Source organism: Thamnophis sirtalis, unplaced genomic scaffold, assembly GCF_051295495.1.
Source record: "Thamnophis sirtalis isolate CommonGarterSnake01/CBP01778 unplaced genomic scaffold, rThaSir2_p1.2 scaffold_7, whole genome shotgun sequence".
In the NCBI taxonomy this organism is placed as follows: Eukaryota; Metazoa; Chordata; class Lepidosauria; order Squamata; family Natricidae; genus Thamnophis; species Thamnophis sirtalis.
The window spans coordinates 28120539-28192627 of record NW_028261387.1 but is presented as its reverse complement, the minus strand read 5'-3'; the positions used below and the strand labels follow the sequence as shown (position 1 = coordinate 28192627).

The following is a 72089-nucleotide window of genomic DNA, read 5'->3' as shown; positions in this document are numbered from 1 at the left end:
CACTTCAGCTTCGCCATCAGCATCTCCCAACTTAGCTGATAAATGGGCCGCGGAGAGGCCAGGGCTCTGGCAGATGCAAACATAGCTGGACTGCAGCAACTAAGGAAGAAGCTGCATTTCTCCTCCTGGGGTTGGTTATGGTTCTTTGAGGCTATGAGATAGCACTCAAAGCACTCAAGAAAACCTTCCCACGTCTCGCCGGCGGTCCCATAAGGAGTAAACAGTGGTAAGGCGGAAGCCATATCAGCAATTCAGGCGAATCTCTCAGTTCGGCAGAGAGAGAGAGAGATGGAGAACGGAAAAAAAAGTCAGCAGTTTGCCGCACTGGCGGTTGCTTTGTGGCTTGAGTGGCTATGCGGCTGATTTTCCTTTCGTTCTGTCCTAAGCTCTGCTTATTGGAATCGCTGCGATCCCATTCTTGTCGCCAGTTTAGTGGATCGAAGAAAGAGAAGAGACGAGAGCCAGGACTGCAAAGAACTCAGGTTTATTCAATACAACTAATGTACAGCGATTCAAAAGTATCCCCCGCTTGACATCTATTTAAACAGGCTGTCAAAGCAGGGGGACCAATGGGCGCGCTCCGGCGCCTGGTAACTGATGCTGCTGCGCCCTAGCCAATCAGGGTGCAGCCTGGTCTGTTGCTAGCCAGCAGGTCGTAACTCAAAGCCTTTTCGAGTCCTCAACACTCTGTGCTGTTGGGGACAAACTGCTTTGTTCTAGTCAGTTTTCCAGAGGTATTTTGTTCTGGGTTGCAGAACCGGTCAAATGGAGGGAAGGAGATAGAGCAGGACAGAAGGCTCCTTGAGTTTGTGCAGAGGAGCAGAGTTAGAAAGCAAATAAACTCCAAACCTCTTTCTCACAAGCTTAAAGAAGGAAACAAACAAACCATCTTCTTCTGATCTTACTGAGCAGATGTTCCACCTAGTTGCCCTTGTCTAAAATTTAGTAGTATTTTGGGCTTGATGAACAATGATGGGGCTTCTTAAGCCAAATGCTAGAAGAAGGCAAGTCTTTGAACTGAGCTGAAAGGTAGAATAAAATTGACAATAATTTGCCAGATGTATCTTCCAGCTGAAATGACAGCAAGAATGGTGAAAGGATAAAACTGTGGTCCGCTAACAAACCAATGAAATGCTTGCTGTGGACAAGTAAGTCCTACTCTAGGAAGGGCCTATCCAATGTACGATTTTATGACTGCTGGCTATTTTTTGTTAATGCATACAAAAACCACATGTTCTCAAAGGACCATTCAAAAACATTATGATTTGCCTTCCTGGAACAGGCAGGAGGATAAAGTAGAAGAGGAATCCAGTTGAGGGCTATGGCAACCATCATTAAGACAGAACACTTAGCCAGCATCCTTGTGACATTTGAGTATTTTTGTCTTGACCATAGATTGAATGCTAAGTGTAAAGAGGTTAGATCAGTCATTAAGTTAGAGCCAAGGTGGCGCAGTGGTTAAATGCAGCACTGCAGGCTACTGCTAGATCAGCAGGTCAGCGGTTCAAATCTCACCGGCTCAGGGTTGACTCAGCCTTCCATCCTTCCGAGGTGGGTAAAATGAGGACCCAGATTGTTGGGGGCAATATGCTGACTCTCTGTAAACCGCTTAGAGAGGCCTGAAAGGCCTATGAAGCGGTATATAAGTCTACTGCTATTGCTATTGCTATTGCTATAAGTTGTGACAGATCTGAAACGGTATACAGCACTTGGGGTTATAGTCCTTTATTTCACCTAGCCTCCAATTAGTCTGGTTCACTTGTATTGTTCATACTCCTCTATGTCCATGATATGGCTCTTGTTAGTGTTTGCATCTGACTGTTTTATTCGTTTGATCCATTCGTTCACTTTTACATTGAGCAACAAGACTCATCAGATAGCTCATTTGAAAGTGATTAATGTACTCTGTGAATAATAAACCCCCCCTTGTTATTATTATACAGCCGAAGGTGTGCTGGGTTGGCAAATTGCTCACAAATGAAATGCTTAATGCATCCTAATGCTTAATTGCATTTTTCAGTTTTAATTTTGAGGCTAGAGGGTAGCACAGGTAAGACATCCCACCATAGGAAAAGAGTCTGGATAATTTCCCCTCCACACTGACTGATTGATTGACTGATTAGCAAAGGTTTCTTTCTAGAATGTCACTCAAATGTGCTAAGTTGGTCTGGGGCCTGGGGATTGCTATAGAAGATATATGGGACAACGTGGGACCTTTTATTCATGCTTTGGTACAGAATTAGTCACTGAGCCAGTAAGTTGTACTTAGACAAGCAGTCTTGCGAAGCTACAATTCTGAACACATTTCATTCCATAGCATGTGCAAATGGAGCAATATCTGTCAAAGAACTGTTTTATCCTTGTGGAAGAGGAGACCTTTGTGGTTGTCCTTTAGATGCTGAGCATGCTGGTTTACACTGCTTGGGAAAACATTTAAGCTTAGGTGGAAACAAGAAAAGCCATCCTGCATCTTGGTTTCTTTTTTTGGATCGAAAGAAGGAAAATATTCAGTTGGTAGTAAGATGTGGAGTCCTTGGTGTTTTCTGAGCTTGGTGGTTTTCTTGCAGAGGTTTCAATACCAAAGTACATAACATGACCACTGCTTTCTTAGTGTGGTAATAAAATGTCTGCAAGAAAACCACCAAGCTCAGAGAGCACTAAGGACTCCACAATACAACTCTGAGCTACAATTACTCTTTTCTATTTGTAGTAAGATGATGTGCAAGTAAAACTGTACAAAGGTGCAGGAATAAAAGAGACTTACCCATATTTTTCTGACATTCCAGACTATAAGATGCACCTACCTTTTTGGGGGAGGAAAGCAAGAAAAAAAATGCCTTTGCCTCCCAGCATCCATCCATTATTCATCTGGCACATTTGCCGTGGTGCATTTGCCGTGGCCCATTCACTGCAGCCTGTTCGCCACTGTCATGGTCCATTCACTGCCGCCCATTTGCCACCTCCCATTTGCCGTTGCCACAGCTTGTTCAACACAGCCTCTTCGCCGCCACCGCCACCCATTTGCTGTGGCCCATTTGCCTCCACCGAGCCCATTTGCTGTGGCCCATTTGCCGCCACCATAGCCTGTTTGCCACTGCCGTTTGCCGTGGTTTGTTCACCCCCACCACAGCATGTTCAGTGTGGCCCATTCAGCTCAGACTGTTCACTGCCACCACTGCCAGTTTCGCACAGCTCATTTGCCACCACCAATCCCAGCTGCCTGGAACCAGCCCAAAATGCGATGCACAGAGGTCAAAAAGAGGGCTTTTGGAGGCTGAAAATAGCAATAGCAATAGCAGTTAGACTTATATACCGCTTCATAGGGCTTTCAGCCCTCTCTAAGCGGTTTACAGAGTCAGCATATTGCCCCCAACAACAATCCGGGTTCTCATTTTACCCACCTCGGAAGGATGGAAGGCTGAGTCAACCTTGAGCCGGTGAGATTTGAACAGCCGAACTGCAGAACTGCAGTCAGCTGAAGTAGCCTGCAGTGCTGCATTTAACCACTGCGCCACCTCGGCAATGTGCAGAGGCTGAAACAGTTGAAGGGTGGGGGGCAGTGGGTAGGTAGGGCTTCAGCTACATTCAGTGTATAAGACACCCCACAATTCTCACCCACTTTTAGGAGGGGAAGTGCATCTTATATTTTGAAAAGTATGGTATATTGATTGCATCTTAGCCATGTTGGGTTCAGTTGGGACTTAGGCATGATTTTCACCCTGGATTGCAGTAATAAGGCATAATAAAATGAATGGCATGGATATCATTTTCTGAAATGAAAATATTGTTCCCTCCTTATGTCCCGGATTGTACTAACAATCAGGTAGATGTATCAATAGATTTTTTTTAAATATACTTTATTTACTTTGAATCATTCCATTTGTGGTCTTGATACCTCCTTCTATCTGGGGAAAAGTTCTGAACAAATGTAAATTAAAAAGGAAGAAAACTTTTCCTTTTGAAGAATGACATAACAAAGAAATGAATTAAGTTCCTGTAACTATATGACTTTCAGTGTGTTCATTCAGAGTCTAAATACCATAACCATTATAATTTATGTTCTCTTGAATCAAGAGAGATGTTTTTCCCTGCTTTAACACTATTATTGTTAATCTTATCAATCCTAGGCACCCTATGCCTCATTAATGCTCTATAAATATTCATAAGAACAATTTCTGGATCCTTCTTTCTGTTTCCATATCTTTCTTGGGACAGAGATCCTATAATCTATATCTTGTCTGGTAGCTTTCTTCCCATGACTGGTATAATTGAAAAGTCAATAACACACAATTTAGAAGCCCATTTCATTTAATTTACTAGAGTTTCTGTTGGCAGGCTGTGAGTGTTATACTAATAGTAAGAAAAGGGTTTCATGGAATAGAGAAGTTCAAATCAAGCCATGCTTTCAAGTTACTGATCACAAGAGGACAATAGAAGGCAGCCCATTTTTAAACAATTTTTATACTACATTTTTAAACAGTACTGCTTTTCTAAAACAATTGTAAATAGCTTCTGTTGGCACATCCTAGGCAATCGAGTGATCCCTCTTCCATCATGTTATTCACCTTTGTCTGCTCCCAATTAGGCTAATTGAGTTTGGAAGCAAAATTTATCCTGTTGAAAATACAATGGTCCTGACTTTAGCCTCTAGTGACTTACTGATCACAAGAGGACAATAGAAGGCAGCTATAGAAGTTACTGATTTAAATTATGTCTTTTATAGCCCACTCAACTAGAAAGAGTCTGGATAGGGTTGCAGGTGAAATGGTAAACACCATGATAAAAAATAAATCAAAATTATAAAAACAAAACTCAGTATAGATTAATAGTAATAATTCCATCTTCTCCCATACAATAGGATACCAATAGATCATAGCTACAGTTAACATCCAGTGAAAAAAACTTTTAAAAAATATCTAAGAACCAGGAAAGAGCTTTATAGACCTCTGGGCATAAGAAGTTTTGAAATGTGGGGCTCACTGTCACTGTTCAGTTGACGAATCGAGAACAAGAAAATCCTGGGATATTATTTTACCAAGAGTATAAAACTTTACTGAATAAACCACATTGGCACAGAAGAAGCGAAACCAGCTCCGGGTTTCCCATGCAAAAGCAAGCATAGTTAATTCCCTCTTTCCCTATGGGCCACCCACATTCCATTACATCTACCAATCTCTTTTGTTCATTTTGTTATGGGAACCAGCCAGCCACGCTGGGATATCTGCTCAGGGTGTCCTTGAGGTGGAAACAATGTCTCATGAGAATTGATGGGTGCTTGGATGTCATCCCCCGCCCCTCAACCCTTGCATTCCATTCTACACTCTCCCTTTTTTTTTTTGTCAAGCTGACAGCGAAGCAAGAATGTAGGTGAAAGTGTGAGTCAGACTTGACAGTCACTACTAAGAAGGTACCCCCTTCACTTCAGAGAGAGGGGAAACTTTTAACAGGCCTTTTCAAGATGTTCTTATCAGATTCTGGCAAAATGGTGCCTGGTATAACTTGGTGTAAGCATTTGAAAAAGAGTGTAGGATTTAGGGTCTGGGTCCATCCACTTGGTCTGTCACTCTGCCTGTTCATTGTCCAAGAGATGAGTAATGGGTGGTCACATTTTTTTGCTTTTCATCTTAGGCAAAAGTGGGAAATTATAGGCCAGTGATGGTGAACCTATGGAACATGTGCCAGGGATGGCATTTCTGTGGGCACGCATGCCATTGCCAGCTAGTCTTCTGGTTTCCTGCATGTGCATGTACCCGGCCACCTGATCTTCATGCATGCCAGAGCGTTGGAAACCTGAAGACCAGCTAACCAGTGCACATGCACGCACTGGCCCCTGGTGTTCAGGTTTCCAGCACTCCGGCACCTGTGACAACTAGTTGCCTGCTTACGTGCGCACATGCACGAACATATATTCTGGTTTGAGCACTCAGTGCCAAAAAGGTTTGTCATCACTGTTATAGACTTTTCTCAGGTGGTCACAGCCCTCAACTTTTTGGATCCACACCCTACCCCACAGACACCCCTTCATAATGTACAGTAGCTATTTTTGTATGCTGGAGTACCTCTAGGTTAACTTCTACCTGTAGTCCATGTTAGATTGTGGAAAGCCTCTTTGTTTTGTCTCCTGGATACAATAAAATCTTTTCCTACCTTCAGTGGATTGTTTTCGAGTCCTGCCTGTGCATTATTTAATATGTACAGTATTTGACCATAGTATAATTTCTCAGCCACATCTCTGGCCAGTACTAAGAAAAACATTAATGCTTACACAATTGCTGCTTCTTTATTCTCAAAAGCTCCAGGCACTTATATTTTATATTCCAATTAATTATTTTAGTTTAGAGAAACTGCCATATTGTCCACGACATTTGCCCAGAAGAAAAGGACAAATAAAATGCCCAATTATCTGGATGCTGCAGCCTTTTGTCTGTATATCATTATGAAGCTTTTAATACAAATGCTAGATTTTCATTAGCTAAATGCCTCTTTGCCCTTAACGAGTTCTTAAAGAATAAGGGCAACATTCTGTTTCGACTTTCACCAATATTTCTCTCATTATCCAAATGCCTACAGGAGATAAAATGAGGAGATCTGTCCCACCTTTGAAATTAGCACTTGAATAATCAAGTTCTGCACTCTTAAAAAAAATTGTCAGCCTTTTGAGGTGAGCCAAGTGAGGAAACAGACACTGCAAAAATTACTGTAGTGCTACTTTATTGGTGTTGGGTATCATAAAAGATTCCTTGGAAGCCTAACAAAATTTCCCTTTACCTCTTTTTATACCAAAGAAAATCAAGATGGGGTAACCTTGAGTCTCTTGCTCACCCGCCTCTTTTTCGAAGCTGAACAATTTACTTAATTGTTCTTGCACTTCTTCATCAAGGTTATCTGCTCTATAATCACAGGTACCTTCCCAGAACATTGTTCAACCTATTCTATGGTACTCAAGGGAAAGAGTAATGATGCAACATCCAACTATCTGTAAATGCATTTTCGTCAGGTGAAGGAAACCAGCAGCCAAGATGATTCAAATGATTATAAGTTTATTTCATGATAACGCTCTCTACAAAAATCTGATCTACTAAAAGTCAAAGCAAATTGGTGTTGAATAAAAGTAAATGGAATTCAAGGTGGCTGGACTTAGATCATTTGTGGGTATGAAGGGACTTAGGACTAATGTCAACTTGACCCCTCCCTACAGCTCAGCCTGGTCATCTCCAACAATTTTTTATCTTTTCTTAGATTAAATAAAGAACATACCACACATTAGGTTAGGGTTTGGGGCCAGTTAGTCCATATTTCCTTTTCTGACTGGCAGCATAAACTTCCCTGTTCCCTAGAAGAGAACTTGGATTTTTACTGCACCTTGTACGTATTTAGAGATATTGATAATCTAAATTACAGGATTGAGAGAAGAGAGAATGAAGGCAGACAAGTGAGTTTCTCCTAACATTCTTCAGTCCTAGTCAACCCACTAACAATTAATAATGATAATCTAATAAATCCACACTAGGCTTGTCAAACAAGTCTTAGGGGATTTGAGCTATCAGATCTCATTAAAAACCACATTAAACACTTGCCCTTTCTAAGACTGACTTAACAATTAAGGCTACACAATCTGGAACAACTAAGGAAAAAACATCCTCATCTGAATGTCTTCCAGGTGTGTGATGCTATATCTACCATAATTTTCAGTCATTGGAAAACTGACTGAGACCTGCGGGATACATGAAAACATATGTTGCATACATACCCATACCCATATACGCTCTGTGTGTGTGTGTGTGTGTGTGTGTGTGTGTGTGTGTGTGTGTGTTTGTGTATAAAATGAAGAAAAAATATTGAGCTGAGGAAAGCTGGCCTAAGATAATGTTAATAAGGATGATAGTAACAACATGCAAACTAATAGAGAAAAAGAAAGACTTAGAATATTTATCCAACTAGCACTATTAATATAGTTAACTAGAAAAGCCTTCAATCTGAGAAAAGGGTTAAACTTCTTATCAATTCACTCAGGTTCCAAAAAGCATAGAAATAGTTATCCAGAAGTTGTTTTTTTTAAATACACAAAGACATGCAATTGAGTACTATATTTCCTTCACACAGGTATGTTTAAATTATTTTTCATCATTCAAAAAAAGGTAAAAGTGTCTAGCAATAATTAAAAGCAGTTCCATATCTCTTTAAAATTGAAAGTGTGTATTTACTCAGAACTATTGAGCAAATCAATGTGTCTTTCTTCCAAATATAGAACTATGGTACAGACTTTTAAAAATATGAATAAATATTCCTATAAGCTTCAGATTCTGTTGAGATATCTTCCCTATTTTAATTTTTTTAATAACCTCCCAGATGAGACCAGGTTCAGAAAAATGCTCAAAATTGAACTCTTCCATAAAGAATTTGTACACTTGAAGGCATCACTAGGCTAAATATATGTTGAATTGAGATGTGTTTATAATGATTCATTTCATGTTTATTTTTTCTTAAAACATAAACACTTCGTGTAAGTTGTAATAATGTTTACTATGAATGTGTTTACCTTCTCTGGATGTTTTATCTGTTAACCATCAGGAGTTCTATGAGATTAAGTAATATAAAAGAAGAATAAATGACATTTTTCAAACTTAGAAATGTTATCGGATGCATAAAATGTACTCATAGAAACTCATAGAAAAATATATTGCCTTTTTCAAAATAACTTTTTGACATTTTATATATCCCTATTTCTTAAACATAGCTTGAATGAAAATAGCAAGACCCTTTCATTTCACCAGTTGGTGAAATATTTATATCCAAGTGGATTTGGCAAACTTTGGAGAAATATAGGAATGATCTTTTAGGTCAGTGTTTCTCAACCTTGGCAACTTGAAGATGTCCGGACTTCAACTCCCAGAATTCCCCAGCCAGCGAACACTGTTTTAGGTTGTTCTGGGATTATAGTATTGCTCACCACAGAAACTTGTTATTTATTTTGAAGCAGAAGAGTTCCAAAAGCACAGCTTCTAGGTCACCAAAACAACATCCTTATGTTTCTTCTCATACCGTCTTCAAAGGAAGTTTCTGCTTGAGTTTAGATGGCAATGTATCATTAATTTTACTTTCTATGTCTTTCCATCAAAATAAGATTATAACTATTATTAACTATTATACCTATTTGACATTGGAATGTATTAAAAGTTGGGGTCTAATGACGAGGCAGGACTCAGGATAGTGACTACAGCTCTTTATTGCAGGCTTGGTACATTCTGCATTGCTCTATTTCCCCGCTGGTAGTATCAGCCAATTAAATTAAACCTTACAATTCCCGCTTGGAAAGTGGACCTGAGTGAAGCCTACATCCCAGGCTTCACTCCCTATTAACATATCTAACAGAAAGAACTACTCTGGAGTTACTATCCTAGATTATTTACTTTCCACATATTTAGTGATGAGAAGCCTGAGGGATATTAATTAGCGTGAGCAGAATTTTAAGATTTCTTAAGGCTGAACGATATCCTTTATATATAATACAATGGATTTTTCTATGCGTTTTTATGCATCTGGTAACATTTTTAAATTTAAAACAAATTGAAAGTAATAAAACTGTCATCTAGAATTAGACACTTGAGCCAAATCATTTTATATCCATACTAATAAATTCCAATGCTGTGACTCTACTATGTCAATGACAATGACACATTGTCATGGCGGCCTCCCTCAGTAACCAAGAAAGAAACCACTCAACTCCATTTTGCAGAATTAAGAGTACTTTTACTGGTCATGAGTAGATAGCAGCTAGGCAAAGCAAGATCTGAGGTAAAAGCACGCATAATCATAGATATCAATATGTGACCCAACCCCCTCGCCTTGGTAACCCCATCCCATAGTCCAATCCGTGCACCCCACAGGTGTCATGTGGGAGACATCTTCAAAAAGCATCATCAGGCTGGTATGCCGGACAGCTGGCCTGGGCGGCAAATCCTCTATCTGCAACATGCGCAGCAGATGGTGAGAAAACTCCCTTTTTACAGTCACTCCTGCACTGAATACTCCCCCACCCAAATACCATGCCCCCCCCTTCCCCATTTCAATGGCAGCCGAAAGCAAGCAGCAAAACAGAGGCTGACACATATATTGCAAAACTCAGCACTTTAGACCGGGGGTCTCCAAACTTGGCAATTTTAATAGTTATGGACGTCAGTTCCTAGCATTCCCCAACCAGCATTCCCTAATTCCCTCAACCAGTTCTCAGTAGTAAATTGCAAATTTGCTGCATCCTACTCTTAAACATTTTCCAATATGTTTTCTCCATTAAGAACAAAAACCAAAATAAAGTCTTCCCATTACCCAGAATGAGAATAGCCAAAAAAAATGCAGAATTACATTCACCATTATGCGACTCTGTCTGGAGAAGAAGTGATTTTTAGCTATCTGTCACCATTTGGGAGAGATGGTTACATTTATGAAAACTTTATCTTGGTTTCCTCCAAGAAGCCATTAGCTACAAATAGATTTCAGCTGCTACGAGGACCTAATTAAAACAAAACGTTCTGCTGGTGGCCCTTTTGACTGATGCAGCCTCAATGAGATGTCAAAAATGCAATCATGAGTATCCTTAAACTCTTGAAGGACAAGCTCATAAATTGATCCTTACAGCAAACAGAGAAGATTAAAGCATTCAGATAGAAACGTTCATGTACGCACACTCTGACATCTGTTCTCAGGGATTCAGGATTTCACAATCTTAGACGTTGCAAAACACCAGCATTAGGAGATACAAAACTATAAATAAACCAGTTCAGTTTTATATTATAAGGTAGCTCATTGGGGGGGGGGGGATTGAGGTGGAAAAAAGGTGAAGAAAAGTATGATTTATTTGTTAAGGCAGTAAATCTTCACAGCTTGGTGTTAGCAAGTTGACATTTTCTGCCTTGGATGTGTTAACTGTTACGATGGCAGGACTGATGCTATAGGGCACTGAAAGCATTGCTTGCTCATGTATATAAGACAGTAGAAATAATTTTTAATTGAACTCGGAACATTTCTGGGACATAACAAAATAAAAGTCAGGTTTCTCTGCAAATAATGCCTGCAGAACTGATCAGCATGTTTATTATTATTTTTTCATTTCCTCAACCCCCATTTTCACTCAACATCTGTAATCATTACCAAACATAGGCTAGGAGCTATAGAAAATGTAAATCACGTTTGTAACCAGGGTGGATTGATTGCAAACAATTTGATTAGAGCTATAAGAATACCGAGCATTTATAAACACACGGTCTGTTACCGGCATCAGAATAATCTCAACCTGTGATTAACCAATGTACACATCAAAGAAATGTTCCCATTACACTTTTAATCTGTACTGTTCCCACATTCTGGAATTTGGAAGGAGGAGGCCATATTATTTCTTGCTGCTGAAAAAGCAACCAAATGGAAGACGTTAATGGTAAACAATGGATGGCAAGATCAAAGAGCATGAAAAGAGAACCACAGGGAGACATCTGTGCAAGGCAGAGAAAGGGAAAACTTCAGAAGGATTGGTGTGCCTTCTTTTGTCAGAAGTCTGAAATCCATCCCCCTGAAGCCAGACACAAAATAATGGCTTGGGATCAGAGGCATCTTCCTACCGTACCCCAGTGAGATAATTTGTGCATGCATGAATGTAGGATTATTACAACTCAAATATTCTATTTTTAGTTCTGAACCAAAGTGTGTGTTTTTTTTCTATCCAGTTTTTTCCCCACTTCCGCTTTCTTTGTTCAGCAACCTATTTCGGAATTGAAATGAGGTGGCCTTGTGCCATTTCTGCTGTTAAACATGTTTCTTCAAGGCATTTGCCACTAGACTACAATTTAGTTTCTGTTTGCCCCCAAACAGATTATTCCCAGCCCAGTTACAATACGCATGGGATCAGACCTATTGTGTTGTGATTAATAAGGTCTACTTCACACCGACTTATTCAGTTATGTTTATTTGTAGAATTGAAGACATTTCAAGACAGGTAGGGAAAAAAATCAATCAGCCAATGAAACATTAATATGAATCCATAACACAAGGAGGGAGCAGAATACATGAATAGTTCTGCCTTTATTAGAGTGCTAACTGGCCATCGATGATTACCTGATGGGATTGTTCATTTCCACTGGGCCTTAATGCTAATGCTTGCCATACAGAATGCCTGATGCATTTTTTGGTGAGAGCACAATCTGCGGTCTGGCAACTACTACAATATAACCCCCACTTTCCTGCCTCTTCCACCTGCTGGTTGACTTAGGGGTGTGCATAAGTTGAATGGGAAGCATAGTCAATTCCTTGACCTGCTATAGATTTTCAAGAACAGCCCTTCCCCAACTAGATTCCTCCAACTGTTAGACAATGTCCAATATTCTCAACAAAATACATACTGGTTGGGAAATTTTACTATCGTACTTCCAATCATAAGAAGGACTTCACATGAGTGAATACTTCTAGAGAATATTTCAACTTGCCATTATTAAAAACAATAAGAAACAGTCTCCCCATCTTTAATTATATGGTACTTTCTCCATGTACAGCTGTGTGGACATGCTATGAACATGCTATATTGGAAAATAAAATACAGCCTGGAGAGCAGACCACTACAGGTGGCATGACTGCATCACTTCTTTTTCTGATTAAGTATAAGTGTGTGTGCATATATCCGTGTGTACATGTATCATGCAGGTCTATCCAACTAGTTGTTCCAACAAAACAACATTTTCACTTGTGACATTGCTCAGGATCATCACAGGTTGTCTCTGCTATGATGATGTTCCAGCAGCATTTTTAAAAAGACAATTAGACCATTTAAATGAAGATTGTAGAGCAATGACCCCCAAACTTTTGGGCACCAGGGACCGGTTCTGTGGAGAAAGGTTTTTCCGCGGATAAAAGGGTATGGTTTTATATGCTGCCTGCATCCCATGGATGAAGCTTCATTTGTTTGCACAGCCTGGTTGCTGGATGCCGTGGACCAGTGTCAGTACATGGACTGGGGGTTAGGAACCCCTGCTATAGAGACGTAAAACTAAAATATGAAAATGAAACCAAGATAGCATTGCTCCACAGGAAACATGTTTTGACAGTCAAGAAAAATAAAACAGTATCAGTATGAATCATATTGGACTAAAAAGCCCCCCAAAGTTGGTGTTAGCAACCAAATTTGCAGGTGGTATAAAAGATATCCCTCATGTAGAATTAGTGTTTCTGTTAAAGAGTGATTTACTGCAGTGTTTCTCAATCTCAGCAACTTTAAGATGCTGGCTGGGGAATTCTAGGAGTTGAAGTCCACACATATTAAAGTTGCCAAAAAAAACCAAACCACTGGTTTACTGAATTAACAAGCTAAATGAATATTAATGGCCTATTTACAGCTTGAGAAACATTGTCTTCTGAGATTGAATGAGATTTGGGTATTGAGTATGTCTAACTGAGGGGGACAGAAAACTTGTCTGCCTTATCTATGTGTGGCAGATGGTAAATATGGCCTTTGTCTATCCACTGAACAGATACATACACACTCATACACCTTTAAAAAAAAGACAAGGAGATCCAAGTTGCCTTGATAACACTTTCTTAGAATACAGATAATCCTCAATTTACAACCGTTCATTTAGTGACAATGAAGTTACAACAACACTGAAAAAATGACTCATGACTGTTTTTCCACACTTGCGACTGTTGCAGCATCCTGATGGTCACGTGATCAAAATTTGAATGATTGTTAACTGGCATGCATTTATGTCAGTTACAGTGTTCTGGGGTCACCTCCCAGGGTTGGAGCACTTACAACTTCTGGAGGAAAGTTGTTCCACTGATTAATTGTTCTATCAGGAAATTTCTCCTTAATTCTAGGCTGCTTCTCTCCTTGATTAGTTTCTGTCCATGGTTCCACCACAAAAGCGCGTAGGACAAAATCGCGCTCGACAAAAGCGCGCTGTGACGTCATCACAGCGCGACGAAAAAGTTCGAAAAATGTAAAAATAAAGCGAAAACCTTGCCCTAAGCCCCCCAAACCTAACCCTAACCCTAAACCTAAACCTAACTCTTAACCTAACCCTAAACCTAACCCTAAACCTAACCGTTAAAGTAACGAAAAACCTAACGCTAACCCTTAACCTAACCCTAACGCTAACGCTAACGCTCTAAAGCTAACCCTAACCCTTAACCTAACCCTAATCCTAACCCTAAACCTAACCCTTACCTTTATGTGAATCGGCTTGCTTTAATTTAATTTTTATTAATTTTTATTTGAATTTTTCGATCTTTTTCGTCGCGCTGTGATGACGTCAAAGGCGCGATTTTGTCGATCGCGCTTTTGCCGTCCGCGCTTTTGACGGGTCACGTCTGTCCATTGCTTCTTGTCCTGCCCTCAAGTGCTTTGGAGAATAGATTGCCTCTCCCCCCCCCCCACCTTCTTTGTGGTAGCCCCTTAGATACTGGAACACTACTATCATGTCTCTCTCACACACACACACACAGTCCTTCTTTTCATTAAACTAGACATACCCAATTCCTGCAACTGTTCTTCATATGTTTTAGCCTTCAGGGCCCCCTCCTCATCTTTGTTGCTGTTCTCTGCACTCTTTCTAGATTCTCAACATCTTTTTTTATACCATGTGATCAAAACAGGATGTAATATTCCAAGTGTGGTCTTACCAAGGCTTTATAAAGCGGTACTGTGACTTTAACTATGCCAAAGTCAAAACTGAAACATGAGAATGTTGTTCAGTTGAGATAAACAGTTGGGTAAAAATGTATGGCCATATAGTATCACCCTAGACCCTCTACCATCTTTCTGTCTTCATGATATGCTAGATTACAACTCCCAAAATGCTAAACAAAAAAGACATCTGGCTGACATTTCTGGGAGTTATGCTCCAGTACAACTAATATTCTGGATGTTTTGTTGGAAAGATATCTTAATGTATCATTAATGGAAATAAGACTAGTAATTTAATTCTTCAGGACTATATAAATTGTGGTATTCTTTGAGTTGAGATATTTTATCACCAGACTAGATAATACTATCAGTACTCTGTCATAGGGAAAAAAGATGAGTGGTTGGCTGTTTATGTGTCGCAACTTGTTTCCCTGAAAATAAGACAGGGTCTTATTTTATTTTCACACACACACACACCCCCAAAAAAGCAGTTGGCCTTATTTTCGAGGTCTTATTATTTTTGAGGTGCAGGAGGCGGCGAGTGTGGTCACGTCATGGCTGCTGCTGTGTTGCAATATTTTCAGGGAGGGTTTATTTTAGTCCATGCGCTCAAAAGCCCAATAGGGCTTATTACCTGGGGAGGTCTTATTTTCAGGGAAACAGGGTAGCATTGTGTGGATTTGGGTATTATCTGTTGATTGGTCTTATTGTTTCTTCTTTGGCAGGCAAACTTCCCTACCTCTTGTGAAAATTAGATGCTGGTTCCTAATGATATCACTATGAATAATATCCATGATGGTGTCCTTGAGAACTATAGAATTGTGATGCCTAGAATTTCCTTCCAATTGTAGTCCAGTTCTCATGCAGGCAATGAGATGTGTTCTCTGGCTTATGGTTTCATTTTTCCATTACTTGGTGGTGGAATCAGAATATCCTTCTTTCTCAATTCCCATGTAGATGTTTGCAACTGGCATTTGTCTTCAGGCAGAAGTCAAGCAACTTCTCACATGTGACAACTGCATTGAAAGGATGTGACATAGCAAACCTTCCTTTGCTTCCAGAATATGCACTGTGCACTATCACAGAAAGATACTGAGAAGTGGCCTGGGAATTCAGACAAGAGTAAAACTAGAAATATTAATGAACCAAAGGGAAGATGGCAGGCAGTAGGAAAGTGTGTAATAAATCCCTCCCCCCTCCACTTATGTGTCTGAGCAGCATCAGGCGAGGGTTGATTTGTTTAAGAGGAATCTAATTAGGAGCAGAAAGATAGACGTAGAGGAGTATAATTAGCAAATTGAGAACAGCTTTGTATTTTTCAAACTGCGATGTGGTTGCTCACTAATAGCCAGGGATATACTGTTTGTCAAGTCGTTACAAGCAAGACTGCAAAATGCTGTATCGCTATCTTACAGCAATATGGCCTTTGTGGAAGATTGCAATTCAGTGTGAGGAAAGTACGTCCTTTGCTTTAACATCGTTTGTTGGCCATTTGTCAACAACTGACTCAGGGAAGTTCATGTGAAATTCGGAGCTTTTTCAAATGATTGCATGTCAATTGAAAGGGTGAGTTTGACGTGGGGTTGACAAATTAAGGCTCAGTTCCTCAGCCAATAGATAGAGTAGCCTGGCCTTGGAACAACAGTCGTTTCTGAATGAGGTAAGCTGCCCTTCTGAGATGCATAGTTTGCAGAAACCTGCAGGTTCTCCCTTGCTGCTGGAGACCTGGTGACGTCTGTAGCCTCAACGATCTGTGTATTAATTGATCTCCATTTAGATTACCACAATGTGCTTTTTGCATAACTGCTATAGGGTGGTCAAAAACCACAGCTAGTACAAAATAGAGCAGCCAATTTGTTTTCCTTTATGTGTTCTACAGTTCATGAAACACTGATCTTATGCCAATTACCCTGACCTGCTTCCTTTTTTCCAAATGCATTTCCAAGAATTTGTTCCTTCTTATCTATAAATTCCTAAGAAGCCTGTAAACAGAAGCACTAAAAGATTTACCTCTTGCCACATATATAACCATAAGACATGGAAAATTTCAGAAGTTCTCCAAGATTGCGTCAGTCTGTAGGAAGTTAAAACCCATCCCTTTCCTAGAAAAATGAAATATCCTGGGAAATATTGAAAAGGCAGAATATTGTATTTCCCTGGATAAGAAATGGAGAAACATGTTTTTCAGCAGGAAACAGACTCGCTCTTAATAACCCCCACCTTTGTCAATGGGCCATTAAAAGGCCTGAGCCAATCTATTCTACATAACAAAAATCTCCCCCTTCAGTCCAGGGTGATGGGATTAAGGCATGATAATATTAGCCCTTTACCCATCTCACCACAGGGCACTTGGGAAGAAGCAATGCTCAACCAAACCTGGACTCAAAACAAAGCCTACAGAGTTGCCCCTGCATGGCCCCATGGGAGTCTGACAACCAATCAGAATACAAGCTCAAGTTCAAAGTCCAGAGAGGCATAAAACCATGGACTTTCAGCATCTCTCTTTTTCTTCTTCGCCCAACATCTGGAAGCATGTGATCCCCCTTTTCTGTTCAGGAGCTCAAGCCATGTGATCCTGTTCACCATTAAACCATCTTTCCAAGCAGCTTCCCTGAATCTAGTGTCTTTTTCCCACTTGGACCCAGAAGGACATTTCTTCCAACAGGTCTGAACAGAAATGTCCAAAGGGGATGGTCAAAAAGTTAAGATGGCAGTCACAATAATGTGATCCAAGTTTTGCCTGGTTTTTATATGTATTGCAGGTAAGGGCATTAAAAAAATTCTGTTTTAGTACAATGGAGGTCGCATTAGCCACTGTGTTGCCAAGATTTAGAAAACTATTAATGCAGGTTTTATTTTTTTACAGTAGGTTGGCTTTGCGTGCAATTTAACCCATTAACTCAACCCATTGTGCTAATTGGTTTGTTTTACTGTAATTTGTCAACTCACCTAATTATGACCTCTTCAACAACAATGATTAGGCTATCCATGAAATTATACATGACATTATCAGCCAGACTTGTGGTTTACCCTTTCCTAACCTAGTTATGAAATTGCAACTCGCCTTGATGACTTTGGTGGGAAAATGGTGGCTCAAAAATATTTTAATAAAGAAATAAGACAATGGGCTCCATAGATTTATTAAGCACAGTTAACTGATCAGCTTAGAATTCCATAAAACTCTGTGTGTGTGTGTGTGTGTGTGTGTGTGTGTGTGTGTGTGTGTGTCCCATAACTAAAGACTCACTTACTGGCCCACCATAAATGCAGCTATTCCTCAAGCAGCAATAAAAGGCATCATTGTGGTTAGCAGGCACAGGAATTTCAAGAGGGTCTTTTACAGCATTAGCGGTCTCTTAAGACATATTGATGAAAAGCGAACAGCTATCAATATATGCTTAAAGAGATTTTGGCCTGTGATAACCAGCCCCGATTGAAAACACCCAGTAATTTCTGGTTAGATATATAGTGGCTTTTTGCTAAGAGAAAACACTCCAGTTGACCAGATTAATCTCCATTCCATGAGAAAGTCTTGTAGAAAGAGAAAATTAAGTTGGAAAATCAAGTATTTGGCAGCTGTGCAACTGAATGATAGCGTGAAAGGTGGAGAGAGGGAGACAGAGAAAGGGAGGGAGAGAACACACAACCTAGACAAGAGATAATGGTTGCAAGAATGTCAACCATGTGCTTTGTACCTGTGAGGGAAAATAGTAATGTACTACGCACAAGGACATTAGCTGACAACAGAGTTGTCCCTAGGAGGATTAAAAAAAAATCAGGATAATGAGACACATTAAAAAGAGGTGAGGCTTTGATTGCACAGTTGTGGTTGTCATGTTGATGTTTTTACCCCTTCCCCAAGGACAGCCCTGGCTGGCAAAAAAGCATGTGAGGTCAAATATTGCTGCCTTCTATTCTGGCAGTAGTAAGGAGGCAGCCGAGAGTTCCATCCTTATGTACAGGGCGGGGCATAACCTTTTCCTAGGGGGTCACAGCAACACTTGTAATAACAACACAAATAATTCATACACCATTCGAAAGCCCATCAAAAACTGAGTTTATTGACACGATTTAATAGTCAGTATGACCACCATTAGCCCTTCGAACAGCATTCAAACGAGGTGGATAAGAACACAACAAATCTTCAAACAGTTCTGTTCGATTTTTCAGATTTTCCAGGGCGGGGCATAACCTTTTCCTAGGGGGTCACAGCAAGATCGACAGCAGTTTACAACTTCCGCGACACCTCATTTTAAAGCCCATAAAAAACTGAATTGAATGAGCTATTAAATGTTAAATTTGTTTCGGTTGAAACTTTGAGAATGAATTTGGAAACTGTGTTGAAAAATCTGGAAAATCGAACGGAACTGTTTGAAGATTTGTTGTGTTCTTATCCACCTCGTTTGAATGCTGTTCGAAGGGCTAATGGTGGTCATACTGACTATTAAATCGTGTCAATAAACTCAGTTTTTGATGGGCTTTCGAATGGTGTATGAATTATTTGTGTTGTTATTACAAGTGTTGCTGTGACCCCCTAGGAAAAGGTTATGCCCCGCCCTGTACTAACTGCAGGTCATACTAAGGAAAGAGACTGCTGGGTTCTCCCAATTTTTTTTCCTCACCAGCCAATGGGAAATCAACTTACAACCTCTCTCCCAGGGTGGCATTCCTGCCTAGGCAGGGGGTTGGACTAGAAGACCTCCAAGGTTCCTTCCAACTCTGCTATTGTATTGTATAGAATAGTATTGTATTGTGTTGTGTTAACTATAAATGGGTGCTTTAATCACCATTCAGTGACAGATTGAAGGAATAGAAGGGTGGACAGGATGAATTGAGTGAGTTTCTAGATCCGTGTTTCTCAATTATGGCAACGTGAAGATGTGTAGCACACTGGCTGGGGAATTCTGGGAGTTGAAGTTCATAGCTGCTGAGATTGGGAAACACTGTCCTAGATGCTCTTGCTCAGCAGGTCCATTCGTGCCTTTCAGTTGAACTATTTCTCAACACAGGTCTACTGTTCTCCTGATAGAGCATTAAACCCTTATCCAAAAATAGCTCATCTGCTGTTCACGGGCATGGAGGAGAGGCACAGTGGAAAGGGGGAGATGATAACAACGAATGAATGATTAGTGCTGCAATAGAATGGCAGTGCTGGAAACAATTAATTAAACTGCCCAGCTTGTGCAGGTGGTGGTTGTCACCTCTAAACTCTTACATGGCGTAAGGCCAGGCAATTTGAGGGAACTGCCTCTTTCCCAATGAATCTGCTCAACTCACCAGATCTACAGAGAGGGCACGTTCCAGGTCCCCTCTATTAAACAATGTCATTTTGATGGACCCAGGAGTCATGCCTTCTCCGTAGCAGCACTTGCATTGTGGAATAGCCTCCTGCTCAATAGCCCCCAACCTTATTGGTCTTTCAGAAGACCTGGCTGTTTCCCTAGGTATTTGGGGCAAGAGGTTAGGCAACCTCTGTTGATGTGATTTTATGATTGGAATGTATTATTTATCTCAAGAGTCCTGGGCTATTTTTTGTAATAAGTTGCGTTAGTCTGGGTACGCTCTCTGGAATCGCTGGGTATGCTGGATACACTGCCTGGAATCGCCGTTAGGATAATGTGTGACCATATAAAATATTTAAATAACGAAATGGAAATAGCTAGTTGACAGAACATGTGATCAGCCTGCATATAATAACTGATCGCCATGGCTCTCAGGCCTTCCCAAAGCAGAAGGGAAAGGATGTTATCCCTTCCCCCAAATTTAGTAAAAATAGTAGAAATACAGCCATGCAACCTCCTTTTTTGGCTGAAGCATTTCAACTGTGAGCTATCTGGAGACATGTATATGAGATTGGCAGCCTATAAATTGTTATTTATATATACATACATACATGCATAAACCCAGAGATGTTGCTGATGGTAACAGAAGGAGCAATTACATAGCTGGTAAAATCCTGTTCTCTTTCCCAATTTAAATTGACTTTCTGTGCAATGCGAGAACATTACATTGATAAAAGACTGGCAGATGCTTTGGAAAGCGTTGGTCAGCCATTACATGGCAAGGCCTCTGTAGAAGCCAGGTGTTCATCCAAATTGGCCATGCTTGGCTGTTCTCAGTGCCAAGGAGGAGGAAGGTCTGGGCATCTGCAGCAGCCTAAAGTGACCAGTAGGAGTCAGGTCCCAACCCTTAACTGCATCAGTAACAAAGCAGTCAGTTCAACCTGCCAAATTGTATGAGAGCAAGAAGGGTATTAGGATAAAGAGAAAGTTATGAGGGCATGATATAAAAATACATGATTATCAGCACATGTTCTGCAATCATTCTGGAGTTATATGCTGCCAAATTGAAGTAATTAAATAAACCATTTAGGAAGATGTGAGAAAGAGCTGTAGGTTTCCCTTTCATATAACATAAGGCAAAGATTGGTTAAAACAATGGTTTGTTGAGTTAGGCATAATGGCCAAGTTGATATGCAATGCTTAGTTACATTAAGTTAATCAATTCTGTGAACCAAGTACACTCTGTTGGTGGCTTTTTCTGATTTTCAGAGCCTTTTAATTGTGAATAGGGCAGTCCAGTGCAAATGTTCTATTTTTAATGGAGAAACAGAGAACTCCCTCCTTCATGGATGATCTCCTTCCATCAAGTTTTCTTTATCCTAAAAACATTTTGGAGAAATGGCCAATCAAATTAAACCACTGGTTGCACTCTACACTATTTGGAAAATCTGAAGGTTTTCCTGGAGACTTCTTGTTCAATTCATTTCTGGATGGAGGGGTGGGGTGGGGAAGCAAAGATTATCAAGAATATGCTTTGAATTTATTAGTCTAAAACCTGAATGACATAGAAATTAACAAAACCTTAGGAAACGTTATAAGGATGCACAGAATAGCTTAGCATCTGTGAAGCATCCATTCTCAAGATATGGTTCATAGGGGTCAGGGTGGAGAACAGGAGGAAGATTTCACATTCAAAGACTGGTTAGCAAAATTAAACCATCTGTTATGGGTTATGGGTTTCCCGTTTAAAATTGTTCTGAGGTTTCAAAGAATGTGTAGAGTTTATTTCAAAAATGAAAAGCTGAGGGCCTTTCCTCACTTGCCCTTAATCACAATTCATATTGTGCACGCTGGCAATGTCTTTTTACTCCTGGGTCCTTAAGGGCAGTGACCTCATCTCATCCTTAGCCCAGGAATAGCAACTTATATACCGCTTCACAGTGCTTTGCAGCTCTCTCTAAGCAGTTTACAGAGTCAGCCTATTGCCCCCAACAATTGGGGCCCTCATATTACCAACCTTGGTAATATGGATGGATGGAGGGAGGGAGGGAGGGAGGGAGGGGGGGAGGGAGGGAGGGATGGTAATATGGAAGGCTGAGTCAACCTTGAGCTGGACAAGATCAAACTCCTGGGTATGGGCGGATTTAGCCTACAATACTGCATTCTAACCACTGACCCACCATGACTCAGTCAGCTAATGTGACAGCATTAAGTTGTCTTTAGCATCTGACTTGGGGTTTAGTACAGTATTTTCTCCTTCCAGTATATTGATACCATCTAAGGGCCGCCTTCGGGTGTATACTATCTGATATGCTTTGTTACCCATTACCCAGACAAGTGACTGAGATGACTGAAAAAGGAGCAATTGATAGGGATTTGCAGGTGGCCTATTCAACAATTAGCAACATTTCAGTTTAGGAATGGAGAAAGGATTGAGGCCAGAGCACTTTTTGACTCCTAGTTTACATGATTCTAGAAAGACAAAATATTGGGTGAAGTTTCAGTTATTTATGAAAACCAACAAAAGCTCCTTTGATGCAAAATCTTGTTCTGATTTGTAAGAAGTAGCCTTGTTTCTAACAAGGAGCTGAACAGCAAATCAGAAAACTATTAAGAGATTGTTTCTACCTCCCCCTCCCTCCGATTCCTGATCTTCCACAAGAGACATTTTGAAAGGGGCTTTATTGGGGGATATACTTTGGGAACAAAGCAAGGTATCTCCCTCTTGCCAACTTTTGGAAAAAGGCACAGATAAAAGCAGGAAGATACCGAGGCATTCCAAGAAGTTGGCATCAGATTTCCTATATGAAGGCAGCCCTAGAAATAAACAGAATACATTCGTCAGCAACACTTTCAAACAGCAGCCGATGTTGTAAACCAAAATGAATTCAATCCAACTTCACCCAGTGAGTTGTTTCTATGCCCTTCATTTTTTTCCTATGCTCAGGTTTTGTTTTTTTGTTTTGTTTTTATGGCTATTCCATTTCCTAGCCATCAAAGGATAAGAAGCTCAAGGAAGATTCTGATCTTTGAATATCTGACAGTAATAAATGATATGCATTGCTTCCCTGACAGGTTGCTCACTTGGTAACTGATGAGCTGAGGTCCCGGAGAGCAAAACCCATGTATTTAACAAATAGCAAACCAGCTGCAGTGATCGAATCTGTACGGATAAAAAGAAAAGCAAATATAGGCTTTTGCGCTAAACATGTATGATAGATAGATTCATCTTACTGCATACTACTCAGACTCAAACGTATTTATTCAGAATGTGTATGTAGTTTGAGGGGGTTCCCTCAACTTTGGTTCTTACTCAATAATACTTCAAAAGTTCTTTCTTTTAAAGAATGCCAGTCATTTATGAAAAACGTTAGTTCACATTCCAGATGAAGCCTGCAGTACAGAACTTGGTGCTGCCATAAATAAAACTTCTATGCAGCTAAGCCCTGGTGTAAATCAATATATGGAGAATAAGGATTTTCCATTGCTCTGGAGAGGGTTTTGTTCTATTGTTTAAACCAGGGGTGTCAAACTCGATTTCATTGAGGGCTGCATCAGGGTTGTGTTTGACTTCAGGGGGTTGGAGTGGGCGTGGCAAGATGGGGATGGCTAGCTCGACCTCACCATAAGTGTCGGGGGCACTTATGGTGTCCCAAGTGCTCTGCCAAAGAAAATGGGCTCCTGAGGTCTGTTTTTGGCTGCAATGGCCTCCTGCAACCTTCTGGCACTTTGGGGCCAGGCCTTCACTGTTTCCAGGGCAGCCCCTGGAGCAAGATCTAAGCACTGAGCAGGCCGGATCTGGGCCCTGGGCCTTGAGTTTGACACCCCTTTTTTAAACAAAAAGGGGGCACAGTTTAGTAAGCACTGACTTCTTTATTGGTTATTTGTGACCCCAATTTCCATATTTCTATCTGTGTTTGGTGCCCTCTATTTCACATTTGACTCTGGAATTGCCATCGCCTAAAATTTATAGAAGGAGCACTGGAGTAGCTAAAAATAAAATAGTGCCACTTTTTAAAAATCTGTTTTTTTGAATGCCACCTCCTGCTGGCTTTTTCTTTATAGGCTATTCTAAACAAAGTGCGAGCTTCATTTTTAGAGTGAAAGATTTATGGAAGCAATTTAAAACTTACTTTAACATACATAGATACACAGGCAAAGGAGTCTCTAGAATAGCCTTTCCTAATTTCCTTGTTGCCAGCCTCCAGTCTATATGTAGTCTTCAGGTCTTTTCCCATGTAAGATTGAGATTGTCTTTGCAACGTTTTGGTGAGGTCTCACTTGCCATCTTCAGGCTGGTGTTTTCGGCTTAAAGTGTGGTCGGAGCTACCATCTTTCTATAAATCTTGGTCGGTGGGTGTGGAATGCTGGCGTTGTTTCAGTAAGTGGAATGATTGGTTGTGTGGTTGTATCATTATTGGTGGATTAGTGCTGAATGGTGCTGGCTCTGTGTCCGTTGTTGTTTCATGTTGTAACGGCCTGGGTGGTGGGTGGGGCTCATTTGTTGATTAGGGCTGGTTTCCAGATGTCTAGTAGGTGGGAGGTATCATCACGTTTATTCATGTTGTGGGGGTGTTTTTCTATTTCGATAGCTTCCATAATTATTCTCTTGTTGAAGTGTTCAGTTTTGGAGATTAACCTGGTTCTTTCAAAATTAATTTCATGTCCTATAGCTTTAAGGTGCTGGAAAAGGGAGGAAAAAGATAAAGAAAAAAAAAGAAAAAAAGAAAAAAGAAAAAACTTCCTCACTGAAACGTTGCCAAGACAATCTCAATCTTACACGGGAAAAGACCCGAATACAATAAGACCAGCATACCTACAGCCGTGAAAATCAACGAAAACAAATATATATACCCCTGGTATGCCCAAATATGGGAGGGAGCATACTGCTTCCTTTTTTCTGTCTTTCGCCTCACCCTAGGAGCCATCCAGGCAGAAAGCCATTTTTTTTATGTTGCCTTTGTTATTTATCAGCATAAATGCAACATGTGTGTGTGTATTTACACATACATACATACATACATATACATACATACATACATCATATACAACATACACACACACACACACACACACACACATATATATATATTGCAATTGTGCTGATAAATAAATAAAGGGACTAGCATAGATGTATTTCAAGCTATTTAGCTCTCATCAGCGAGCCATATCCTTACTGGGAATCAAACCTTATTTATATATATAAATGTACTGTTTAAAGTCATCTTAGCAGACCTTGGACATTCAAGCAGATTATGGCACACAAGAACATTTTTTAAGAAACCTATATAAAGAGGAGGGGAGAGGAGGGGAGGATTATACTACTACGGTACCAACTACTACTAATTCTTTACTTACTTCGCAGGAGTAATTCTACCCACAGATCTTCCATGGCCATTTTATAACTGATGGAATGGGGGGGGAGGAAATATCTTAAAACTTCCTAGAAATACAATCATCATCAGAACAAATAATAAGTTTCCAAAAAGCATCATCAGAACAAATAGTAAGTTTCCAAAAGCTTTCGGTTTGAACATGGAATATTGTGCAAGAACCAAAATATTTTTTTAAAAAAAATTAAAAGCCCCAAAGAAAGACCATCACAATTTGTCAAAGCCAGACTAAGAATTGAGCAATTTCAACACATCAATTAAAACAGCCTCATAGAGACAGTCGAACTGCCATCTTGTGGTTAACAAATCTTGTTGCTGTGACTCTAATACATTAGTCAGTTTTCCTTTATTCTGTGCACGTAAGGAATAAATCAAAGGGCAACATATTCCAGGCAGGAATAAAGAGCTTTGATTCTCTGGAGTCTAAATATCCAATATGGATCAATGTTACTAGAGGGAAAAGGAGAGAAATTTAATTACCTCAAGCCTTCAACCAAATGCATAAGACAGTAGGACAGGAAGCATTTGAACAAGGGCAGAGGCCACGTAAGTGCTACATTGTTCACTGCAACTAACTGATAATGGGGTAAACAGGCTGCAACATCACTAGGAAAGAATTATCTGGAGAAAGAAGAAAAATCACAGAAGTATTGCGCCAGCGCAGACTTTCACAGATGCCCTAGAAATCGGTCACAGAGGACAGAGAAAGATTCGTTTGCAAGCTACTTTTGTAATGTTTGGGATAAAAATCATCCTGTTCTCTTATCTTCTGGAGGTTGCCTCTTGCCAGTTAAAAATGTAACCATGTAGAGGAAAACACCCCACAAGAGAGATAGCATGTTAGTCTCTGGAACTGAACTTGTTTCATCATTTCCAATTGTTTCTGCTGCTACAATCTACCTTTCTCTGGTTGTGGTGTGCTGTTGCTTTTTTGAATCCTCCTTATAGCACCATTTTTTTTTCCCATGACACAAACACAAAAGCACTATATGTGGGCTGAAAGACACAATAGGAATAAAACCTCACACTGTGGTCTTCAGAGCCAAGTCACGATGAGTTTCTTAATCTCCACAAGTCCAAGATGTATGAACTTCAATTTGCAGAATTTTCCAGCCAGAATCCCTAGCATCAGAATGCTTTCTTTCAACTCCCTCCTTTTCTGACCAGCACATGAGGTAAGGAGCATATTGCATTGTCGTGAAATTCATTTTGAGTCAAGGGAGTTTAATTAGGCAATATGTGCTAAGGGATGCTCCTCCAGCACAGCTTTTATTTGGGAAGATAACAAATAAGGTAAAAGTTCCCCTCGCACTTATGTGCTAATCATCCCTGACTCTAGGGAGTGGTACTCATCTCCGTTTCAAAGCCGAAGAGCCAACGCTGTCCGAAGACGTCTCTGTGGTCATGTGGTCAGCATGACTAAATGCCAAAGGCGTACAGAACGCTGTTACCTTCCCCCCAAAGGTGGTTCCTATTTTCTATTTGCATTTTTATATGCTTTCAAACTGCTAGGTTGGCAGAAGCTGGGACAAGTAATGGGAGTTCACTCTGTTACGTGGTGCTAGGGATTTGAACTGCCGAACTCAGCAACAGAAATTATGGACTCAGTTATGGTTGTAAGTCAAGGGCTATCTGTATTGAGGACCATTCTTTAGGACAGGGGTCTCCCACCTTGGCAACTTTAAGTTGAGTAGTCTTCAAATTAAGCACAGCTCCTGCCCAACTCATACAGTAGACATGTCCATAAGGTTGTCTTGGCAACCGTAAGGAAGGAGACGGACATCGTCTTTGTCTAGATTTTTTTTAACTTCCAGTTTTGCCTATAATCGTGAAGTGTCTTACTGGACTCTCCTTCATGTAATAACCAGGCCCGACTTTGCTTAGCTTTCAAGCTCAAGCAAGGTCAGGCAGATGCTACCACCTGCTGAGATACCACTGCTGTGCAATAAAGCAAAACTCCTCCAGCATTGAAAGCTTTCATCTGGTTCAAAGGGAACTAATAAAGAGTAGGCAATCAAAGTCAAGTGGCCGTGGAGTCAAAGGATTAGGAGTCAGGATGAGGGATGGGTTTTCTAAAATGACCTGTTGTTTTGCAAAGAAACCTATTATTCAGAAATTCTTCATTTTTTTTTTATTTTCCAAATCCCAACCAGGTAAAAAGGTGATAATAAAGTCCTTCAGACAAGCTGTACAAAACTTTCTAGAGAAGATGAGGCAAGTGAAATTGGTTTTGCATACAATTTTTTAAAAAGTGAATTAGACTATCCATTTAGTGGGGATTTTAAAAGTTTATATCCATTTGTCAGATTGTATATAGCTGGAGGCAACCTTTATTTACTAAGGACTGCAAGGTGAAAATGAAGTCTGCAATACACCCTTGAGGGTATGTAAATATTTCTCATATAAACTGTCCTTTGATATTCCCTAACTATAATGGGCATTTGCAAAATGAAATGCACATTAAAATATACAAATGAAATGTTTAATTAAATTTCCCTGCACCAATTTCTGCCTCCAAGTTCTTTTCTTATCCAGCCATTCTCCTAAGCTACAGGCAACACCTAAAATTTCTAGCCAGCAAGTTCAGACACCTTGACAGTTATGGAACTTAAAAGTTCAAGTTCACTTGGAGGTCACCAGATTGGGGAAGACTGAGTTTTCCCATCTATTAGAAAAGCCGTAAAATGCAACATGTTGCACCAGAAGGGTATGAGGGTTCTTCAGATGCTATAACACTTCCCACTTTCCATTCTCACGTGGTTCTGCTAGCGTTCTGTCTTAAACTTGGTCCATGGTGTTCATGGCACAGTATGTTTTGTATATATTCTTGGTGAAATATTGTCACCATCTTTTCTGAATCAGAATCATCAGATACATTTCCATTAAATATCAAATAATTGTTTTCCCAAGATGATTTTTCAGGTGGCAACTGGACTTTGTTTTTTCTATGAAGACATTTCACTTCTCATCCAAGAAGCTTCTTCAGCTCTGACAGGATAGTGGGGAATGGAAGGATTTATATTCCTTGCAGACAGCTGGTCATTCGCTTCCTTGAAGCACTTGGGAGGTTTATCTGTGTCCTCAGGGTCAGCCTGCTTTGTGGGAGTGGCTTGTCGGCGATGTGACCGGGTGGGAGTGGCTTGCTGGCCATGTGACTGGGTAGAAGTGGCTTACCAGTCATGTGACTGAGTGGGAGTGGCCAACTTGTAAAATGTGGTGAAACTCACTTAACAACGCTCTTGCTTAGCAACCAAAATGTTAGCTCAGAAACTCTGGCATTTGAAGCACGCAAATCTTAAAAGCTGTCAAGTTACAAGATCCTTGCATCCCTAACCCTTTAGAAAAAAAGGGGTGAACCCCAGGGGTGTTCAAACTTGACAGCTTTAAGGCTTGTGGACTTCAACTCCCAGAATTCCTTCTCCAGACAAGTTGGCTCAGGAACTCTGACACTGAAGTGTGCAAGTCTTAAAGCTGTCAAGTTACAAGACCCTTGCACCCCTAACCCTTTAGAGAGAGAAAACCCAGGGGTGTTCCAACTTGACACCTTTAAGACTCTCAGGATTCCTCCTCTTGCTCTTCATCTTAATGATGTGCAGACAGATGGGGGGGAGAGAGCTGGAACCGCTTCTAAATGGCACTGTAGATTTGTGGAACTTCTTCTATAGAAGAGGTTAGAACTGGCAGGAACCCACCCCTGCCTGAGTAGTAGTAGTAGTTCCTGTAGTCTGCAGTTTTATTTCTTTCTGGAAGTCCATTTCTCCTGCCACATCATTTAAAGGGTGTTCATCCCAAATTGTATAGCTAAACATCTGTAGAAATTCTGTAGAAATTCTCAGTATGGGAATATGCTCTTTCATATTTTATCCATGGGCATATTGTGTTTGTCCACAGACTCAATTTAAAATGCTGGTTCTCATTTTTTCCCTATTAACAACGTGGGATTTGGATACATTCCCTCATTCAACTTCTGTTGAATTCCTGTTCAACTTCTGAAGTTCTGGTCCATGTAACTCCCAAACCAAATCTGTAGCGATTCAACTGGAAGAAGGCATTCTCAGTTATCATGCCAAATGTATAGAACGTACATGCCAAGTAATAGCACTTTTACACGCCAAGTAAAAAATGAGATAATTTCAATTTGATTTCTATCCTGTGCTTTATTGCCAATCTTTCCTATTCTATTCAGCTTTTTTATTTCTTGTAATTTTGTTTTGCTGATAATTATTTAACTTTGTCCTGTAGTTTAACTAAACACTTTACTATTGTTTTGCTATCCACTTCTATTTTCAAAAGATATAGATGGATACCATTGTAAACCGCAGTTTCTTTTCCTATATCAGAGCTCTGCCCCAGGGATTTCACTGTTTTAAAATGAGACTAAGTCTGAAGCCACTTCCTATGCCGATGCTCAATCTTTTCATCCTGCCAATGTGAAACAAGCACTACCTTTTTTCCTTTTTCCTATTGTCCTCCCTCCCAGCAGGAAAGCAGACAAGGGTTATCTCACACACACTGGCCAAGAAATATTTTCTTCCTTTCCTATCAAATGTAAGGGCATCCTACATCATTTACTTCTACAAAACACTTGATCCCTAACCTATTTATTTGATCTATAGGGGGAAAGTGATTACTACTGTATATTAGCCCGAAAGTGCTTTTAAAAAAAACTGATAATCTCCATAGACATACTGTACATTATGCTTTTCTGTTCATTTTATGTGATAGCATCAAAATAGCTTAGCGTATTTTGATGTTTCTGTTTATAGAATGGGCAGCGAAATCCTGAACAGAAATAATGATGTGGCCAAGAATAGCCAACGTGAGCCTTTTGTTTGGCCTTGCATTCTGAAGCATAGAAGAATTGAAAATGATGCATACTAAATCAACTCATATAGAATCAAGACTGACAATAGAGAGAGCCAATTGTGGACAATCCTCTCTGGATAAAGATAGATTACATAATGTTAGTAAATAAACTAGTAGGGTTTTTTTCTAAGTTGCTTTCCTATAGTGAAAACAAAACAAAAAAAGAACATTTCCAACAACCAAAAGGTTACACACACACACACTCTCACAGAACAGCCCTTAACAAGATACCTCATTCCCAACTATACATTAATACTTTGGTCTTATTTAGTATTGGTGGCATCTCACTTTTAAGCAGGAGTTCCAGGTTGTTAATGCTATTATATATTTGACCTATATTTAATTTATAGAAGCTATTTAGGCCTAATTTGCAAAAACAAGTGAAAAAGCGGAAAAACAAAGGCATGGATTAGCTTCAAATTTGGGTTGATGGTTTAACAAGGCAGAAATTGTGTGCTACCAGCAAAAACTTATTTTATTTGATTGATTGATTGATTGATTGATTGATTGATTTCAATTGCCACCCATCTCATTATGAGGTGACTTAATCCTGTATTTTCAAATCATGCCATGCTTGGTAACAGTAAACTGCCATCTCAGTTTTGGATGAAACATTAAGCTGTAACTTACTCAGGCTCAATTCTTATCATTGCTTAACTTACATTCTTCTATTAGTGAGTGTGAATGGGTTGCATAGACATTTAGCACACCATCCTTATTGTGGCTTAACCTCTCTGAAAACAGCAAGCAAACCCATATTGTGACAAAAAAGTGAAGGTATATATTCAATAATCTTTTAAAACTGTTCCACACATTAATTTTTCAATATTCCTTGACTGATAATTGCAGAAACTACCATTACTAGTAATGGATGAACTTCTGAAATCTGGAATTTTGCAGCAATGTCTCTGGTTATAGCAATATTCTCTTTATAGCTTTTATTTCAGAAACACTCTACTTAGATTTTTAAAAGAAATACTTTATTCCAGTGGAAACGTTTCTCAGAATAACATGGAAGAAAAATCTCCTACTTCTCATCTTCCTGGATTTTTATATCTTTAGCAAAAGATGCGTAAATCTTTTAAATTGTTTTGGAAACATGGCTGTCCAGTAGTGGAAAGCCTTTGCTGTAATAGGCGAAGTGGGATTTAGGGAATGAGTTTTATAGCGTAAACAAATGTTCTAAAATAAGGACTACATTCTGACAGTCATGTTCTCCCTAGAACGGTTGGGTTGCAGAATTATTATAATATTGGCCAGGCGCGATATCATCATTATCAATAGTATGCTTCAATGTAGAATATTTACCTACAGTGAAAATGAAAACACTGCAAGGATAACCCTGTGCAAATGGGCTAGTTATGAATTAGGTTCAAAGTAGGGACACAGGGATGAATAGGCAGTACAAGGTTAGATGGATTGTTTTAATCCTCACGCCTTCAGGCACTTCTTCAAGAATGGCATCAATGTATCTTAGCAAAATGCTTTAGGAAACAGGCTTTAGCCTGGCAGAGTCCTCACCAAATGTTTATGTTTAATCATTAAAGTTAAATCATGCTGGTTCTGCAGGAATTCAAGGCAATATACAGGGCGCTCTCTCCTAAGTTTTCTTTACAAGGTCAATTGAGTCAAATAGGTTGAGATGAGAGATAGTGAATGGCCTCAGCGACCCAGTAAATTTCCATGGCTGAGAACAGATTTCCAGTCTCACTCCACCAATTTAGTGTACCACATAGCTGGAACTCATGAACTTCCCATCGATGGGTAGCCAAAAAAAAAAAATCTACTGAGTTTAATCTAAATGGTGTTTCATCTACCCTATGCAGATAAAGTTATATTTAATTACATTAATCTTTAACAAAGAAAATGTAACCTTACACGGTGTAACAGGCATCACAAACTTGAGGAAGTCATTTTTCACAGCCCTCCTGAAATTAGGGAGCAGTAATTTCTCCCTCTGGGATGCGGTGGCTCAGTGGCTAAGACACTGAGCTTGTTGATCAGAAAGGTCAGCAGTTTGGCGGTTTGAATCCATAGTGCCATTTAAAGGAATGAGCTCCCATTACTTGTCACAGCTTCTGCCAACCTAGCAGTTCGAAAGCATGTAAAAACGCAAGTAGAAAAATAGGAACCACCTTTGGTGGGAAGCTAACAGAGTTCCATGCGCCTTCGGCATTTAGTCATGCCGGCCACATGATCATGGAGATGTCTTCGGACAGCGCTGGCTCTTCGGCTTTGAAAAGGAGATGAGTACCGCTCCCTACAGTTGGGAACGACTAGCACATATGTGCAAAGGGAACCTTTACCTTTAATTTCTCCCTCACCTGCAAAGAATTATCCCAAAGAAAGTTGCCCATTTCAAGGGATGCAACAAGTGTCGCAAGAGGAAATTCTGCAGCCAGACTGAGAGAAAGGAAGAAGGGTGTTGTCTTGCCAATGGCTCAGAACAGAAATGCTTACTCTCAAAGCACAAGAATGACAGCAACCTTGATAATTTTTGGTCAGGCACTGCAGAACCTCCTGGGATTAAGAGGAAATGGCTTGGCACTCAGACAAGGCAAGGCAAGAGGCAGGGGACAATCCTACTCTCATATCAAAAAGCCACCAGAGTCAGAGCCAGAAAAAAAATACTCTACCAATGAGAACCAGGAGGAAGAGCAGGAGCAATTTCAGCCTCATTTCTTGGCCATGATTTGTAGCATCTCCTTCATGCAGGATTAGAACAACAGCTACCCATTGACCTGCCCTAAGCACAGACTGATTTGTGTCCGTCTAAAGCTGTAACATATGTATGGAATGGAGAAGTGGGAAGAACAAGTGGTTGTGATGACCTTGCTCCTTCTTGAGAGCACCTCAAGGCTTTCCTCCTGCTTGAGGACATCTCAAGAGGGAGTATAGAGAGAGAATAACAATATTTGCAAGGCAGCACGCTGAGGCTGTGAAAGGAGGCACCTCCCCCTGGGTTTTGGTGCTTTCACTTTACAAAGGGATTCCTATACCCATTCCTCGGAGGCAAAGGCTTAGCTATTCCTAGTCATTCTCCAAGCAACAACTACCTATCACACACTAGCTCCAATATCAACAGCAAACCCAAGTATCACTGCACAGCTGTCACTGTGAGCCAGGTGGGCAAAAGATGTGGTGGAATGTTGTCTGGATTCCTAAGAGGGAGGGGCTGCATTCCAGAGGGGAGTGGCAGCCAAGGATGGTCAGGAGGAAAGGAGTTAACATGGCTCATCCCTAGCAATTCCCAGAATATATTTATAGTGATGCAATTAGCTGCTTCAGTTTGGCAAGACTATAGGTGAAGAATAAAGGAAACTACTCAGAAATAACTCCACGCGCCTTTCTTGGTTCCTGGAAAATGCTGACAAAAAGGAACACCAGTTTTTATTACAAGGCTTTTTATCAATGTGTGGAAAAGTTTTGATATATTGGCCTTCAGTGTAATAAAGAAGTCTTCACGCAGTACTTTCGTTGATTTAAGTATGAAACTTCTGCTACATTAACTTTTACTTATTTCCACAACACTTTGGGCTAAAATATGTAGTGATTTCAAAAACTAAGCATGATTGAATTTTTCTTAGAATATGAATGGGAGACCAAGAGAAAATGCCAAATGGAAATTAAAAATAAAATATCTGAGGAGATGGCAACAAGCAGCTACTTCTTATCAACACCAAGAAAACAACATGGCTGTAGCCTTGTTACCAGTTGAGCATATTGTAACACAAGGTTAACTTTATCCGACTCAACCTGTCTTTCGGAAATACAAGAGAAACTCAACATGAAGTCAACAAATTAGATGAGATTCTGCCTAGTTCATTGTAGAGTTTACTGCCCATTGCTTCTTGAGACAGGCAGTGCAATTTTTTTGGCAATTCAATACAAGCTGAACAAAATTGTGTAAAGCTTATAACAGACTGTGAGCTAGTGAATATAACTTAAATGTACCATGCAACCAAGAGCCATATTTAAACAGACATTCAATAGGAAACAAGATTTTAACTTTACCAGTACCAGAAGTAAAAATCCCCTCCCCTGACTTTTCATATAGAAATATGGTATTATAATATGATATAAATAATGGGTATTTTTATAAGAAAAAAATTGTACAATCATTTCTTTGTTTTTGAACATCTGGTGTGACAGCCCTTGGTAGATATCTTGTTATGTAAGTAGAATCCACACTTCTATGAAACGGGTTTCAGGCAACTCCAAAGAGGGATGAATTACAACACTGTGTATAAGAAGCCATCTTCTGGCAATCCATCCAAACATCATGTTTATTATGCGCGTTAGGATTTGGGGGGAAATCATAGTCATGATGCACATCTTTCTCTTCATGTTGTCGTCAAATGTTTGTACAAAAACCTATGACATATGATCCATCATGTGATGAGCATTTGGATAAAAAGTATCCAGAAATATTTTGGCTTTCATACGGAGTGTTATTTTCCAGTGACATAGCCTACTGGCACCGTTTCCTTTTTTGCGAATGGAAGTTTAATGTTGGGGGGCGCAGAACTATGAGGAGTAATATTTGGGTTTTTTTGGCCTTCAGATGCTTGCAAGAGATGCTGCATACTCAGTTTGAATATAAGGCGCGGATCCTGACCAGGCAAAGACGGGCAGTTGCAACTTTCCCTTATTTTCAGTGCCTGCAAAGAGAGAAAAGGTGCGTTATGACACAAGCAAAAAAACCATTAATCAACAAAATTTACCTCAGAAATCCATAATTCCAACCAAAACCTCAATGTTGCCTCATTTACAGTTCAATATTGTTGGGCTTGGATTGAAAACTTCTCTGAATCATTTTTTTAAAATATAACACTTCCACCTATTTTTCACACTACCAATACTTTTAGAGGGAAAAATCAAAGTAACATTTTGATTTGTACATGGTCTTCTCAACATTGCTTCTAAAAAATCACTAGCTGTAGACCCAGTCATTTCCACTTACCAATCAATAACTTCACAGATATTTGCAGTGACAGAGTTTTCTCTTATTCTTGTGTTGAACATAAGCTACTGCATGACTGCATTAATGTCAAATGGTATTACTCAAGCCAAGCATAATGATTTGGGTTATTTGTTAAAAAGAGGAAATTCAGTTCCTTTCATACTAATGTAGCGGTTTTTAAAAATATCTTGCAGTGTTTGGGTTTTTTGTAAAACTGAGTATTGTACCCATCTTCCCTTTGTTTTGTTTATTTATTTAAATTAGCAGAACATCAGCAACAGAGCCAAAGTTGCAAAAAACAGCAGAGCTTAAAGTAATATTTTGTCTGTACAAGTTTGAGGGAGTAAGAGGGGCCTGATTAAACGTACTTCACACTGTTTCATCATCCATTAAATACAAGATAAAGGTTATAGGCAGGAGAGATAGAGAGTTATGCTCAGCATGGAACATTCTGAAATTTTAGGCCACTCAAAATGATATTTGCAACTATTTCCTGTATGAAGATTTATTGCTGGTACTGTAAATTTAGACTCACCAAGGGAATGTCCTGTGCTGACTATTTTGTTTTATTTAGTGCCAATAATGTTGTGGAACACAAAGTAGTTTAAGACTTGTTACTGGTTTTATAGCTTGACCTATGGTGCATTGCAACAACAGAAATACCACTGTATGGATATATGGAAACAAATAACAGTGATATCTATTGTTGTTTATTTGGAATAAACTTCCATTTAGTCAAATTATGTTTCCTTCATAGTGCATTTTGGACTTCAATTTAAAAATGGCTGCTTGCATATATGTGCATGTGGAAATAAAGTCTTAGGTCTGGAAAAATACAGTTTTTCCATATTTACAAATGCCATCTCTGCAATGTTCGAAAAACAGCAATATTCTACTGTGCTGCCCCATTTCCACCATTCACAATGTGTTCAGTACAAGGAAATGAAAGAAAAACACCTTTTCTTATGTATGAACGGATCTTTATGCAATTTGCTTCAACAGAGCAGAATAATTAATCATGAAATCTGTCTGCAAATTTGAATGCATACTTACTATTTATATGTTCCCAGCTGGGAAGGCTACAGATGGTGATCACAGGTCTTGGGACATTGCAACTATCATAAATACATGCCCATTACCAAGTGCCCAAATTTTGATGATGTGACCATGGGAATCCTGCAACTGTCGTAAGTGTGAAACTTATCATAGGTCACTTTTTTCAGTGCTGTTGTAATTTTGAAAGTCACTAAAAGAATGGGTTGGAAGTCGAGGATTTCCTGTGCTTTGAGTCTCTTGGTCAAGCTTAGCCCTTCCCTTTTCTGAGACATCAGCACTTCATTCTAAAGGCTTTAATTTTTCCCCACATAAAGAGCCCCTCCAGGGAAGGAATTTTTTTCCAGAATTTAAGCAAGGGAAATCCCCCAGCGCTTACTCCATCCAACTGATGCTAATTTCATTTTGAAAGCCTGCTAATGTTAAAGCTGTGTTATCTGCCCTTTAACAACAACTTACTTTCTTCGAGCATTAGCTAGTGTTAATTCCTCCTTGTTTGTTGTTCAGCTAACCCCATATTCTCTCATCAAAGCAAGTAGGGAAACATATGAAGCAATTATTATTTTGATTTACATATCTGCCCAACTCAAAGCCAATTCTGGGTGGAATACTATTAAAATCAATGCAATAGCTAAAATAGCAACAACAACAACAACAACAACAACAACATGAATAGCACGTAATGAGCAAAACACATACTATATAGCCATACAGATCAAATGAGCACACGAACAAGCTATCCTAGAACTTAGGGAAAAAGCCAGGTTTAAATGTTTAAAAATTTCCAGAGCCAGGACAATAGCATCTGGGGAAAGATGCTATTCTAGAAGATAGGAACCATGACAAAGAGTGCCTGTTTTCTAGAACTTACCTGTTCTGACCTAGGCTTCCCAAGAGCATGAAGCAAACTTCTTGTTCCAACAAAAAACCCTTTTATTGGTTTATTGTGAATTTTGCTCATTCACACCCAGCAAAATCTCTCAATGGAGGATTTACAGTCACAGACCTTATCTAGCTTGGAGAGTTGACAGGCCATATCTGAGAAACCTGACAAGAAGTCTTGGAGAGTTACGAACCAATTAAGCAAACTAATTTTTTCCTGCAAACTCCACTCCCCTTTTGCTCCTCTTTTATTTCCTCTGGGAGGGCCATTCATCATCCACCTGTGGCCTTACTCCCAAGTCAACCCGTTCTTTAGCTGTTCCCTTCGTCTGGCAACTCTGTGCATGCGCACATTGGGAAGAGGCTCCAGTGTTTGTCTTCCTCACTGATGTCTAACTCTGAAGGTAGCTGATAACTGGCATACAGTTCTGGCCCCCTCTGTGCCTCAGACACAGAGCCCTCAATAGCACCTTCCCAGACTCCAGGACTGGCCCATGTTCCTCCCCAACCTCCTCACTGTCCGAATTTGCTGCCAGCTGCACTTGCCACTGGCAGGCCACAACATCACCAGATACATTGCTTAATGAATGGGATTTGCCCACCCTGTTGAATCTTACAGGGCAGGCAGAAATAATGGGAAAGTTGTAAATGCAGCAATAATTATTATTCAATTTAGAGCAAACTAGATTATCTGGATCCTTTTCAGTCGGGGTTCATGGGACAATGATCATACGCTTAGATAACCTCTGGTGGGAGCAGGATGGGGGAGTGTGACCATCCTCATTATTCTTGACCTCTCAGAAGTCTTCAATACCATCATGGTATCCTTCCGGACCTACTTTGGGAGTGGGTGATACTGTGTTGCACAGATTTTCCTCCTCCTGTGGTCAGTTCCAGTCAGTGTTGAGGTCAGGAGATGGGGAAGAGATCAGACTGCAGCCGTTACCTTGTGGGGTGCCCCAGGGTTAAGTTCTCTTTCCTCTCCTATTTCATATCTACATGAGGCTGCTGGATACCGCAATACAACAGATCAGGGTGGGTTTCATCAATATGTTGATGATAGTTAGCTTTAGATCTCTATCCCAGCTCATACAACTTAGCTGTTGGGCCTTTTCTTTGTTTCAAAGCATTGGATAAGTTATCCAAAGAAGACACTAGAAAATGGGAGCTTTACAGAAAACTGATTGCAAATTGGATGATGGAAGTTGGCAGTTGAATGCAGATTGGCAACTCGATACTGGAAGTTGCTTCAGCAGAGGAAACTGAATTGCAAAATGAGAAATGCTGTAAAGCAGGGCTCTTCCTACTTGGCAACTTTTAAGATACAGTATGTGGACTTCAACTTCTAGAATTCCTTAGCCAGCCATGCTCTAGAGCAGGGGTTTTCAATCTAGAGTCCATAAATTCCTTGGGATCTGTGGATAGAATTTCAGGAAGTCTGCAAAGTTGCATGGGAAAAATAACTTTATTTTCACTAAACTCTAAGTGAAACTTAGCTTTTCATTCAATAATGTACGGAGCCAATAAAGTAATTTATGACTTCTGGACTCCAAAGATATTTGTTAACTTCAATAAATCTTCCTATCTAAAATTATTACATCCAAAAAAGGGCACTGTTTTATTATTGATAAATGGATTAATAAAGAAGCACATTTATTATTACATTACATACTTTTTAGTATTTTGGTAACTATGCTTCACCTTAATTGGCTTCCTTTATAATAATCTATATTGCTGCACGCTATTTATGCATTTAAATACATTTTTATGAAAAGGGGTTGTTGATTTCACCAGACTCTCAAAAGGGTCTATGGCCGTGATGGCGAATCTATGGCACGTGTGCCACAAGTGGCATGTGGAGCCCTCTCTGCGGGCATGCAAGCCATCGCCAAGTTCAGCTCCATCGTGCATGCGGGTGCGCCTCCCACCAGCCAGCTGATTTTTTGGTCTCTGCCATGAATGTGGGAGATGCACATGCATGCACGGGGTTACACACACACGCATGGGGGTGAGAGAGTATGGGGGTGTGGCAAAAAAACCTGTGCTCCATTTTTTGTGCCAGGAGTCTTCAGAGAGGCCTCCAGAGCCCAGGGGGAGGCCGTTTTTGCCCTCCTGGAGGTTTGAAGAAAGCCTACGGAGCCTCAGGAGGGCAAAAATTCCCCTCACCCACTATGATGCAGGAGGCTAAATAGGCCACACAGGGGGGAGGGGTCTTGGGTGCATGCACAGGGGGCAGTCCCATTGCATTGTGGGCACACAATTTCAGCACGCGAGGAGAAAAGGGTTAGCCATCACTGGTCTATAGCACAGAAGAGTTATGAACTCCTGCTCTAGAGGAAAGGGATTATCTGGACTATTTCCATCAGGATTTCAGAGCTAGGCATAGGAAAGTAATGGCCCTGATTGCTCTAGAAAATGACTTTTGTTAGAACCTCATGAAGGGAGTGCTCTTCCTCCTAGTCCTATCAGACTACTCAACTACCTTTGATGCCACTGATGGTTCCACCACAAAACCGCGAAGCCCTTATCCGCACCGACATAAGTGCGGAGACAAATCCGTGGCGTCCAAAGCGCTAAGAAAAACACGACCCTACCGCCGTGACAACAGCACGGCGACAGAAGGGTGTGCTACATGCTTCGTTCTTTGCCTCTGTACCTCCAAAGGTAGCCCTCCTCCTCCAGCTGACAGCAGCAGCGGGCACGGGGCAAAGCGGGCTGCCCAGCAGCAGCAGCCCGCGGGAAGGGTCCAGCTCAGCCGCGGGGGGCCCAAGCGGGGCCGCCGACGCTGCCCGCCCTGCCTCTTCCTCCGGGGGAGGCGCCGGCGGCGGAGGACGCGGCAGCGGTGGCGGCTCTCCCGGGGCCGGCGAAGCGGGCTTGCCCGGCGGCGGCGGCCGCCCGTCCAAGGAGATGTTGTTGAGGAAGAAGAGGGCGGCCTGCCTCCGCCGGGCAAGCCCGCTTCGCTGGCCCCGGGAGAGCCTCAGCCGCCGCCGGGCCCCCCGCAAGCTTCCTGCTGCCCCCCGCGGCTGAGCTGGACCCTTCCCACGGGCTGCTGCTGCTGGGCAGCCCGCTTTGCCCGCTGCTGCTGTCAGCTGGAGGAGGAGGGCTACCTTTGGAGGCAAAGAACGAAGCATGTAGAATGCCCTTCTGTCTCTGCGCTGTTGTCGCAGCGGTGATGATGTCGTGGCTTTAGCGACACGGTTTATTCACCGCTATTTTGACGAGCGCGGTTTTGTCGTGCCACGGCCACTGATCATGGGATTTTTCTAGACAAACTGTAAGGGAGGGAAATAACTGTAGTACAGTGGCTTCATTTCTTCCCAAGCAGGCACTACATTACAGTCAGGATACAGGGGAGGAGAGATCAGTTCCATAGATCTTCCCCGTGGGGTTTCCCAGAGTTCTTCACTTCTGTTGTTTAACTTACGTATAAGGATGCTGGAAAAAGGGTCATCTATTGGGTTGGGGTGAAACATGTTGTTAATATCCATAAATACATACTGGCACTCTGGGCTCAGCCACACAGATGCTGTTATAATCTTGATTCAGTTCCTGGAAGCTATAAGTGTCTGAATGGAATGATAAAGATTACAGTGAAACCCAAACTAGACAGAGTTCTTCTATGTCCAGAGATCAATTGGTTCTCCTTCTGTCAAGAGATAACTCTGGATAGGATAGCATTCACCCTGAAATAGGAGATTTAAGGGTCCTCCTGTATTCATGGCTATTTGCTGTAGCCAAAGATGTTTGTAAGGACTGCTGCAGTGCACTCTACATCAACCTACATCTGAAATGCAGAATGATATGGAACATTATGGTCTACTTACTAACAACCGAAAGCTACTACACCTGAGTTACACCACTACTGCAATTGTTGCATATGTCCTTAGTTGGCTTCTGAGTACTATTCAAAGTGTTGGTTTTTCTTTACCAATAACTTTATCTTGTATTAATACTCTGACCCATCTAGTAATTAATGAAACCCCTGACTATCCCAGCTAGCAGCCATGAATATAGTGTATATTTAGCTGTTACACGTGTCTTTGCTTTGAACACGCTATATGTAAATTTCACTGAACATTTCTTTTTACCAGTAGGGTGAAGGAAAAAATAAAGTCAATATTCAGTGTCACTTTACACATTTATGCTTTGCCTTATGTTTTCTTTGGGTATACTTCAAGTACCCTGGCTTGCAGTTTTCATTATATTTTGGGAAAAGCAGTTAAGCCAAAAAAAAAAAAAGATTCTGGAACTGATAGGAACAAGAATTGTATTAATATCATTTATCAATGCATTTCCTTCCTCTGTGTGTTAAATTACAGAGAGCTACATGTTTGCTTTACTAATTAGATCAAACAATGCCAATACTTGACAGTACCTGTCTAATTCCAAGACTCATCTTTCCTGGGAAATCCTCCCTTTATTGAACTGACTTAGAAGGAATCCTAGCAGAATTGAATCTTAGCAAGAAAAATAGCCTAATCTTGGTCCATTGCTACTTTTCCCATTTAAAACAGCTCAAGAAATTCACAGCATGATTAAGGCACTCTCCTGAGATTTAATTTGATATTGGCTATAATCCACTCTGCATCCCAATGTTCATTCATTATTATTTAGCAGTTTTAAAATATTATTTATTCTTTGGGAGGTAAGAAGACACAGGCTTTACCAGATGAAAGGTATGCTTTGCATGATTCAGCTTCATTTGTGTTTTGGGGCATAACAGATCTATAAGAGAGGTCTGGAATGGATAACTACCCAATTAGAAATTGCTATGCCTTGAACAGTTAAAAACAGAAAAGAAGCTGAAGATCCTAACGGAAGGAAATACGGACTTCATTTATTTCTGTTCATAAAGGCTCTTTCAAGACATAGGAACTCTGCCAGAAAAAGAAACATCAACCCACAGAAGTCCAGTTCGAAACCCAGTAGCTGCTCCTTTCTTGCAAGGCAAGAAAACATGTTTTCAGTGTTAAAAACACTTTCTTGACATGTACCTAGCAAGCACAAGCCGTCTATATTGTTTGATAGCATGTGACAGCTCTTCAAAAAGATGCAACTGGGATGGACTGAGAATTCCATTTTTTCAATTCTCAAGTTCAGCGTAAAGTCCACCTGGCATTTAATGTGATTGGAAGTGCACAAAGACAGAACAACGTGATTTATCTGAAACTTCAGAACTGTCCTGAGCTTGCAGCTGGCATTAGTGGTCAGACCAATATTTCTTCCAGACTGGAAGTCCCCCCCCCCCCCAATTTGGCATAGCATCACAAATGTATACAAGTTGAGATTATGAACTGCAAGAGTTGTGACATTTGAAGAAGGTCTAAAAGATAACAGATAAATGATGCCTATGGAAGCTTTGGCTCTGTCTTATCTAGCAGGAAATGTGTACACAGATTATATATATTCTGTGCCCTGTTTTACAACAGCTTCTTTATACCACATCCCCTAAGTATATAGGTATAGATTCAGTACATTGTACTTTCTGCCAAATTCTGGTTGCTTCTCCAAAGCAGATGCCACATTCATTATGTATATAGAAAACAACATCCACTGTATCACTTAAGAGTTGGGGTTATTGGAAGTATGGTTACCTTTAAAAAGGCCAGGCTGCGAATTATCCCCAAGGAACAGGACTCCAAAGGTTTTTAGGTACCATTTTCGTTTTTTGCAAACCTTACAATTTTATAGTCAAGTAAAATAAATTTTAAAGGAAAAACATAGTAAACATAGTAAACTATATATATAGTTTCCTGAATTACAGTGCTCAGTTCAATATGTGAAGAAATAACATATTAACCAATAACACAGTTTTTTAAAAAAATTATGGTCTCCACACAAGTTTGTCTGCTTATCATCTGCTTACACAAATATTCACAGAACGGCAGCATAATAGTATCCTAAATGATACATTCCCAGAATACTTTTCTCCATCTATCTTCAATCATCCAAGTGTTAAATTTCCCCTCTGACTTGCTTATCTTAAATCTGTACAAACCAATTCTGTATTTCAGATCTCTCCCCAAGGATTTCTTTTTCCATGCTAAATTGAAAATCTCCTTCCACTTCTTGCTATAAAAGGAATAGCTTTTCCTTAAATAAATGTGCCAAGGTTTAAAAAAATGGTCATCTTCCAGTCTCAGCAGATTAGAAGTGACTATGAGTTCTTAGTTTCTCATATGAGTAACCATTTGCTTATAACCATGGAAAGCTTTTAAGATACGTAGTATTCTTGATTTACTGCACCAAGATTTCTCTTGTTTCTATCACTTTGATGTTGAGTGAATGGTTAGCTCTGTAAAATAACAATGACAACACCATCTATAGCATTTTTTAACAAGAATATGCATTATGGTCACAAAATGGAAACGCATATGAGTCTTCCTATTTCAGGAGGTGCTCTCAAACATTACGGTATTTGGGCTGCTTCAAAAGAAAAACTTGTCAAGTACTTTAATGGAAATGACCCACAATCACAGCTATACAGGTTGACATTTGATTAGTAAAAATCTGAAAATCCTTCCTTTTTGCAACTAACAATTAAACTTTAGCAGTTGGCATTGAGTTCAGTTGAAATTATTTCTGAATAGACATACAGGAATTATACAGCAAGATTTATTTTCAAATTTTCAGTTAGTTTGTTTGACAAAACTAGAGGTAGGGGACAGAACCAAATGCTTACATGTTTAAATTTCCAGTACAAATCAGAAATGTAAACTCAAATAACTTCTCCAATATTCCCAATAGTTTAAGAGTTGTGGAGACTACAAATTCATCTGATCCAAACAGAGGAATTAACAAATATTTTATTCATAAATTATATGGAGCTGATTTTTGATGGAAATAAATTATTTAGAACAGTTAAATAAAAAATAACACTGAAGATCAGAGGAAGAGGAGGAAGAGAAGAGGGGAAAACAGTAACTAAAGTCAGAGAAAAGGCATTTCATTGACAAATATTATTCAATGCAAACATGGGTGTACAGTGCTGAAACTTGGACCAAGTAGCTTAACCTCGACTGAAGAAGTCTGGGATGGCAACAACTGTCCTGGGAAGGGATCGCATGAATGTGATGAACAGTTTGCCGAAATCATCAACTCAATTTGTAGCAAATTCTTTGTCTAAGCTTAATAGGAACTTTTAAAAAATTGTCAGTATCATAATGTTTTATGTAATGTTTTATGTAATGTCCTATGATCATACTTGAGGTGTGAAGGTTCTCCTTGCACATATGTGCTGGTCATTCCCGACTCTAGGGGCAGTGCTCATCTCCGTTTCAAAGCCGAAGAGCCAGCACTGTGTGAAGACCTCTCTGTGGTCATGTGGCCGGCATGACTAAATGCTGAAGGCGCATGGAATGCTGTTACCGTCCCAACAAAGGTGGCTCCTATTTTTTCTACATGCATTTTTACATGCTTTCGAACTGCTAGGTTGGTAGAAGCTGAGACAAGTAATGGGAACTCACTCCGTTACGCGACGGTACGGATTCGAACTGCCAAACCACCGACCTTTCTGATCCACAAGCTCAGCGTCTTAGCTACTGAGCCACCGCATCCCTATATACCTGTCTTAAGGAGAATATTGCTGACTTGGAAGAAATTTTGGGAAAGACTAATCAAAATAATCATATGACAGTCACTACTTTATAATGTTGAAGTTATGACTTTCACTTTTCATGTAAAATGTGTGAGTAAAAAGGAAGATATTTTTCCTGCAAAATAGAAACAGCAAGGAAAACGTTCTTATCCTTCAAAATACTAAGTTCTGGGGACATCCAATTAAGTTCGAACTTATGAGGGCCCCCAAAAAAGTAACTTACAATCTTTCCTGGAAATTGGGATTGTCACAAAACCTCTTTCATCACAAGATCAGAATTGGCTTGCATTTATGACAGTTGCAATATCTTGGAGTGATCACAATTTGTGACTTTCCCGGCTAAATTCCAATAAGCCAAGTCAATTGTGGAAAGCCGGATTCACTTAACAATCATTTGCTTAGCTTAACAACCATGATAAAATGATCATAAAATCAGGTCTGGCCATGTAATGACTTGATTTCCTTGCTCAGAGATCCAAACTGCTGTCCCGATTTGTTTGTAAGTTGAGGACTACCTGTTCTAAAGGATACAGATGTATTTTTAACATTAATGTTATTTTCTTCAACTGAAAATCTGATTCATTATCTATTTCACTATCCCTTATATACAGATATGAAAGGCTGGAAGAATTCTTAACAGTAAGTTGGGGATCCCACCATCAACATACTGAAGAAGGCAAGTATGTTGTTCTTATCAGTTCACATTGCCCAGATCCTCCAATATGTGGCCTCTTTGAAACATTAAAGTTTTAAAATTTTAAGATGACAATGTGGCCATATCATAAAATCAACATGAAGATTCATTTGATCGTTTGATCTTGCTTAGTATAAATTTTGCGTAATGAAGGACTACAAAAGTTCCCAGTATGGTGCCTTTCAGTTCTAATTTGTTCACAAATCTCTCCTTTGATGCAGTATAAGCTCCATACTTTATATGTGTGGAAGAGAGAGAGGAGAGGAAGAGGCGAGGGAGGGAGGGAGGGACAGAGAGAGAGAGAGAGAGAAGGAAGAAAGGAAGGAAGGAAGGAAAAGAAAGGAAGGAAGGAAGGAAGGAAGGAAGGAAGGAAGGAAGGAAGGAAGGAAGGGATGCCCCCTCTCTTCTTTGCTGTTTATATTAACTTTGGAAATTTTATTAAATGAAATTCGGAAGGACCAGGGAATAAAAGGTTTAAGACTCAAAAATGAAGAATATAAGGCCCAAGCCTATGCCGATGACTTAGTATTTGTTCTAGAGGACTCATTAGAATCCAGCCTGAAATTAATTCAAAAATTAGAAGAATATGGCGAAGTGGCAGGACTAAAGATCAATAAAGACAAAACGAAAGAAGGAAGGAAGGAAGGAAGGAAGGAGGGAGGGAGGGAGGGAGGGAGGGAGAGAGAGAGAGAGAGAGAGAGAGAGAGAGAGAGAGAGAGAGACTGGTCAAGGTTCGCCACCACAATGTTATTAAAGGACATCTATCCACCACTATGGCAGTCCAATGCCCACAAAATAACCTCTCAAAACTCCAAATGTGCCACTGATCAATGAAGCTGAGGATTTTTGCCTCAGGCTACAACATAAAACTCTACTTATTTTCCCCTAACTGTGAATTTCCCACAGGATTCCTGTTGGCTGATTTCATTCTGTGGTCTAGATGAGTATTTAACTCAGCAGAGTTGTTGTGTTTCTTTACACTTATTAAATGCAAGCATAATTTGCATTCTGTGCATCCAGCAAATCCACCAATAATAGAGAAATGATGCATATTTCTATATACTTCATTACACTGAGAATAAGCATTATGTGTTACTAGATGAGAGCCCACTTGTAATTTCCTTAAAATCAACTGTATGAATTCCACATACAGGTAGTCCCCACTTATTGCCATTCAACAACTGATTATTCGAAGTTACAATGGCATTGAAAACAAGTGACCTGTGATCATTTTTCACACTTACAACCATTGAAGCATCCCCCAGTCACATGATCAAAATTCGGACACTTGGCAACTGGCTCTTATTCATGATAGCTTCAATATCTCGGGGTCATGCAACCTTCTAACAAGCAAAGTCAATGGGGAAGCCAGATACATTTAACAACAGTGTTACTAACTTTAAAAACAGCAGTGAGTCACTTAAAAATTGTGGAAAGAAAGGTTGTAAAATGGAACGAAACTCACTTAACTTTTTGCTTAACAACAGAAATTTTAGGCTTAATTGCGGTCGTAAGTCGAGGACTACTTGTACTTCTGATGCAATGCTTTAATGTGCCAATGACTGCTAGAAGATACATGCACACATTATATACTAGTTCATTATATACTTTTTTCTCCTTGTTACATCACAAACCACTATCCATAGTCTGAATCCTCTTTGAACAAGGATGAAAATCACATTTGGGGGAGAACAACAAACATACATACAACGACATCAATTCTAAGAGCAAGCAATTTACAGATGGCAACTCCCACTAGAACAAGTGGAGGAGTTGAGTAACACAAACTTTTCAATACCTAATCGCTAGGGGAGTAAAGAAATGAATGAGACAGAATAATAAATAGACCATACGTGTATCAGTCCACTCAGTATTCTTACCACAGGTCATCTGACTGGAGGGATGACTGGAAAGTCAATTATGAAAACTAATCCCTGTCATCTCGGGTTATGTCTTATACTAGCCAATTTCTGTACTATTTATTTTATTATTATTTTGAAGCATCTATGCATGGATTGCAAAACACAGTACAAATTGACAGCGCACAACCTGGTGACAATTTTCTTTAGAAAAAAAGGGAAAGACAAAATAAAGCATCTTTGCTGGTAGATTGTAAAATGCATTATGTATATTTATCAGCAACACATTAAAGAGACTGGACACCCACATTATCTCAATGCTAAGTGATTTCATGTGGAGTGAAATTCTCTGTGATTAACAAATAAGACAGGGCACGCAAGGTTTACAAAGAGTGACTAACCTCTGGTATCAGTCTGTCTAATTGTTCAGCTCGATTCTCGTGTGATGGGTGTGTAGAAAGCCATTCTGGTAATTTGGGTTCATTCTGTAGAATCTTAGCCAGTTCCATTTGCTGCCAGAAGACAGAACTGGCTCTTACATCCATACAAGCCTAAAACACATATGCAGAAAACTGCTTAGTAAAAACATTTTCAGAAATTCCTTGCACAACAATTAGAAATCTTGTAAATATTGCTTGATGCTCTCTTGACACAAAGGAAATTTATCCATTAATCAAATAGGTTTCTATGGCAAGTTCCTACGATAAGATATGGGAAGTTCCTAAGATAGGGACAAGGTGGCTCAGTAGCTAAGACGCTGAGCTTGTTGATCAGAAAGGTCGGCAGTTCAGCGGTTTGAATCCCTAGCACGCCCTAATGGGGTGAGCTCCCGTTACTTGCCCCAGGTTCTGCCAACCTAGCTGTTTGAAAAATAGGAACCACCTTTGGTGGGACGGTAACAGCATTCTGTGCGCCTTTGGCATTTAGTCATGCTGGCCACATGACCACAGAGACGTCTTTAGACAGTGCTGGCTCTTCAGCTTTGAAACAGAGATGAGCACTGCTTCCTAGAGTCAGGAACGACTAGCACATATGTGCGAGGAGAACCTTCACCTTATGGGAAGTTCCTAAGATATCAATATGCTGAAACTCACAAAGTACAGTAAGTCATTAGGTTTTTGGAGAGGTACCTTTGACTCAGGTTGACTCCTGGTGACTACCTGGACTAGTCCCTAAAGTTTTCTTGGCAAGTTTTTCAGAAGGGGTTTGCCACTGCCACTTTGCTAGGGTGAGTGTAAATGACTGGTTCAGCTGGCTTTGTGCCTAAGGTAGATCTTCAACTCATGGTTTCCCAGTTTCTAGCCTGATGCCTTAACTACTACACCAAACTGGCTCAAACATTGAGATAATTTACAGCCTTGATAAAATAGAAGCCAATTGCTATATTAGAGGTTTTGCTCAAGTCACAATCTTCATCAGGCACTGTACTAGGACGGGGAAGTTGCTGTCAGCAAAGAAGACGCAAAAGACAGAAAGCATAGGAATACTCCTGGACTGTTTTCATTGCAGGAATTGTGACATCCCTTGCTATGAAACCAAAGTAATTGGTAGACCTTCTCACTTTAGAAGTGAATGGGGTAATAATAAAAATAAAAAAGCCAGCATAGTCATTGAAGTGTTTTATTGAAAGAACAAAGCCCTCTAAATAAAATAAAGAATTGAAAGAAAAAATAACTGAACTTCTAGAGCAGCTCAAATACAACAGAATAAGGCTACCTACATTGAAGTTTGTTACAAGGAAACAGCTAGCACAAGTATTAATAGATACCAATACTGTAATATCTAATACCATCTGATTACAAGAAAAAAATTAAGTAATTTGCTAAAATCAATTGTTGTTGGATGCTGGATACAAAATCAGCAAACAAGAAAAAACAAACAGTGCATACCAAAATGGAAAATCAGGTGGGCATTTTCAGAGGTATCCAGAGATTGTCGTAAATATCTGCAAAATTGTCTGGCTTGATTCAAATGACTATCTTTTATTACATCATTTTAAAAACAAACAGCTTCTAGGTAGTAGAGTGAAAAAAATTCAGTTGGCAATAAGAGCCTTTGCCCATTGACATTCATGGGAAAACACTAAGGCAGCAATAGAAAACGTTGATTAAATATGCACAGAAAAAACTAATGTAATGAACATTATTGTAAACACTAATTATTATTTCCTAAAACTATTTGTAACCAAACACAGTTTAATTGAAAATGGAATTTTTATATGTTATAAAATAAAATATTTTTTTCTTTAAACATATGCACAGAAAGTGTGGGTGGGAGAAAGACGGGATGTATTTACTGAGTCAGAATTAACCTTCTCTAAACTGGCAGTTCTCAGATGCATGGACTTCTCAGAATTCAAAACCACTGTAATTATGCAGAGAATGTTTGGGTAAACATCCTTGTTTAGAACTCATGATTATTCAAGCAATCACTCATAGTAGGAAGAACCCTAAGCAACACACACAATGGGATAAGGTAGCTCAATTGTAACATTTTTATCTTGGTAGCAAATTAGTTTGTCTCCTCCCTAACCTTCTTTCCTCTTACTTCAAACTAATCCACATGGGAGGATTATATCAAATGAGAGGAAGTAGGCATATTTGCTCTCTTCCTCTTTAGTCAGTTTTGCCTGAAACTTTTTGAGGGTGACAAGAGGAAGTCATTTCATTTAACTGGAACAGAAGAATAGAAGATGAGTAATTGACTCATATACAAATATAAGGAGCAAAGGTTTGGACCAGTTCACCCAAACTGGTAGCGGAAATCATGGGTGGGCCTGCCACCTGCCCCGGCTCTATGCCACCCTATTTAGGGTCATTTTTGAGGCTGAGCACATGCATGGAAGGCGTGCGCCCGAGCAAAGCGCATGTGCGGATAGCTGAGTACATGCGCGGAAGGGGCGTGTACACCAAACCAGTGGTAACAAAATGTGAAACCCACTGCTGAAAAGAAGATACCAGTTTTGCAAAAAGAAACAAAACTACCTGAACTAAGATGTGGACTTTTGTCAGGAAAACAAACATGCACATGCACACACATACGCAAATATGAAACAAAACTGCTGTACAATGTGGAAACGATAAAAACAAAAGTTTTGAAATATTCTTTACAAATATAGAAGGTACTAGAAAAAATATTATGGGGATAAATGGTTAAAAATTTTCTGTATCTTAAAGTTTTATTTAAGAAATATTTGTAGCCTCACTGACTCCACTATATACTCCAGGATCAGACTGCCTCTGAGCCTGCTGGCTTTTCATAAAGCCTGAAGATCTGGATGTGCTCCGGGGTCTCAGGGTCAGGAGATTGAATGCCCGCTGAGAGATCTTTAATAATAGTTTTGTTTGGATTTATCTTCTGTGACCACTATTAGTTTTTCCCCCCTTCGCTTTTAGTGAAAAGCTGCATTTGTGAGATGGGTGGCCATATAAATCAATTTAATAAATACATTAAATAAGTGTGTGTTTACATATTCGTATTCCACTTATACATGCGACCCATCATAAAAGGCTATTCAATAATGCAAAGGTGTGAACATGGGATGATAAAACCTGCTGCAGATGCCTGGGGGGAGGGGGAGGGAATGAGCACCTTCAGATAGGTAGTACTTTCATACAACAAGCCTGGATTTTCATATCAGCACCACAGCACATACATGAATAGTAGCGGAGAACATGTGATGTGTAGCGATGTGTTATGTTCCAACTTTTAATTAATTGTATAGCTTGAACGTTATGGGTTGAAAGAAAGTAGCTATTTGGATTTCACTGCTTACTCCCATTTTTCCTTGTGCTGGTCATTGATCAAATAAAGACTACTTTACTTACCCCATCTTCCCTTTTTTGAAAGAATGAATGTTATCATTATAAAGTAGTAATAGTGTGATTTTTCTATAGAAACCATTTAAGTTGATTCATCATTGTATAAATGATAAAATCCTGGAAAGGAATTTAAAGAATTCTGGCCCACAAATATAAAGGAAAGTTCCTGATATTGTTGTTAATTAACATGAGCTAGAACACTACTTAAATATAATGCTGTATTTAGCAGTCCAAACAGTTCACATATTCTAAAAACCTCATATACATTTTTATTATCACTAGGTGGCAGTGATGGTATATAATTATATGCATGTCATATATAGACTTATAAGTGTATATACATACATGTATTAAGAATGTATACAAAGTTAGTGGAAGAAAATAATCCCAAGACTAAAATTAAAGACATTACAACTAAAGGGGAAAGCTATTTGTCAGCTACTGAGAATTCAACTGAAACTCTAACAAAGAAAGACAATTCTTACCTTAGCAGCAAACTGAAGTCCCACCTTGTCAGCTTCAGCTTCTAAAGTCCTGTTGTATGGCATATCAAAAAGCAACTAAAATGAAAGAAGAAGAGAAATAACCCAGTGTTTATACTTGCTACTTTCTGAAATAAACCAGTTTCTTATCAAAATCTACCTGAAAATTACACTCATTGAGTTTCTGCTAAACGCAAGAGTGCATATTTTAGTAATATAGGTAGAGATGATTAATGAGTAGAATTTTAAAAAGGAAATGTTTTGGAGCACACATGGTGAGCAGGGTGGGCCCATCTGCACCTCCTTAAACCAAGTGCTTCTTTTCTTGGATTTATGGGATTTGGAAAAGGCATGACTTATTTATGTCTACTTTTCTTCCAAAGTATTGGACTCCCAACCCCTATAATTCTTAATTTATAAAACTATCTACCTCAAGGGTATAGTTTTCTTATTTGTTCATTGAAATATACCCCACTGAAAACCAAACAGTCCCTTTGGCAGCTTACAATTGGTCTAGTGCACAGGTGTCAAATTTGCGGCATTACGTTGCCATCACGTAACATTTTGTGACTTTTTTCCCATTCGCGGAGTGGGCATGCCACCAGTTTGAAACCCCTGGTCTAAAGGTTAAGGCAGCAGAATAGAAAGGAGGAAAGTGTGAGTTCAAATCCCACCTTAGCCATGAAAGCTAACTGGATGACTTTGGGCCAGTCACTCCCTCTCATTCCAACTCACCTCATAGGGTTGTTGTTATGAGGAAAATAGGAGGAGGAAGGTGTGTTGGATATGTTCACTGTCTTGAGTTATTTGTAAAAATAATAAAGATGGAATATAAATAAATATCCCAAATTTAAATACAATATATATAAAATAACCCAAAACACAAAAACTCCACTAAAAATAAATAGGTGCTGCCATTTCTCAAACACCCATTTATCAGAAAAAGGACTGCTTCTGGGCTTCGGCCCTCTTAACCTCCCCAAAGCAGGGAAGAGCCAGCTGCTTCTCCAAATAGGATCAGTCAAGCTAATTCCAAGGTTGGGAATTCCAGAGGTTCTGCAAGTAACTTAGAGCCAAGCTTTAAAGAGCAACAAGGGTGAAAGCCAATACTTTAAATCAGATGGTAATAAGGATCCAGTGCAGATGTAATATGATTCCATGAACAACGGCCAATAAGCATCTAATCCACTGCCTTTTGCATTAACTGTGGCTTTCAGGTAGTCTTTAAAAGCAACTGCATGTAGAGCATGTCCAGCAGCTGAAGTAGGTGGTGGGCATGAGGCAATGTAAAAAGGTTCTCAATGGGGAATATAAGCATTGCTGGAAACAGAAGAAGTGCTAAATATTGCCATTTTCTTTGCTGCACACTATTGTTTCATGCATTCTGTAAATGAAAACAATCCAAGAAAAAATCAAAACAAGTTTGGTGTGATGGTTATGGCATCCCTTTAATTCAGAAGAGTTTAGTGCTGCCCTTGGGCCTGAAGCCAGCTAGGTGACCTTGGGACAGCCACTAGAATGCAGGCCAGGGGTGGATTGCTGCCAGTTTTACTGCTGCTTCGCAACCCGTGCACAAAGTGCACTGAGTGCACTGTTTAATGTAAATTGTTCTGCACGCATGAACAATTTACAGTGAACTGCACACGCGCAGACACTAAAATCCAAAATGGTGGCGGCCAAGCGGCAGCAAGGAAACCAGTTCAGGGGCATGTCAACCGGTTCTGCAACCCAGGCCTGAATTCAGCTGAACTGAACTGGGCCGAACTGGCAGCAACCCACCTCTGAAGCAGGCAATGGCAAACCATTCCTGAAATCTTGCCAAGAAAACTGCAAGGACTTGTCCAAACAATCACCAGGATTGTCAATAATAATTTAAAAGTATGCACACAAACAGAGGCTAAAAGGTGTGGGCCAGCTGGTGGGCAGGGCTTCAGCTACATTCGCTCTATAAGACGCACAGACATTTCTATCCACTTTTGGGGGGGACGGGAGGTGTGTGAATCTTATAGTCCAAAAAATACGGTAAACATTTTACCTAAACATAAACATATTAAATTGGAATGGAAACTAGTTAAGGCATTAGCCATGACTTTTCCTGTTATCTGTGGAATGTGAGAAGAGGCTTTACTTATGTACATATATAATTATTATACTATTTGGAAATGTTGAAAAAAAATACATTTAAACCATTTAAAATAGAAATGCTAAAAAAAATCTACTACAACATAGAAAACAGTAATAAGGTGCTACAAAGCAATACCAAGGCAAGATGACCTGAATATGAACTGCATAATTCTGTGGTCAGTTATCTTTATTAGTTGCTTTTCATCCCTGGTTCTATATTGTCTTTTAACCCTACTAACTGTATATATTGATTTCATAAGTAGCTCAGAGTCTTCAACCAGTGTGGCATATAAACCTGAGTTAATAAACAAACCCATAAATCTCAAAAGATCTTTAAGGGCATAGGAAATGCAAAAAGAAAAGATTCTAAAATCATTCTTTTCAATTAGAAATGAATCAACCATAATGTGAAAGTCACACAAAACCACAGTATTTTGTTGCTATAAATCTAAGTCGGTGTTTCTCAACCTCAGCAATTTTAAGATGCACAGACTTTACTCCCAGAATTCCCCAGTGAGCAATATTCAATCGCTTAGTACTACGAACAGGAAACTTTTATTAAGGATAAGAACAGCACATTCATTCAGATACCTTTAGAAACTAGGAAAAACCAATCCTCACCCTAGAGATTTCCCTGGTGCTGCCTTTTAGAAAAAAACAAAATATGCTACCCCAATTTTTCCATTTCTGCAACATGAAGAGAAGGAAGCTGCCAGATATAATACGAAGCAAAGAACTGGGCTTGGCATCTTTTGAACTATAAAGAAAGCTCAGTGCTGAAGTGCCATTGATCACTCTGACAGTTCCTTCAGCTGATTTAGGCTAGGCAACTGAACTGCCTTTTCCTACTTCTCTGATTTTATTCCTGACTGGCAGGAAGAACAAGTGTAATAAGAAGTTTTACAGGAAGAATAAGGGCATTTATTTTCTTCTTTGTTCCAGATGAATGAGCTTTGCAGCATTCAACCACAAGAAGCCAAGTTCTGGATTATTTCTGGGTGATCAGGTTAAAGGAATAACATAAATAAAAAAAGACAGCTCAACCACAAACTGCACGCCATTGTTCCAATAGTTAATACTACCACAAATGAGAATGCTACAACTGAATTTAAATTATTGATTCTAGAAAAGCCTTACATCACTCAGTAGAATATATGCGGTTGCTGGAATAAAGTTTTTTTTTTCTTAAACCCTGTTCTTATTTCAGAGAATTTGCAAAGAAAATCAAAGAATATTACATTCCCTCTCAGTTCTCACAGTCCAAAGTTGAAAAGTTAAAGATAGACAGATAGACAGACAGACAGACAGACAGACACACACACACACACACACACACAAACACATACATACTGTATTTTTTGGACTATAAAACATACCGGTTTATAAAACACACCAAGATTTTGAAGAATTAAGTAATAAAAAAAGTTTTTGTCCTCCCCGGTCCCCAGGAGCACTCTGCAGGCTTCAGCAGGGCTGGAGGGGCGTTATTCCCTTCCTCCAGCCCTGCTGAACCTGCAGAGTGCTTCTGGGGACAGGAGGAAGGGAAAACCGCCTCCATTTTTGCATAAAACAGTCCATTTTTTGCAAAAAATGGGATGCGGGGGCGGAACTTCGGAAGGCCAAAAATGGCTGTATTCAGCTGTAAGACACACCAACATTTTCATCCTCTTATGGGGGGGGGAGGTGCGTCTCATACTCCGAAAAATACGACAGTGACATGCAGTCAGGGGAGGCAGGGCCTCACCACTGTCATCATGAAAAGAAAAAAAATGTAAAAGGAAAAAGGCTGAAGTAGTTGCTGCAAGAGTCACAGTGGATGACTCTGCTTAGTGCTTAACTGTTTAAAAAAGCCTCTAAAAAAGTGCCCTCTGCAGGGAGGTAATGTCGGGCGGCACGGTGCACGGGATCGCCCGGGCGTTGTCACAGAACGTGTTATCTTTGGTACAAGTACACGAAGCCGGGCAGGCGATCTTCCCGGGTCTGCTCCCTTGGACGCCCCCCTCCCGGCGCTGTGTCCGACATAGAGGCAGGATGGCTTTATGTCGGACATAGCGGCAGGGCGGCTTTTGCCCGCTTTCAAGAGGCGCCACCTGCCGCTATGTCCGACATAGAGGCGTCCCCCTTTGCCCGCTTTCAAGAGGCATTGGACATAGCGCCGGGGCGGCAGGACGGCTTTTGCTCGCTTGCCTCACCAGCCATAAACCTCACTGAAATACTGTATATAGTGTCTTTCATGAATTAGTAAACTGCTTCAAAGAAGAGAGGCAGTGTGGTCTAGTGGTTAAGACTCCAGGTTAGAAAGCAGGAGATTGTAAGTTTGAGTTTGAGTTTGAGTTTATTATTTATAGGCCGCCCTTTTCCCTGAGGGGACTCAGGGCGGCTTACAATTTATAGGGAAGGGGATACAAGACAATAAAACAATAAACATGAAAACAGTGCAAGTAAAATAAAACACAACATTCATCATTCGGGTGGGGGCAGATTACGATCTTTATCCCCAGGCCTGACGGGATAGCCAGGTCTTGAGGGCTGTGCGGAAGGTCTGGAGGGTGGTGAGAGTACGAATCTCCATGGGGAGATCGTTCCAGAGGGTCGGAGCTACTACTGAAAAGGCTCTCCTCCGCGTAGTTGCCAGTCGACACTGACTGGCAGATGGAACTCGGAGGAGGCCTAATCTGTGCGATCGAATAGGTCGCAAGGAGGTAATTGGCAGGAGGCGGTCTCTCAAGTACGCAGATCCACTGCCATGAAGGGCTTTATGGGTGGTAAGTAGGGCCTTGAAGCGCACCCGGAGATCAACAGGTAGCCAGCGCAGCTCGCAGAGGATGGGTGTTATGTGGGCGAATCGAGGTGCGCCCACAATCACTCGCGCGGCCGCATTCTGTACTAGCTGAAGTCGCCGGATGCTCCTCAAGGGCAGCCCCATGTAGAGCACGTTGCAGTATTCCAGCCTAGAGGTCACAAGGGCCCGAGTGACTGTTGTGAGAGCCTCCCGGTTCAGGTAGGGTCGCAACTGGCGCACCAGGCGAACCTGGGCAAATGCCCCCCTGGTCACAGCCGTCAGATGGTGGTCGAAAGTCAGCTGTGGGTCCAGGAGGACTCCCAAGTTGCGAACCCTGTCTGAGGGGTATAAAATTTGACCCCCCAGCCTGAGTGATGGAGCACTAACCAAATTATTGGGAGGGAAACACAACAACCACTCGGTCTTCTCCGGGTTGAGTACAAGCTTGTTAGCCCTCATCCAGTCCCTAACGGCTTCAAGACCCCGGTTCATCACGTCCACCGCTTCATTGAGTTGGCACGGGGCGGACAGATACAGCTGCGTATCGTCCGCATATTGGTGGTATCTTATCCCGTGCCTCCGAATGATCTCGCCCAGCGGTTTCATGTAGATGTTGCGACTCTAGTAGGGGGGATAAGACCGAACCCTGCGGCACCCCATATGTTAGGGGCCTAGGGGTCGATCTCTGCCTTAGCCATGAAAGCTAGCAGGGTGACTTTGGGCCAATCACTCTGTCTCAGTCTAACCCATCTCACAGGGCCCTTGTTCTGGGGAATATAGGAGGAGGAAGGTGTGCTGGATATATTTGCCGCCCTTAGTTAGTTGCAAAAACAATAAAATCAGGATACAAATAAACAAATACTGAATAATCTAGTGAGGTATGCACCATGTGCCCTACAAATTAATTCGTAATTCGTAATTTAATAAATTTATATGCCGCCCAATCCCGTAGGACTCCGGGCGGCTTACAAATACAGGGATAAAACAAAAATAAAAAAATAGGGGAAAAACAAGAACAATTTAAAAGGAACACACCATACACTCGACTTACTTAGGGGCTGGACCTCATTCATGGGTCAACAGCCCCAGGCCTGCCGGAACAGCCAGGTTTTTAGCAGACAACAGGATTCCCAGACATGCTAGTTCTAATTCTTTGCCATATACGTCAAAAGAATGAATTAGTGTGGGTAAAACAAAGGTGAAAGAGACAGCATTTGAGGCTGAGGATTGTTACTCATCAAAGAAAAATCTCACGATCCACTATGGATCAAAATAGGAGCAATCTGATAAAAAAAGAAATAGGTCACAGATGAGATCTTGTTTCATATCCGTACTCATTAATTTTTAATCAGGGAGATCACATTCTTCACACCAGCCTACGGAGGAAAGTGCCAAGACTTGCAGTATCAGCTGTTCACAGAAGCTAATCTATAGTTTCGCCCAGCATTCTGAAAGGCAATAGCCCTCTGGATCAGACATGAATCTACTGTTCGCAGCATCTTGTTTCCAACAGGATCTGGCATATCTGAGACAGAAGCGTTTTCAAACTAATCTGGGAATTAGTCAAACTGAAATGTTAAAGATACACTGCAGGAACTTGGTTAACTTACCTCTTGAAACCTGCTTTGGATCCACTGGCCTATCACAGCTAAACTGTCTCGAGGACAGACAGCCCAAATCATGGTGAGCAAAATAAGGGAGAAGAAGTCCAGGAAGTGCATCAGACTTGCCTTTTCTGCCTTGAAACAAAGGGGGGGAAATAAAGATATTGTTTTAATTCTTCTCTCATCGTTCAGTTTTTCCTATATTTTAGTCCGGAATAAAACTATAAGGATGTTGTTTAAGGTATTTTCCCCTCATTAACAATGACAGCCCAAAAGAGACAATCAAATTACCTTAAAAAGAAGATTTAGCAGAAGGTTCAGCTTACCTATGCTTGTCAAAATGATGGGGGTGAAATATGCACCAACCATCTGGCAATTAGTTTAAGAACATAAGAAAATCTCTGCTGAATCAGTCCAATAGTCCGTCTAACACAAACATTTGATGTCACAGTGGCCACTCAAATGCATTCAGAAAGCTTACCAAGTAGGATGGCACTTGCTCTCTTCTCATATTCTCCCTACAAGCCATATCTTCTATATTATAAAAATGGCTGTGTGTGTGTGTGTGTATGTGTGTGTTCCAGCATAACTCTGGAACGCCTCAAGCAATTTCAACTAAACTTGGTACACAGATGTCTTACTCTCTGGAAACAAATGCTGTGGAGATAGGTCACCCCTAACACCTCTCAGGGTGTGTATTCAGTTAAGATACAGCCTGTTGTGTCATAAAATGGCTTCTACTGTGCAGGGGAGTGGAGTGGCCATGGTAATGGCTTCACAGTATTCCACAAGGGGGCTCCCTCTGGTAAGGGGGAAAATCCAACATTAGAAATTAAGGTGGTATCATTTTTCTTGATGCTTCTGGGGACACAGGGGAAACATTTGGAACTCATTTAATTGCCCTCGAAAGCAGAGCTTTTCTTGTCTAATACAGGGTTAGGATAAATAAATACCTGAGCAACGCCAGATTATCAGATAGTTACCCATAATTCACTTTTAAGAATGGCTTCAAACTCAAAAGTAAGTGTTTTAACCTTGAAACATTTTGCACCTTGTCTAGGGTGAACTAAGTGATTAAGACTAACCCAGTTTCTTAATGCAAAGTATCAGTCTTTCACTGCAGAAAATATGGCAGTCTTGACTGTGGCAGTTACATTTATCCTGATGGAACAATTTTTGGGTTAACATTTCTTTTTTTAAAAAACCAACTAAACAAAACTTACAGCATGTCCCAGAATAACATGAGCAATTTCATGTCCCAAAATGAATGAAAGCTGATTGATATCTGACACGGCACTTAGCAAACCAGTGAAAACGAACACTTGTCCATTCTGTAGGCAAAAGGATAAAATAAGCATTTAGACAAGCCATTAGGTATTTTCTCCCTCTCTCCCTCTTAATTATGCGTCGTTTCTTTTCAGTTATTACTTACTGGAAGTACAAAAGCATTAATGTTAGGCTCTTCTACCACATGGATAGTCCAGGTAATTTCAGAGAATCCTGGAATGTCCTTGTTGCTTTCAGTTAAATGAGTGACAACTTTCTTGACCACCTGGTAACGAGGGTCTTTTTCTGGCAGCATTTGATTCTGAAATTGTAGCATCCACTGAAATATTTAAAAAAGAAGGTGGGTGGGAAAAAGGGGAGAGGGAAAAAAGGACAGTACATTAATTGTCCCAAATGACTCAAACTGCAACACAGATATGAATATCTATGAAGGAGATGTAATAAACACAAGAGATAATATTATTCAGAAGAAAAATGCTATCCATCATGCTACAGTCTGCTTAAGATAAAGTTTAGGAATTTGAATAAAGTGCTTTTATGGGGAAGTATGTTTTTTTTTACATTGGTAAAAGAAACTAAAGCTTCTTTACAGAGTAGTATCCACATCAGAGATATGTAACCTTGGTAACTTTAAGACCTCAACTTCCAGAATTCCCCAGCCAACATTGAAGTCCATAAGTCTTAAAGTTGCCAAGATTGGATACCTTAGGTCTACTCTTTCTTACAGCTTTCATCACAACACATCAGATTAGGGGTAAAGGTAAAGGTTCCCCTCCCACATATGTGCTAGTCGTTCCCGACTCTAGGGGGCAGTGCTCATCTCCATTTCAAAGCCAAAGAGCTAACACTGTCCAAATACATCTCCATGATCATGTGGCTAGCATTACTAAATACCGAAGGCGCATGCTTACTTTCCTACCAAAGTAGTTCCTATTTTTCTACTTGCATTTTTACATGTTTTCGAACTGCTAGGTAACTGGTAACTGGAGCTCACTCTGTTATATGGCGCTAGGGATTTGAACCACTGAACTGCCGACTTTTTTGATCGACAACCTTAGCGTCTTAGCCACTGAGCTACCGCATCCCTGTAGGGCTTGTTTAATGAGACTGCAATGCTGTTTACATCACTTAGACACACCATGTCCCCCTCCCCACAGTCTCTACCAAATGTAACCTACCAATACGAACAATCTTTAAAATCAAAAGGAAACACAGGCTTATGGTAGCTACGATTCAGTTCCATACCCTTCCCCTGTATTTCAAATTAATCACAAGCAGCACAGGTGAAAAAACTGTCTGTTTAACACCCTGAACTGTTATGTACCAAAGAGGGTGCCAAGCTAATTGATCCACTAAATTGGCTTAATAATGAAGGTGGAACAATGGTTCTCATTATAAAACCCTGTTCGGAAATGCTAAAAATCAGAAACCACCGTTGTATTCAAGTGCCTTTATAAAGTAGCTTCTTCTTTGATGCTTTAAGTTCTTTGTTCCTCTCATTCTCTTCATTTTCTCTTCCTTCCACTTCTATTACCAATTGAAGCCTTCACCACACAGAAGGCAGTCATCATATATGCAGATAAATGCCACTCAAATCCTGCAGGGCAACCAAGAGAGATAAGCAGAAGAAGGGAGAATTCTTGCTGCAAATAATAATTTTCTTCCAACTGCCTCCCATAGCCTTCGACTTCTGCAGCACATAAAAATGGTGTCTTGCCTCAAGGGTATCATGTAACAATTTCTCCCCAAACAACAAGAAGCTGTGCTTCTACAACAGAAAGCTCAATTCAGCTTTCAGCATTTTGACCTATCCAGTTGGATCAAACCTTATTTTTAAATTCTTTTTGGTCAGGCAAATTTAAGCTTCTGGACAATAATTGAGTGTAAGCCAAGGTAAATGAACAGACGGAGACAAAATTACTGGGGTTACTTTTTCCCCTGCCCTGCATATCTCTGTGGCTTTGTATTTCACTGTTGCATTGTGATTCAGAGGCAACAGTTCCGGAGAGATAAACACTTAACATGTAAGTCAAGACACAATCCTGACGTAACCAAGTTTAGCTAGAAATTGTAGGAACCAACCTTTCCAATGCTCTTGGTACCTTATAAAGCTTAGTAATCAGAGGCAGCAAAACTACAATTTCCTGACTCAAGTCAGTGGTTTTCTACTAAATCTTGCTTGTTAGGGAAGGCCAAACTCTGTCAATATGCCTCACCCAGTCTGACATTCAACTGAAGCCAGAGGTGATGAAATCTTCCCTAGGAGTGGCTTAAACTTGTCAAACAGCCACACCAACTTCCCTGGTATTTTGAAAACCCAGTGATCAGAGAGAGCAAAACAATCATCCAAAAGACCAAATCAGGGGCGAATCTTATATTAAGCTGCATGTCCCAGAAAAGCAAGTGGAAAATCAAGAGTGTTTTTCCCCCCAAGAGTTTCTGTGAAGGATGATTTCTGCATTGGTTTAGCGTAAAGTAGACCCTTTGCTGGAGAACATGGTGGCTTCTGTGCTTTCTGCTATCTTTGCTGTTACTGCCTCAAAACAGGTACAAAGAGCATATTTCAAAATGTCAAGGTTACAAAACAAAGTCTGTTCAAATCCTGATATTTTCACAGCATTCTATAAAAAAACACCCACCAGTGCTTTATAGTTTATGATTAACTTTTTTCAAGCAGAAACTCAAGGCAGCTGAAATCAAGGAAGTTCACTAACAAACCACAAACCTGAATCACACACCATCTTGGAATCACCCTCAAAATTAAACCAGAGCTGATTCGCAGGGGTCTAAACATACTTTTTGCAGATATTGATCTTATTTTCATTTATTTAACCAATTTATACAACTGCCCATCTCACTAGCAAGCAATTCTGGGCAATGTACAACAGAGCTAGAAACAAGTTAATAAATATATTAAAAAGTATAAAAACCAAATTAAAACAAAGAATAATAGATGAAGGAATAGTAAAAAGTATTTTATCATCAGTTTCAAGCCAATTGAGTGTCATCAGCATACGCATGATACTTCACCGCATGGCGATGGATGAGCTCATCCAGGGGACTCATGTAGATCTTAAATCGGAGAGGGGAGAGCATTGATTGCTCTGGCATCCCCCATAGCAGGGACAGAGGGCAGAATCTCTCTTCTGCAATCACCATTGACTGGAACCAACCCTGCAGAAAAGAGGTGAACCTGCACAATACCATGCCACCTACCCTCAATTTCTGAGTCGGTTCAGAAGGCTACCATAGTTGATGTTATTGAAAGCAACCAGGATGGACACAAAGCCACCATCCTGCCCATGCCACCATCATCCAAAAGCACAACCAATGCCAATTCCATACCGTATCCAGGTCTAAATTCTGACTGGGAAAAAAATTGCAGATAATTCATCCAAGTCCTCTGAAGTTGCTGCATACCCATTCTCTTAATCGCCTTCCTCAAAAAGGAGAGGATGGATACTGGATGAAAGTTTGTCCAGTGTCATGGGGTCCAGTGATGGCTTCTTAAGGAGAGGGTGATCCAAAACCTTCTTAAGATAGCAATAGCAATAGCAATAGCAGATTTTTTTATATACCGCTTCATAGGGCTTTCAGCCCTCTCTAAGCGGTTTACAGAGTCAGCATATTGCCCCCAACAACAATCCGGGTCCTCATTTTACCCACCTCGGAAGGATGGAAGGCTGAGTCAACCCTGAGCCGGTGAGATTTGAACCGTTGAACTGCTGATCTAGCAGTCAGCTGAAGTGGCCTGCAGTACTGCACTCTACCCACTGCGCCACCTCGGCTCTTGATGCAAAGGAACAATTTTTCCCTACTGAAAGAAGAATTTACCACCACTAGAACCCACCCACACTACGCGTTCTGAGCCACTTTCACAAGCCAAGAAGGGAATGGTAGCAAAAGAATGCCCTTAATTTATACCAACCCTGATTTTGATATACAATTGAAAGTTTGCAAAGATATATTTTCTCTAAAAAAGGAGCATATGTCTTTTCAGATGTTAAATAATTATCATTATTTCTAGTCAGCAATAATGAGAGTAGTTGTTATAATATAACAATGTCTGTGGATTATAAACAGGGGTGGGCTGCTAAGGGGACCCCCGGGTTTGGGAGAACCCGTAGCTAACATTATGGCCAGTTCAGAAAACCTCCAAATCCCACCCCTGGCTGGCCCTGCCCACCCCATCCCATCCTGTCCTGTTCCTCCCACACCACCCCTCCCCTCCCAGGAGTTTCCACACGGCAAGGATGCAAGATAAATGCAGGGCTCACTCAGGGAGGGGAAAAAACTGGCTTACCGGAAGCTCCAGAAGTCCAGAGCCTGGAGAAGGCAGTTTTTGCCCTCCTGGAGGCTTGAGGAAAGCCTCCAGAGCCTGGAGAGGTGAAAACGAAATCCACTAGGCCATGCCCACCATGACCATGCCCACCCAGCAATCCGGCAGAGAACCCATTGCTGAAATTTTTGAAGCCCACCCCTGATTATAAATTGAAACAGTTAAAGCCAAAACACTAAGTCTACCAGAATTACACAATACTATATTAAATGGATGGACTCATTGTACTTCATATATTATAGCACTTTGAGAAAAAAGGCCATTCTAAAGGAACAAGAAACAAAGATTCTGTTTACCTTAGTAATTACCTACCATGTCATACTCCATTTCCGTCATTTCTGCAAACTGATCCTTGTGAAATACTACAAGCCGAGTGCGTCCAGTTATTGGTGCCTCCTCCAAATGCGTAAAATAAAAAAGAATAAATACAACTCCCAAGCTAGAAATTCCAAGAATTATCTTCCATCTATTTCTTCTCAAAGCTTCTTTAAATAACGCCTTCTTGTTTGGAGGAAGTGCATGCCACCATTTTCTTATACTCCTAGAAGACACAAATATTATAATTTTCAAACAACTGCCCCTAGATTGCTAAAATATATAATCTTGGATATAGATTTTATCCAGATGAGAGGTTCACAACTAACTTGCCTGTTATGAAGTCAAAAACAAATAAAGTGCAATTGTTTCTCACTATAGCACAATAAATCAATATCCTGCCAATTCCACCTTGCAAAGCAAGATTTACAAATTGGTAGTCACTGAGTCTCTATAAAAGAATGAATATTTATTTTATCATACTTTAAATTACTTATCTATAATATGAAGAAACATGTTCTTAGGTAAATTTGCCCTAGTAAAATAAGTGTTTATTTTATACTTAACTATGGTTTAAACATACCAAACAAAATAAACAATTTAAGATTTGCACTGGCCCTTGAGACAATTAAACAAACCACACTATAGTTTAATTCAAAATGTAACCCCAGAGTCTGCAACATATACAAATTATTAGAAGTAGAATAATAATCTATATTTAAACCACAAACTGGTTGGAATTTTAAATATTTAGGACGTATGTTTAGTATTTCTATGTATTTTTCTCCAAACTAACAAATAATACACCATATTCAGTGCATGAGAACTTAACAGAGGGAAGCTCCTATAAACCCAAGTAAAGAAACTGGCTGGAACTTCTAGCAATCCAAGTGGGATTCTACAGAACAAACTGGGAACTAATTTCATATCTCAAATTCTTAGCAATAAAGATGATACGTGTGACTGATGCAGACTCAACAACTGACTGATCCAAGCAGCAGTGAGCTGTTTTTTTCTGCTTTTCACCCAAGACTAAAATGCTAGCATATGATGAGCTATCTCAGTAACTTTAAAAGAGCTACAAGAAACTCAAGATTATTTTCTTGCATACCATGGGCTTTTATCACAACTGCTCCTTTGTAAACACGCCAAACTTTACAACCAATTATTCCTACTTTTTTTCTCTTTGACCAGGACAATGTTGATTGGTTACCTCCCAAGGATGATAGCAAAAAGCTTTTGCACTGGCTTCAAGATCATCAGTAAGAGTGCAGCTGGAGCAGCTTTCAGTATTGATGATCTGTGAAAGCATCTGAAGATCTGGATATTCTGAGTAGCAACGTCTTGTAATTTTTGAGACATGATAGCTCCAAATAGTACACATTTTCTCCTTGCCTTTTGCTGAGTGAGTATACAAGGCCTTCTAAAATAGCTGCATCTGGTTGTATATATTCCTACATCTTTAGGATCCAGAGGCAATCGATGGGTTCTATTCATGTTTCCATAGATTCTGGAATTGTCATTCCAGAAATAAAATCTAATGCTGTTCTTTTTATTCCATGCTTGACACTTTGTCAGTTGATGTTGGGCTCCATTTAAAGCTTTACTGGAAAATGTGTAAGGATTAATGCACTTTCTCCAATTAATTGAAGATGCCAACTGATTTAAAATACAGTTTCTTGAGCCACCAAAGGAAGCCATCTCTCTGTCGCTGAGTTTTGATATCTAAATGAAGACAATCAAAATGTAATGTTACAAAAGAAAGAATGAATTTGTAAGCATGTAATACAAAGAGGGAAAACAAATCAATTAATTCATATATGGCTGATTCTGACTGCTACATGATAAAACTGCCTGGTCTTGGACAATCATTCCAGGATTCATAAATTTTGTTTCTAAAGACAGGAACAAAAATTCCACTAGTTAATTTTTAACTAGTTTCCAAAGAATAGTTAGCAGTTTACAAGCCAAATCTACACTCTTTATAAGTCAACATTAAACCAGAATTCTACCATTTGGGCACATAACTTAATACAAGTCTTAATACAAATCAGTCTCTTGCTGAGATAGGCATCCATTCAAATTAAACAAACAAATAAATAAAACACTAACCTGGTCTCAAACAAGAAGTATGAAAAGAGAAGGGGCAGACCCAGGATTCATTCTGAGGAACCAGCATGTAAACATGGACAATATGCTTCATAGGATTTTTAATTCATAAAGGTTGCTCTAGGATACATCATATTAGGTATATTTGCAGTCCAACATGATCTAGAGACCAAGAAAAAGCCAAGAAGGCCAAACAAGGAAACTCCTGATGTTGAATCACCAGCTTGTCTGAGTTAACTTTTCATAACTTTCAACACAGCCATGACTAGAATCCTGCTTGTGTGGCAAAACCACTCCTTGTTATTCATCACATACACAGAAAGCAAATTTTCACAGCACGCAACAACTAAAGGAGAAAGGAGGACTGCATCCCTGCCCTTCCTGGGGATGCAATAGTATGACATAATTAGATTCCAACCTTTGTAATTTTAGATTTTGTTCTATTATTTTAGTACAGTGTTTCACAACTGCTAATCCCTTTAAACACAATTAAAAATGACAATAGTTAATAAATAAAGCAGAACTTTGGAAACAGGAAGCAAGACTGAAGAAGTAGTGAAAGAGAAAATAGAGCAGAGTTTAAGGGAAGGAGAAAGTGGATGACAGCAAATAGACAAACAAGTTACAGGAGACAGGAAGAAAATAAAAGACTAGGGATTCCAAGCAGGCTTAATTTCATACCTTTTAGGGATTTATATTTTGTGCTAAGCCTGAAGTCATATTGGTTGCTACTATAGTAAGTTTCTGCATAATAGATGGCTTAACAAATCATGGATAATGAAATTCTGGCTTAATATAATAACCAACTGAATTGGTCAGAGGAGCCTTAAACTCGTTGCTACGCAAGTTACAATTTCTCTACTCCAACATTCATTCACCACCCACCGGAATGAGATATTTTACTATCTCATGAAACACAACTGTATATATAATGGGATGTAAGATTCCGTGAAGCCCTTACAATGCCCTGTTATATAGATCATTAAAGTGTAGCAAGGCTGCCTATAATTCAAGGAATACTCCCCTCATTAAAAGAAAGGAGGCAATATTCAAAATGCACTTTAGCTAAGGGAAATGCTGAGAAACATGGGGAAATATAGATAGCCTGTGAAAGTGTCAAAAGATGATGGGGAGGGTTAGCAGAGCGAGCAAAACGATAATCAGGCATTGTCCAAAGTTTCTTTTTTCCAATGTGGAAAGTATCTGTGAGGCAAAAACCAGATAGTACATTTATCTAGACTCCATACCAATATAGTAAGTCACCCATTAAACCAATTGAGAACTAAAAAGTACTATCGTATTTCCATTTCCTTTCTCAACATTAAACACACAAACATGTATTTTAGACTGCAAGGTGCCAGTACTTAAAACAGGTAGAACCTATGATTAAAGGAATCACCCTACTGAACTTGCACATCTGCATTTTGAGATTCCAAACCCAGTGTGGGGAACAAACACCCACATAATCTCCAGCACAGATTATGCAACCAAAGGGCCAAATCATGCACCTCCAAACTGTAAAGGGGGAATACCATGTATGCTTGCCCTTCTGGTTCTTCAACTTTCTTGTAACGTCTATGAAAAAAAAAATCCCCAGTCTGTTTCTACGTCAGACAGAACTAATGTTACCAATTAGAATAGAATAGAATATTCTAATTACCAATAGAAGAGAATATTCATAGTTCAGGATTGATTTGTGGAATCCTTGGTACTCTTGAGCTTTTTCTTGTAAACATTTCATTATCCACCTAGGTCACATCATCAGTGCAATACTGATGTTACCTAGTTGGGTAATGAAACATCTGGCTTTGCCAGCTGGCCTGGGCCCCCAATGGGAGGTGGTCTTACTGGAGATGGCTAAGCAGGTAAGAAGACCTCCTCCCCATCCTCCCCTGGTTGTTAGCTCTCTTAGTTCGATTTTACTATAGCTCTTAATATTATTTCATCTTTTAACTACTTACTTGTTTTATAAGCTGTAAAGCCACCCAGAATCACCTTGTAAGGGAGATGGGCAGCATAAAAAATTAATAAATAAGATAAATGCCACCAAGCTCAGAGAGCACCAAGGACTCTACAGAACTACATTCTCTGCTATTAATTTAATGTCCCTGTCCTACTTTCTCCATTTATTCGTACCCATTTACTGTGTTCATACTTACCTTTATACCTGTTATCTTTTACATGTTTGACAAACTAAATAAATAAATAAATATTACAAATAATAATGGTAGCAATAACACATTTTGGAATCTGGTCTAATATGTTAGCTAGCCTTGATTCATATTTCCCTCCAGGGATGCTTACTATGCCACCCACCATCCCAAACAGGGACTGCTGGGAATGACGGGACTTAGCCAACAGAGGCTAAGGAGAGACTCACTTGGAGAAAAGCTGCTTTATGGGACGTAGAGACGCAAAGTGGAGAGAGAAAGAGAGAGAGAGAGAGAGAGAGGAGTCGGGTAGCGCTGGCGCCCGTGGAGACTCGGCACCTACCACCAACGTGGGAATGATGGACCCATCCGGCCCGGGGAAACGGCTGAGACCAGGCGCCAGAGGCGGCAGAGGAGGAGGGGCCCAAAGTTTTGCAGCTCGTCTTTCAAGTTCTGCTTTCCCCGAAACCAAGAGGACTTAGCGGCGGGCGAAGGGTCTTAAAGGGGACGCGGGAAGAAAGGGGATTGCGATCACGGGGGCGAGTCTCTTTACAACCCATTTGACCCACTACCCAAAAAAGAGGCGGTTTCCTCGGAGCCTCAAAACCGCACCCTCCGTCCGTCCTTCCAGTTCAAGGGCTTTGGCTGCGCTCAAGGCCGAAGCCGGCCCCTCAATTCGGTTCCCTTCCGGGATGGAGGGCGGAGCGTCGCAGGGAAAGCCTCTCGACTCGCGCGCTGGTGGCTAAGGGCACGCAGGAGGGACCGGCAGCAAAGCTTACTTTGGCATGCCAGGGCTTGGTCACTGCACCTCATTGCTTAGTTTATTGGTCCTTCATTACCCGACCTGCCTTCCGTTGCAGCAACATTTTAATTTTATTCCAGCTTCACAAATGCTGGGTTCTTTTCTTTTTTAATATTTTTATTATACAGTTTTCTTCATTTTACATCACAATTTCATCTTTACAACAACTCTATACCAGTTTATATCCACATTTTTTTTTACATTTATATATACTATTATGTATAGATAATATAGTGATGAAAGAAATGTCCTTCTGGGTTTGGCTCCAAGTGGGGAAAAAGACAGTGGAGACATGGAGGCTGCTTGGAAAGATGGTTTATTGCTGGACAGGGCCAGTAGCTTGAGCCCTGAACAGAAAAGGTGATCACATACTTCAAGGTTGGTGGAGAAGAAGAGAAGGGCTGAGGGAGGGGCTTTCTAGGCTTTTTATAACCTGTTCAGTCCCACCTCTCTGTTTCCTGTTCCTGTGTAAGAAATATATTCTGATTGGTTGTCAGACTCCTATAGGGCCATGCAGGGGCAACTCTGGGCTGTGTTTTGAATCCAGGTTTAGTTGAGTTCTCAGATGCCATATGGTCAGTTGAGTAAAGGGCCAATATTATCATGCCTTTACTCCCATTCCCCCCCCCCCCGGGGCTGCAGTGGAGAAGTCTTTATTATGTAAAAGGGACTAGCTTGGCCTTCTTAATGGCCCATTAACAGTGGGGATGCGCAGGAAGCTACAGGCAACTATTCTGTCTTTTAAAACTTGTTTCTTTTCATATCCAGAGAAATATTCTGTCTTTTCAATATTTCCTATGATATTTCATTTTTCTGGGAGAGGGCTAGATGATAACGTCCCACAGTAGTTATCATTCTAGTTTAAATACAAGGAAAGATGAAGAATATTTCTCTATATCTCTAATCCCTAGTCGGATCATCTTTATTAGGACCAACTCAAATGTTGTGCAAGCCCTTGTAAAGTAAAAAAAATGACAATCAGAGGTGAGAAATGTGCACGTTGCCTACAGGCTGTTTTTTAAGATCAGATTTCCGTACTGTTGCTTTCTTTAAACTTCTTGCCTTTACAAATGAAAACAAGCAACATTTAGGAAACAGTGTTACTCCGAATAAAGGTAACCAGACACCCCGCTTTTAACAATTTGTCCTGTGTCCCGCGGCGTTTTTAAAAAGTCCTGATTTTTTTAAAAAAAATTAATCAAGAACCCACCCACCCCCGTCAATGGTGTCCCGTTTTACAGTGACGTGCGGTGAGATTTACGGTTGGTGAAGCAAGAGCGTGGCGGCGGCAAGAAGCAGCATCCCTGCAGCTGTTCCCAACAGAGGTGTCTCGTGTTTATGTCCGCCATAGACATGAGACGCCTCTGTTGGACGCAGCAGTGGGGACGGAGGAGGCAGGGGGCGAGGCAGCGGGGTGCGGCAGCGGCGAGAAGCAGCATCCCCACAACTGTACCCAACAGAGGCGTCTCACGTTTATGTCCGCCATAGACGCAAGGCGCCTCTCTTGGACACAGCGGCGGGGACAGAGGAGGCGAGGCGGCAAAGCGCAGCAGCGGTGAGAAGCAGCGTCCCCGCAGCTGTCCCCGACAGAGGCATCTCGCGTTTATGTCTTCCATAGACGCGAGACGCCTCTCTTGGACACAGTGGCAGGGACGTAGGAGGCGGGGGGTGAGGCGGCAGAGCGTGGCAGCAGCGAGAAGCAGCGCCCCCGCAGCTGTCCCCAACAGAGGCGTCTCGCATTTTTGTCCACCATAGACGTGAGACGCCTCTGTTGGACACAGTGGCGGGAATAGAGGAGGCAGGGGCAAGGCAGCAGCCGGCGAAGAAAGGGGAGAGGAGGAGGAGGAAAGGGAGAGGGGATCAGGATGGGGCTCCCGGTGGGGGGGGAGAGGAGAAAGGGAAGGGGGGCACAGCAGGCAAAAGAAAGAAAACGCCAGCCCGCCAGTAGAGGCGGGTAAAAGACCCGCTTCTGCTGGCGGGCTTCCCCTCTCTTCTCCAACAAGGCTGCCCTCCCTGCCTCTCCCCCTTCCCTCTCTTCTCAAACGAACTCTCTCTCAAATTGAGAGAGACATGCACACAAACACACACACAAATTACTCACAATAAAGAATTAATTACAAATTACAATAATTTTGAATTGCTCCCCCCTCTCTCCGTCTGACCCACATACCTTTTCCAGCTGTGTCACAGAGGATTTCAACTCTCCTCTTGTCTGCCACAATGAAAATGTGAAAATGTAAAAAGAAAAAGGCAGGAGCTGCGCTAGCCAGGCTGGGATAGTTGCTGCTAGAGTAACCATGTGGATGACTCTGCTTAACTGTTTTTTAAAAAGCCTCTTTAAAAAGTGCCCTCTGCAGGAGGAGGCGAGAGAACCACGTCCCTCCTTTGCATAAGGAATTTTTCGCCTTTTAACCCTTGCTTAACTCTGCTCAAGTGATCATAAAGATAGTCTAAATGAAGCATGTGGTTCTCCTGCCTCCTCCTGTAGAGGGCACTTTTTAGAGGCTTTTTTAAACAGTTAAGCACTAAGCAGAGTCATCCACTGTGACTCTGGCAGCAACTACTTCAGCCTTTCTCTCACCTCCCCTGCAGTTAAGTACTAAGCTGAGTCACCCACCAACTACCTTAGCCTTTTTCCTTCTATTTTTTTTTCTTTTCAGGATGACAGTGGTGAGGCCCTGCCTCCCCTGACTGCACCTCCCTGCCGCTTTACCAATGCTAAAATCTGGTCACTGAACACGGCGCGACTGACGATAGTTTGAGCAGGCGCGGCCAGCACTAACTACCGTCAGTCACCCCACGCTCATCAAAACAAGTCCGAGGAGATCCTTTGCGGGCGGCCAGTTCTAGCCGCCTGTAAAGGACATCCCCAGTTTCTGGAGTCTGTGACAGTAGAAATCACTGCGCGGCACTTGCAAACTGCTGCGCGGCGTTTTCTTGCCACCTGCAAGGCTGCGTGAAAAATCCGGACTTTTTAAAAATGCTGCGGGAGGCGGGACAAATTATTAAAAATTGGGACT

The 72089-nt window shown here is 40.5% G+C and overlaps 1 protein-coding gene across 3 annotated transcripts; it reads right to left on the bottom strand.

Annotated features, from left to right (window-relative positions):
• Positions 1-34510: 34510 nt before the first annotated feature.
• Positions 34511-68933, bottom strand: OMA1 (OMA1 zinc metallopeptidase). Of its 3 annotated transcripts, none has more exons than XM_087719591.1 (9): positions 68611-68933; positions 65222-65733; positions 64006-64234; positions 59500-59673; positions 59291-59398; positions 58074-58202; positions 51561-51635; positions 47656-47805; positions 34511-34867 (listed from the first exon to the last, which is right to left on the bottom strand). In XM_087719591.1, the coding sequence occupies exons 2-9, from the start codon at positions 65707-65709 to the stop codon at positions 34658-34660; spliced, it is 1563 nt and encodes a 520-aa protein (XP_087575717.1). In that variant the 5' UTR covers positions 65710-65733; positions 68611-68933; the 3' UTR covers positions 34511-34657. The 3 variants fall into 3 exon arrangements, with proteins under 3 accessions (XP_087575717.1, XP_087575719.1, XP_087575720.1); XM_087719593.1 differs by having other exon boundaries at positions 68498-68705; XM_087719594.1 differs by lacking the exon at positions 65222-65733 and having other exon boundaries at positions 68611-68930.
• Between the last annotated feature and the right edge of the window lie 3156 nt (positions 68934-72089).

Coding starts and splice junctions, on each gene's coding strand:
- OMA1 (XM_087719591.1), bottom strand. CDS start 65,709: ATGGCTTCCTTTGGTGGCTCAAGAAACTGTATTTTAAATCAGTTGGCA. Junction 59,399..59,499: donor TTAATGCTTTTGTACTTCCA/GTAAGTAATAAC, acceptor TTTTGCCTACAG/AATGGACAAGTGTTCGTTTT. Junction 34,868..47,655: donor TAGACAGACTGATACCAGAG/GTTAGTCACTCT, acceptor CTCTCTTTGCAG/GCACTGAAAATAAGGGAAAG.